General features: G+C 39.0%; 1 protein-coding gene across 1 annotated transcript; it reads right to left on the bottom strand.

The window, feature by feature from the left end:
* Nucleotides 1-9,654: 9,654 nt before the first annotated feature.
* Nucleotides 9,655-32,703, bottom strand: TRAF6 (TNF receptor associated factor 6). Its single transcript, XM_010358403.2, is given in 8 exon segments — nt 9,655-12,573; nt 12,576-13,155; nt 15,080-15,157; nt 17,473-17,544; nt 19,423-19,581; nt 20,803-20,953; nt 24,352-24,669; nt 32,472-32,703. Coding segments are annotated over 7 exon segments (1,566 nt in total). The 5' UTR covers nt 24,648-24,669; nt 32,472-32,703; the 3' UTR covers nt 9,655-12,343.
* Nucleotides 32,704-55,239: the final 22,536 nt, after the last annotated feature.

Here is a 55,239-nt window from a genome sequence, read left to right as displayed (position 1 = left end):
AGTTATACCATGTATCAGAATTTCATTCTGTGCGTGCGTGTTTTTGTGGTAAAATATTCACATAAGCTAAAATTTAACATTTTAACCATATTTTAATGTAGTTTTGTGGCATTAAGTACATTCATGTTGTTGTACAACCATCACTACCACCCATCTCCATAATGTTTTCATCTTCCCCAATAGAAATCCTGTACCTATTAAACACTTAACTCCGCGATCCCCTCTTCCCCTAGCCCTTGGCAGCCACCATTCTATTTTCTGTCTCTTATGAATTTTGCTACTCTTAGTGCCTCATATAAATGGAATCATGCAAAATATGTCCTTCTGTATCTGACTTATTTCACTTAGCTTAATATCTTCAAGGTTCTTTCATATTGTAGCATTTGTCAAAATTTCCTTCCTTTGTAAGGCTGAAATATTTCATTGCATATATATATAACACACTTTGTTTACCCATTCATTCCCTGATAGACATTTGAGTTGTTTCCACATTTTAGCTATTGTGAATAATGCTGCTATGAATATTGGTGTATAAATATCTTGATATTGGTGAATTCTATGATATGTAAAGTATACCTCAATATAGTTATTTTAAAATAAAACATCAATTAAAAAAATTAAATTGTCAATAAATGGTAGATGTCTTTATTATTATTAACAACTTCAAGAATGACAAATTTGATCAATGAAGTAGGTTTTTAAAAATCAAGTTAATTTATTAACTTAAGCTAATTAAATTAAGTTAGCTAAATAATTAGGTTAGTTTTTGGGTTAAAAATACAGAAAAGTAAAAAAAAAAAAAATACAGAAAAGTACAAAGAAGAAAATAAGCATTTGTAATCCTAGAGATAACCATCAAGATTACTTTACAAAAAATTACTATAATTTTACTTGAAATTAGTAGAAGGATTTAAAATGAAATGAAGTTGGTGAACTTTAGATGTTTATTCACAACAGAGATACTCACTGCTAAGCTCTCTAAGGGCAAAAGAAGTTATGAGGAAACATTGAGGTTGGCTTGGAACACATGGTTTTTCTATTTAGATTCATGTTTCTTGATGGTCAGTTTAATCCCCCAGGTTGACAACTGTTTCATAAAAATCAGAGGACATTCTGATGTTTAAACAAACACAGCACCCAAATTTTTAGATTGAAAACAAGAAAAAAGTTAAAAAATTTAGCAAATCTTTAGGATAAACTTCTAAGAGAAATTATTAGGGAATGGCTAGCTTATACATTTAACACTACACAGAGGACAAACCACTTGTCAAAAAAGGAGGAGGAAATGATTGTAGTAAGTGTCTAAAATAAATCCAAGAGGTTAGCTATCAATTCTCTGTATTAGTCAGTTTTCTTCTCCCTCTGAATTGGTTCTTGCCTTGGAATATATCTGCTCCAGCCTGAACTGCCTGAATTGTCTTACCCAGAGTTGTACAGTCTACCCATTTATGTTCTGCTGTCTTCATTCACTGTATAAAAGAGTTATTTAAAACATGAACATAGGGCAAAAAGTTGAGTGGCATACTCTTTCAATGTCACACTGGAGAATTATTTAACAAGTCCACCCAAGGATCATTTAATTTTCTAGAAGAATGTATCTGTGTTTGACTTTGCTATTTAGATACTGTGAAGTTACATGTTAATTGTATTTTTCTTTCTGGTAAGAGAGATAACTCCAAAGGTTATGCCTGCAGGACATTAACCAGTTTCATCTGTAACCTAGCAATCTAATTTTAACTGTTTTCATTTTGAAAAGATTTTTTCCTGGTGGATTATATAAAGCCCTTTTCCTTGAGTGCTCTTGCAAGAATCAGCTTTCCCAGCTAATGGCTCCATCGTAAGCTAAGGAGCTGAATACAACCTTTGACACATGTCTATATTTGAACAAGTCATGATTTTGACATTTTATCAATTATACTTTGATATAGCTGATATACCTCCATTCACGCTTTCTCCTATCTACTGTGCTTACACTTTAGGTGCAGAAGAGCTACCTGGGGGCCTGTTTGAATACAGATTCTTCCCCCTTCCAGCTCCCACAATCAGAGTCTAATTCAGGGAGGCTGCTGTGGGCCTTGGTGGTTGCATTTTAATAAGCTCCTCAGGAGATTCTGAAGCTGATGGTACTGACTAGACACCTTGAGAACATCGCCTGGTAAACTAGGTGCTGGTGATGATCTAAGGCCATATTGATTCACACTGTTCGGAGTGGATGGAGTTAGCTGAAGTTTAACCTTGAGGCCTGGGATGGGCTGGAATCCAACAATCCATTTGTGTAAACTTCAATTTGGATGTGGTAGGTGATTTCAGGTGTTCACCCACTTATTGGCTATATCAGAAAGCAGGTGGGGCTGGGAACCACCAGGAATCTGTATAAACAGGTTGAATCACATGACATTGCTGATATTTGACTTTCTAATTGACCTTAAAAAATATGAGTTTAATATGCCTTGATGTAGTAACTCCTCAGCTGTTTCTAAGTCGAAGCTGATTTGGCAGCTAACTCATCAATATGACAATTGGGACAGAAGATTTCCAATTTTGCGGAAAGTGCTCTGTAATTTTCATCAGACTTAAAGCAAAAATTTAATAATCCTCTTCCTAGAAAAATGCACCAAATGTAACCTTTTGCATACAATCTCAGGGGGATTTATGGACTCCTTAAAGGTCCAAGGACTCTTACAATTTTTTTTTTTTTTTTTTTTTTTTTTGAAGGCTGCATTGCCGAAGGCTGCATTCTTTAGAAAGAGTTTTGCTGCCACCTACTGCCACAGTGGTTCTTGAGCTGGGTTTGCTCTATTCTTGCCTCGTCAATTACCTCCAGTTTGGAGTTTTGTAGGAGCTGTAAGCAGCTATCATCTCACACCAACTGACAAGAGAAGTCCAATTCTAGGCTGAAATTGGCACCAAAAATCTGTTTATTTGTAATTCACTGAATTGAATTATCGCAAATGTAAAAAAAAATTTGTGCATACTATGCATTGTCTAGTCTATGCATACTCTTCAGCTTATAGCTGATTCTAAGAAGGCTTAAAATAAGAGTTGGAATAGAGTAACAGGGCTATCTGGTTTTGAGTCTAAGGGAGCTTATTTTACAACTCTGTCCTGTACATAACTGATAACACTGCAAAATAATTGTTCTAGAAATGCAAATTATGTCTTATCCAGGAGGTTCTCTTGACTTTCTCCCTGCAGCTAGTTTTGGCTCCATTTGCATTTTTATTTCAATATTCCTGGTCCATAAGAGTATATTTTCTTTGGATTCTCCTTTGAATCAGTTATAACATGTGCCTGATTTCCTTAGAGTGAAATAAAATCCTTCACATGAGCTAATTTGGTATCTGTTTTGAGAGTCATTATACTTTTTTGAAAATTATTCTTTAACAAGGGTCAAAAATAGGTATCTTTGATTCCCATCTACGAGAGGTCTTCTGGCCTTTTCTTGAAAGTGCACAGTCTAATTAAGATGTTCAATATTGAAAGTAATTTTTTGAGACGTCCCAAACCCTCTTTTCCCTTTTGCTCCCATTCAAACAGTTAAGACCCTATCTCATTGCCTCAGGGGAGGCAGGGCCAAAACTAACAAAATATAACAAAGGAGTTTGTAAATCTTTCTGGACTTCGTTTTCCTAAAGCTCAAGTTCTTCCAAGAATTGGGAGAGGACCCAAATGTTGGGGGAAAAGACAGGAGATTATGTTTTCCTTCCACAAAACGATATTACCTCAGACTGAGGGAAGGAGGGAGAGACAGGAGCAACAGGACCAGGCCCTGAGAGGTGAGGCTGCAGGGGCTGGACGGACTGGAGCCCAGACCACATGGAGCAAGACTGCGCTGGGAGGGCCCTGAAAATAGGGTCCTGGGAGGTGACCCCTGTGGACTAAAGATCCTTGACAGTGTTCGTGTGTGTGTGTGTGTGTCTGTGAACAAATTTGGCCTCTAACCTTCTGGGCAGTCTTGACTCAAGATGCAAGTTGCAGTCTTATAAACTCATTTGTGTCCTGGACTACATTTTAAAAGTGAAAAAAAGGGCAGAAAATATCAGAAAGCACAGAATGTGGTAAAAGCAAGTGTTTCATAAACATTTTGTTTCAGCTGAGTCAGTACTGCATATTATTTTTCTTTCTATGATCAATCTATATAATTTTACTGTGGGTTCTGAGCCAAAGGAAAAAAATTGCAAAAAACTGACCCTAAAGGAATTTTAAAAAGTCAGATTTAACTTTATTAGCTCAGCTGTATTCAGAACACCTGAGCTTTCCTTTTCTTCTTTAACAATGGCTCCAAAGGAATACCACATTAGGGCTGAAATAAATTTTACTTTCAGGTTCCTACCTATTATAAAGGCAATGACTAGCTACTTAATTTTTTTTTTTTTCTGTAGAGGTGGGGTCTCGCTATATTGGGATCTCAAACTCCTGGCCTCAAGTGACCCTCATGCCTGGGCCTCCTAACTTTTGCTGGGGCTTTGTCTACTTTACCTATTTAGCTTCAGATTAAGTGACCTGGGGGAAAATGAAGCTAGGATCAAGACAGGCCAGACCTCCCTGGACAAGTGTCCCTCACCCCTAATACACTGAAAACAAAAATCAGTCTCTGCCAGATTAGAGCAACAAGTGGGAAAGTGGGAAGGACAGGAACAATTATTTTTCAGAATTTAGGAATCTATTTTTCAGTGTGGTTTTATAATTCAGCTTTCAGGAGTATAAGTTCTGTGACAACCAGACTTGTTTTTCTATGGAAATATGCAAAACCCAACCCAGGCGAAGCAAAAATTTTTGTGCTTATGCATCATTCCCTGAAAAGGTTACAAGCGTCATGGTCAAAGTATTCTTGCCACTGCTGGCCCTGGTAAAACAGTTAATTTTAAAAATGTGACAATAGGGTAACAGACATGTACAGAATAGACTAGAAGATAGAAAAGTGTTGAGAAGTTAACAAAAAATAAGAAGTGGAATTTTTTTTTTTTTTTGAGACGGAGTCTTGCTCTGTCGCCCAGGCTGGAGTGCAGTGGCTGGATCTCAGCTCACTGCAAGCTCCGTCTCCCGGGTTTACGCCATACTCCTGCCTCAGTCTCCCGAGTAGCTGGGACTACAGGCGCCCGCCACCTCGCCCGGCTAGTTTTTTGTATTTTTTTTTTAATAGAGACGGGGTTTCACCGTGTTAGCCAGGATGGTCTCGATCTCCTGACCTCATGATCTGCCCGTCTCGGCCTCCCAAAGTGCTGGGATTACAGGCTTGAGCCACCGCGCCCGGCGAAGTGGAATATTTTTTAAAAATGTATTGCTTACTCTGGAATTAATAACAGTATTTCACTTTTGGAATTTTAATTTACAAATTGAGGTGGCATTTATAAAGTAATTACATGTCTTACCAGCTTTTGTACTCCACTTAGGGAAGTTGAGTCTACTTTAGAAGAGAAAGGGGTTGACCCCATAGAAAGTTTCCTAAAGTGCTTTTAATAGCGCCACAATAGAGGCAGCTTTGCTTAAAAACCCATTCAGGGAGTTTTGTACCTAAGGAGAAGGCAGAGACAGCCACAGCCTTTTCTGCATTTATTGTTTGGGAATAAATTCATGTCATCTGGCTTCACACTTTCAATCTATCTGTTTTTCTCACTGGACCTAAAGGAGTTATGGAAGTTCCTCTCTCTTTAGGCCTAATTTTGTTTCCTAAAATAAAGTCTTAAAGGCCCCAGGGCAGAAACCACAGCCCACACCAAGGAGTAAAATGAATGCTCACTTACCATTTCCTGAAGGAGGAAGAACTAGTTATTTCAAGTGAAAACTAGTGCCTTAAATTGTTCTCTTCCAATATAGTTACACAGTGCCCCAAATAGAACAACTATGAAGCAAAAATCAAAGTATAGTTATTTCATTAAAAACCACCTGGGCCTGGTGTGGTGGCTCACACCTGTAATCCATGCACTTTGGGAGGCTGAGGTGGGTGGATCATGATGCCAGGAGACCGAGACCATCCTGGCTAACACGGTGAAACCCCATCTCTACTAAAAATTAAAAAAAAAAAAAAAATAGCTGGGCATGGTGATGGGCACCTGTAGTCCCAGCTACTCAGGAGGCTGAGGCAGAATGGTGTGAACCCAGGAGGCGGAGCTTGTAGTGAGCCGAGATCGCGCCACTGCACTCCACCTGGGTGACAGAGTGAGACTCCGTCTCAAAAACACACACACACACACACACACACACACACACACACACACACACACCTGGACTATCCCTTATATTTTATATTTTAATATATAAATTTCATTTTAATGAAGAGTGCTTTCTTGTAAATACCTCGGTACAGTACACAGGGCTGGTAAGGAAGTAATAAGTGGGCAGGGGGTAAGTATGTCAGTCTGGCATGTTTTCTTCTAAATTAATATTCAAAAAGGTGCCATTCAAGAACAGTTTTGGTCATACCTTGCAACCAGTACTGAGACATGACATGAAGTGAAAACTCCAGGTGCCTTTGTGAGATAAATGTGAATCCGCATTCATAACCTGGGTTTAGAAAGATCACACTTATCTACTTACTAAAATGGAGTACTCCTTCAATCTTAAGTCAGCCTGGCAATTCAGTTGTACTGACCTGATGGAGGCCATCTGAGGTTTCACTGCCATTAGGAGCAGGGCTCATTTTATGCGTTCTGTGCATGCTGATGGTGCAGGGAGCGGTGGAAGACGTGCTGCCCCGAATCTGGATAATTCCTTTAATCCCTTCCTTCAATACAACCTGCTCTTAAAACTGAACACTGATTTTCATTCTTTTCATGATTAGTGTTTCCCCACCCTTATCTTTATATTCACTCCCTCTCGTAAAGGACGTATTTTCAGAGTCCAGATGGATTAGGATAACTGCTTACAAATTCCATGGCAACAGCAAGTTCTGAGGAACAGCAGGCTTTTTGATAAGACCATTGGATGTGTTTCAGTTTTCAAAAGTTGGATTTCATTCCACAGCTTGTCATACAGTTTATGGAATTATGAGAAGCTCCCTGGATTCACAGTGCCTTTCTTAAAAGATCCACACATTAATGAATGTTACCCATTATTTAATATCTAAATATCAAATTCTAGTTTCCACTTTACAGGGAAAAGGACACGGAGACAAAACTGGTCCATGGTCAGTGAGGAGAAAATTTGTCTCAGCTGCTAATTTCATCATCTATATGCTAAATTATACCTCTTCATCCCTCTGAGAACATAATTCTGGAAGCTTGTATAAGCAAAACAGGCCCCAAATTACATTCTCACCACAGAAATTAGATAACTTATCAAGTGCAAAATAACATGAGAATATTCTGCACAATTTATCAAGGACCTTCAAATAAATCCATTACAAAAAAAAAAAAAAAAAAAAATACCCCTTCAGGAAAAAAAAAAAAAAAAAAAAACCAACAACAACAAAAAACCTAAAATTTAGCATAACAAATTTACAAAGTTTAAAATTAGCTTAAAGTGAGGGCTACATTCTAGTTACAAAGCAAATGTCACAAGTCCCCCCCAAAGAACTTAAGACAAATTGATTAAAGTTGTTCAATTGTTTTAGAATGTTTTGTTTAGAGAAACCAAACTTGAAGTCTCATTAAAAGTAACATCTATCAAGTGATAAAGCAAATGTAACATAATATTCCTGCAGATTCTAGGTGGTATATGTTCACTATACAAGTCTTTCAACATTTCTGCGAAATTTCTGGGAAATTTCATAAAGTGCTGAAGAAAAAAAGCAAAAAGAGTAACATCTACGCCTTACCATCTAAAATTTACATGACAACTAAGGTACCAGAAATTGGTTGGCTTCAACTGCTGCTTTCAATAAATGTTCCTTATTACATATTTGAGTGTGTGCGATGTGCAGAAGAGGGGATTCAGCAGCAACCAGAACACATCCCCATTCCACAGAGTTTACCTTCTCCTAGGTAAACTCTTGCATAGAAGAGAACTATGGTCACTGCTGCTTGGGCGACTGTCCGAGTGGGACAGCACCTGCCTTCAGAGCTGCAGAAATCAAGAGCAGAGAGAGGCACATGCCCCAACGTCCCCATCTTAAAGGCAGGGCTAGCGTCCTGCTGAGAAAGAACTCAGAGAGGAAAAGTAGCACCACATCTCTCATTTTCTAAAATGTTTTTCACACCTAGAATGATTTTTCAGGATTTTGTAACCCGCATTTCCTGTGGAGAAAAAGCTTTAAAATATTACAGACACAAGTGACATTTAGTGAAACAACCAGGCATCTCCTTGCAAGTGTCTGTTTTTTGACTGAAAAGTGAAGGCTGTAATTGACTGTCACCATCTGCCAAGATCCATCCAATTTGATTTCATCAGATCATCTTTCTGGATACTGGGAATTTGTAAGTGCCAAGTACACTCTACAGGCACAAGGATAGAAATGGAGAAACTAACTTACAGTCCGTCATGTCAATCTGGGAGTTTAGAAAAAGCACACTTCAAAATAAAAATATAAATGACTACTTATTGCTCCTTTTTCATTTCCTTAAGGCATTTTACTGCTTAGGTTCTAAGCAACTAGGCATCACAAACAGAATCTGATGTTTTTGTTGTGTCTTGTGAGACAGTGTCACACTCTGTCACCCAGGCTGGAGTGCAGTGGCGTGATCTTGGCTCACTGCAACTTCTGCTTCCCGGGTTCAAGCGATTCCCGTGCTTCAGCCTCCCAAGTAGCTGGGATAACAGGCATGCATCATGACACCCGGCTAATTTCTGTATTTTTACAGAGATGGGACTTCACCATTTTGGCCAGGCTGGTCTTGAACTCCTGGCTTCAAGCAATCCGCCAGCCTCCACCTCCCGAAGTGCTAGGATTACAGGTGTGAGCCACTGTGCCCAGCCTAATGGTATTTTATATAAAATAATGAGTAGACCTTGAAGCAAGCCCAGAAGAGAATAGTGTTAGTACATCCAAGCAATTGTTCCTCTGTAAAAATAATGTATTCTAATTGTACACATAATTCATAAGCATGCTGTTAGTTTATCTAAGACTTACTGGTATAAAAACAGTAATGGAGAATTATACTGTGACCTGTATAATTTTACAAGGGTCACAAAAATTAATTGCTAGAGATAGTCCAATATCTCTGCATTAGTCTATCATTAGGATAAAAAACACCTGCCTTCATTCTGTTTCACTTTTTTCTACTCTTTATCCCCAAAATAAAAGTTAAATCACATTGTAGTATACCAATAAACAATCTTTGCTGCCAATAGATAGTAACAAACTACTAAACTTCAAATTAACATTCAGACTTGTTTGCCAATAGCAAAATGTATGACATACAGCAAGTTTCATCCAGCATTGGGTTGGATGCTGGGCACGGTGGCTCATGCCTGTAATCCCAGCACTTCAGGAGGCTGAGGTGGGCGGATCATCTGAGGTCAGGAGTTCCAGACCAGCCTGGCCAATATGGTGAAACTCTGTCTCTACTAAAAATACAAAAAGCATTAGCTGGGCGTGATGGCAGGTGCCTGTAATCCCAGCTACTTGGGAGGCTGAGGCAGAAGAATCTCTTGAAGCCGGGAGGCAGAGATTGCAGTGAGCCGTGGTCACGCCACTGCACTCCAGCCTGAGTGTCAGAGTGAGACTGTCTCAAAACAAACAAACAAACGAAAAAAGCAAAAAAATCCCTTGGTTAGACATCTCCGGAAAAAGAGGAAACAATTTCTTTTTAATTTAGCAATGTCCCAGAATAATGCCAAAAGATATGTTAAAAGATGGTTAGTAACGTACAACATAAAGCCCAAAGGCTTGTACACTCAACTGAGTGAAACTAGCATGTTTAAGAATAGAGTAGGAGACTGGGAAAATATAAGGAAGAAACCAACTTTCCAGGTTAGGGCTTAATTCTGATTGAAGTCAAAAGTTTTATTTGGAATGACAGCTTGACTCTTTTACTTTGTAGTCATGATGACTGACCAGCATAAAATAACTGGCTGGTTTATGACAAAATGCCAAATGTTGGGGGTTAAAATTGCTCATTTTATTTCAGATGTGACCCAGCCGACAGACACTAAATTAGAGGAAAGTATCAGTGTCAGCAAATAATAAGTTAAAGACATTTTCTACTGGCAAAATACTTTAGTAAGTATTGTCAGTGTTCTGGTGCTTGGAACTTAATTTGAGACAGAATGTTATGGCTGGAGGGGACTGCAGAAACATCTAGTCCAACTCATTTTACAGATGGGAAGCTTGCTGAAAACTGAAATTAGGCAAAACAAAAAAAAATTTTTTTTAAAAGACTTGAGTTAGTAGAAAAAAATAGTATCACTAAGGCAGGAAATGACTCCTCTTTGTACCTAATGCACAGCCAATGCTTTTAATAGAAATCTGACCAGGAAGTTTTTAAATATCATTTCCTTTTTTGAGCTGGGGGCGTGGAGATTGAATGTTTTATGGCAACATTTAATTCTCTGATAAAAGTACACATTTATTGTAGAAAATGTAAAAAATATAAGCAAGCACAAAGGAAAATAAGCCAACAAAAAGTTTAGTATATTTCCTCCAGGCTTTTTCTATGCAAATACAAAACTACTACTGTTTACTTTTTAAATGGAATTTGACAATTATTTATTCATTGTAAAACAATCACAGGAACAGCAGCAGTGTGGGTTTCCCTACGTAGAAGGTGGTATGCAGTGATTCTCAGGAGCTGGTTGGAAGGCACAGCTGAGGGACACAAACTGCCAGGAAATAATGTGGTAACTAGCCATGAGCTTGTGGTACTAATGGTGGCATGGGGAACAAAGTCTCTGCTTGACTTTTATTTTCACTCCATAACAAACTCGCCAGATCAGGAGCCTAAGGGTGGGTGGGGAGGGAGAAGAGAGAAAAAAGCAAAGGGAAAGTTCAAAATGACACTCGCTGGGGCTGAAAACCACACTCCCCGGTAGATGAGGGCCTTGGCTTTCTCTTGAAATTAAGGCTGATCTAGAACGCTGGCTGGGGACCCTGATTTGGCCTCTCTGGGGATACAATGTCATCTCTCGTTACCAGACAACTTTAAATGGTGGATAGATCTTTAGATCCTTTATAAGCTTATACTAGTTGTGGGTCTCCCTGAGAACTAGATTCCACAATATTTTATATCTCTATATAGGCCTTTAACAAATACATGGCACACAAAAAAATCATCTTTCCCTATTAGGAAAATTTGGCTACTTCCAGGATTCCACAGGATCCTTCTCAGAACCTGCAGTTGTTAGGCTACAGCAACGTACTCAAGCTAAGTTTTGATACAACCACTATGACTTCTAATCTTAGTGTGGTGACCTCTTAGGTATCTCCAATCATCTCCCAGGTTTTAAAAAATTCTCATTATAGGAAATCAATTTTGTTCTATTTAATTGAACTAAAACAGAGGGTATTCGAAAGAGCTGAAAACTTCCAGCTCACATAGCTTCTGTCACCACCAACGAGATGCCACATGGGCTGACTACTTGAGTCACTTTTAATTTTTATGTTGCTGACTGTGTGTATCTCCTGTCTTGTAAGCATTAAACAACTGAAGATACATGCAGAGCTGTGAAATTCACTCTGCAATGAATAGACAAAAAGGGTTACACAGCATACAATGAGCACTTGGTATCCACATGGTTCTCAGCATTATAAACTCTGGGGAAGATGCTACTCCGTAACCTCAAGGAAATATGTAAGCAAGGCATAACTAACACTTAAACAAGTATTATTCAACAGACATGTTTACACTAAATAAGTAAGGTTATATTTAGGGTTTAAACTCATCCCTGAATATCCTTAGTAACAACCTGGAGGAAAAACTGGGGTGAATGAGAACTTAAGTTTTCCAAGGATTATGGTTCAAATCCTCTGAAATCTGTAACAGGTTAAAAAAATGAGAACTCAACTTTCTAGAGCAATAACTCTTCTCGAGGGCACTAGCACGAGGCGGTAGTGATTTTCACGTTTAATATATTACATATAATACTATAAAATAGACTAAGTTTTAAGGAAAGTCCATCATTATTAAAAGTTTAGTACTCTGAGTCTGGGCTTTCTGACAATAAAATACACCGCAGCAAAAGCCCAAGAAAGCACAACAAAGAGGTATACTAACTGACAAAATAGCTGCTGCAACATGCCACAGGCACTTCAGACCTAACTTCTCTGAAAAAGCATGGAACGTGTGGATTCCCAGGAAAAAACTGCCTCAGATCATTTGTAACAGGAAGAAATAGTAAGTGACCTCTCTAACAACACTCACTAGTAGATATTACATTTTTCCTGCGGCTTATTTGCATGTTATTGAGAACAGGGCAAGGAAAGGCACTGTTTTCTCCAGGTAGTTGTTTTTGAACAAGTGAGGGCAAGCTATACCCCTGAATCAGTACTTCGTGGCTGAAAACCCTCCCTCCGAAGGCTACCCATGTCGAAGCGGGTGGAGACCTCACAGCGCACTAATAATGTGTCATCCTTAATGAAAGTTCTTTGTCTTAGGGCTTCCAGATGCATGAAAGTTACATAGCCAAAACCTTTTGGGTTCCGTGGGATTGTGGGTCGCTGGAAAGCAAGCAGGTCTGGTTTGGCATCCATTATCTCTCATGGTTTTGCCTTACAGGTGCTTCGGACTGATCAAGAATTGTAAGGCGTATTGTACCCTGGAAGGGCCAAGGGAGGTGGCTGTCATACTCTCCTTGCATCGTGTGGACAAAAAGGGATATATAGTTTGCACAGCGCTGAGCAGTCGGTAACTGAAGGTGCAAGCGCATGCACAGTTTGTACCCGGGTTTGCCTGTGTAGAACCCAGGGCTATGAATCACAACAGGTTTCTCCTCTTCTTGACATTTCAAATGCATTCCAAAGTTGCCAATCTTCCAAATGTAAATTCCATTGCACTGCTGTGCTTCAATTTCAGCAACTTTGTCCTCAAGGGTTCGAATGGTTCGTTTGAGCTCACTTACATACGTACTCTGAGTTTCCATTTTAGCAGTCAGCTCCCGGATCTGATGGTCTTGTCTTACAAGGCGACCCTCTAACTGGTGGATAGTTTCCTGGAAATTCCGGACCTCTGAGACATACCCAGAGTCGGGTATAAGGCTCAAACTATGAACAGCCTGGGCCAACATTCTCATGTGTGACTGGGTGTTCTCTTGTAGGTGGCGTGCCAAGTGATTTCTCTGCATCTAAAAATCAAGCACGAGCCTTAGACTGGGAATAGGTACTCTGAGGAGCAGGAAAGGGACCTGGCCAGGTCAAATAAGAGGTTTTCAAGTAGTCACACCACTTCCCTCAATTCTCTACCATTTTCCTTTGCCTTCAACAGATTTTTGATCCAATGAGGCGACTCTACCTCTTAGTTCACTGAAAAACAGACTATCTGATGACTACTCTCCCAGCTTTCACTCATATACATCTCCCTCCCACCTACAAAAAATGTATTTATACACATCCTTCTTTTCTGACTGAGATGCCTGTCCTCTCCAAGATTAACATTCTACCTGTGCGCTAAATGTTACCTGACCTGTTGCAACACCCCAGAGATTTTACTCAGTGATTTTTCTTCATCTTCAAACATCACTTCCTCTTTAGAATACAATTATTAAAATCTTTCCCATTAGAAAAGGACAAACCTCTCTGAAGATCTTTTGTCTCTCTCTCCAGTTAATATTAATACCATTTTCTTTTTTTTTTTAAAGTCAAGAATATAGTCTATCTATATCGTCTGCAATTCCCAGTATACAAATCTATTGCAAATTGGATTTTTTCCTGGCACCACACTATTCTAAGGTCATTAAGAACATCCTATTATACGAAAAACATTCATAATACAACACTTTTTTCTTATAAAAGGTCACAGTCTTTAAAAAACCTAGAAAATATACATGACCAAAAAGAAAGTATGTTACCTACTATCTCACCTAACTTCCATTAACATTTTATTTCTTTCAAGTCTTTTTCTCTAAGCACAAAAATACAGAATTTTTCCACAAACTATAACCATACCATTTTGCTCATTTTATTTTTTAAATTATTAAATGTATGTTTGTTATACATAAGTCAGGAAGAAAAAAAGTATAATGGAAAAGCAAAAGTGTAACTGCACTCTCCAAAAGGAAAGACATAACATAAACAATGATCCATCTCAGACATTTGACACTACTGATCATGAATCTTGAAACTAATTTTGGAGACCATAATAATACTTTCTCTTTGCCTGGTTCATCTGTTTCTTATACTGTTTGTTCATGGCTCTTTCCTTGGTGTACTTCTCTTTCCTGTACATACTCTATCTGATCTCAATCACACCTTCCATTATCACCACAAATCACTTCCCCAAAGCAATACTTGAGTCCTAATTTCTCTCTGGGGCTTAAGACAGCACAGCATGCATGTCAGTCCTCTCCACCTGTTCCCTAGCTGGGTGAAGTCATATCTGTAACTCAATTCATTAAAACAGATTTTTTTTTTTTTTAAACTCCACCTCCCATCAGTTCTTCCTGTGTTCACTCTTTTTTGCCGAATGGCCCTTCCGTCTACCCGGTGACAAAGGCCAGAAACCAAGAGTCATTCTAGATGCCTCCCTCTCCTTTACTCATCACATTTAGTTAGTCACATAGGCAATAGATCTTCTCTCCTAAATATGTACTGTCTCCTAGATCTATCTTCACTGTCATCACCATAATTCAAGCTGTCTTCACTTAGGTATTTCCAACAGCTCAGGTACTAGTACCTCCACCTCCACCTCCACCTCAAATCATCTACATTGCTACTGGGTTGAACTAGCACAACACAAACTAATTGTAGTTCCTCAAATCACCATGCTCACTCTCTCTTACTGGTCTTCTCTCCCTTGTCTTCTTGGAAAACTATTTCACCTGTCAAGATTCAGCCCAAAGCATCATGTTTTTTCAAGTCTGTCTGAATGCTTTAGGCATTGCTAAGTATGCCTTTGCTTCTGCTCACAGCATCCATGAATAACTCTATTATATAACTTATTACACTGCCTTATAAATCATTTACATTCTTCTTGTTATTCTCCACTACATGATGTAACTGAGTATTTTTTTACTTACATTCAAGAACTAAAAGAAAAAAAAAAAATCTTACCTTTTCATGGCAACCAAAAGTACTGAATGTGCATGGAATTGGAGCTGTAGGGCAGTCTAGATCATAATGATTAGGCATCTGAAATCCAAAACAAAGGCTGAAAAATCTTCCTTGCATATCACGTTCGATGCAATAACATTTAAACTGTATTGTCAATGGCTGCTTTTGTACCACATTGGCAGTTGAATAGGTGCAGTATAAACCATCACCCACAAGGATTAAAATAACATTTACTTCCAAAAGTTATAGAGAAAGGAAATATCAACATCTCATCATAACCCCTCCAATTATTCAAAAGTCAAGAAAATGAATTTGTTCCTCTTGCTGGGCACTGGCACCCTCTAGTGGCACTTTACAGAAAAAACACCTGACAACATCTACAACTGCAAACTCAATGGACTCCCACTACGGTCTAGGCCATTTAATAGGAACCAGTCAACTGCATGCACTGAAGCCACTGACTACACCCATACTTTCCTCATGACCATCTTTCAAAAATCATCTTAACTTTTGTTAATCTGGGCATATGTTAGTTACAATGGGGAGACTCAGATGTTAGAAGGTACTTTAAACACATTAATAAAAGCTCTAAAGAAAGTCTCAGTCCTCGATTTTGGAATCTAAGACACATTCTCTAAGGTAAGATCCATTATACTCAATCATATTTTTTAAAAGAGGTGCCAAATTCCCTTTAGAAATTTAATTTAGCTATAGTTGTAGATATTTCAAACAGAAAGTACCTGAGAGACCATTTATTATAATTCAATCCTTCACTTCTCAAGAGGGAACAGTGTAGAACAGGGGTCAATAAAATTTTTTGTAAAGGATCAGATAGTAAATATGGGCTGTACTGCCTCTGTCCCAAGTATTAAGCTCTACCACTGTCATATAAAAGTAGCCGTACACAAGACATACACACATGGGCATGGCTCTTTCAATAAAACTTTACAAAAACAGGCAGTGAGACAGATCTAGGGGGCAGGCCAGTTTGCTGATCCCAGATCTATTTAGAATGTCAACTTGTTAAAGATGAGAGGGCACAAATAAAACCAGTTAATACAGTTTAAAACTAGGATGAAAACCCAGGTTTTCTGACTCTTAGCGTAGGGTTTTTTCCTCTATTTTCTTTTGCTGGGTTTTAATTTGTTGCATGGTTTCCTTTAAATATTAAAAGAGAGCAAAAAGGAAAATGAGTTAGGACTTCATAAGCAAAAGAAGTTTAACACCTTCAAATTAAGGCTTTGTTGGAAAAATTAATAGACTGTCAACAAACCAATGAAAAAGTTTTAAGGTTAACAAACTTGTCCAGTGACAGGTTTTGCTTGCTGCTTCTCAGTAAGGTACGTCAATAATGATCTCTGGGTTTACAGATTTCATGGGTATATAAATATTTAATGGTTAATATTCATGTTTTGTGGGAAAACTCCCCAAATGTCAGAAGACAGCAATCAGATGGAATTTTCCTTTCTCTACTAATAGTCAAAACAGTCTTTGGGCTGGGCTTGGTGGCTTGCACCTATAATTCCAGCACTGCGGGAGGCCAAAGTGGGAAGATTGCTTGAGCTCAGGAGATCGAGATCAGTCTAGGCAATATAACAAGACCCCATTTCTACAAAAAATCTAAAAAAATAAAAAATTAGCCAGGCATGGTGGTGCACACCTGTAGTCCCAGCTCCTTGGGAGGCTGAGGGAGGAGGACAGCCTGAGCCAGGAATTTGAGGCTGCAGTGAGGCATGATTGTGTCACTGCACTCCAGCTTGGGCAACAGCATGAGACTCTATCTCAAAAAACAAAAAAACAAAAAAACCCCACCATATAATTTTCTGTTTTAGTTACTACTTCTAATGATGCCCGATCGGTGGCCCACAGGACAACTGAACAGAAGGGCTACAGGTCCTGAAAATCTGCAAACTTCCCTGTATGCCTCAGGGATTACAGCTTCAATTAATATTCTCCTACTGAACAGAACTACTTTCCTTTATTTCATTGTTCTTTCTTATTCTTTCAGCCAATCTGTGGACACTTGAGAGCCTCATTTCCTGGTGTGTAAATAGATATATATCTTAGTTTTTTCTTTCTTTAAATGGGGACCCTTACTTTTGATTATTTTTATCTTAAAAATTGGTTTTGTTGGGAATTTTTATGAATATACAAAAGCACAGGTATGATGTTAATAACTTAGGAATTCTAAGTACTTAAAAAGGGCTGGATGTTTTGTTCTTCTTTAAAGTATTTATTACTTATATTAATTAATATAAAAAATTTTCACACAGCTCTAATACTTCTTCAATCTGTATTTCTTTGCCTTATTGATTTAAATTTTCAATTAAAAATCCTAACTCACTTCTTTAAGCTGTTTTATGAAAATAATAATTTATGAAAATGAGTAATACCTGTTCTCTGATGAGTATAGTATTGCAGTATTCACAGATGACATTTGCCAAAGGACAGTTCTGGTCATGGATCTAAATTTTATTCGAGAAATATAATTAAAGCATGAGAATATCTGAAAAAGTGAAAACAACTAATTTTGATAAAAAGCAATTTTTCACTATAAACAAATAAGGACATCAATTTGTATAAAGCAACAGTGAGTGAAAGTGAGAGTAATATATAAAGGATATTTTCTTTCTCTTTCCCAGTGTAATAATGAGATTCATTCAACCTTCCAGCTCTTTAAAAGAGCAGGGTAGTATATAAAAAATAATTTTTCAAATTCCTTCCTTTTATCCTGAGGTGGTGCATCTGTAACTACTTTGGACATCATCTGCCGAGGCTATAATTCTCCAAAGGCAATCTTTTTCCAAAAATTTTCAGCAACAGCATGACAATTTAATTAAAATTTCTTGTCAGTAGAGTTAAAGAACAAATCTTTTATTAGGGCATGAGGATTTGGTGCTCAGGTTCTCATATGCCCCACAAGGGTGAGCCTTATTTTCTAGAATATAATGACTTTAGTTGATGTGCTAAGAAATAATTAGCCTTCCAGGTTAAGTCAATCCAATTTACTAAAGTTTAGAAAGAAGTTGTCGGGCTGGGCGCGGTGGCTCACGTCTGTACTCCCAGCATTTTGGGAGGCCAAAGAGGGCAGATCACCTGAGGTCAGGAGTTTGAGACCAGCCTGACTATCATAGGGAAACCCCATCTCTACTAAAAATACATAAATAGCCAGGCGTGATGGTGCAGGCCTGTAATCCCAGCTACGTGAGAGGTTGAGGCAGGAGAACTGCTTGAACCCAGGAGGCAGAGGTTGCGGTGAGCCGAGACTGCGCCATTGCATTCCAGCCTGGGCAACAAGAGTGAAACTCCATCTCAAAAGAACATAAATTATATGTTGTTATTTTATAAAAGTATACATAGGATAGGGATCAAGGGCTTAGATTTCAGTGTTAGCTTTTTTATTGGCAATATTAATACAAGTCTACTTAATCTATCTGTTTCTGAATATAAAAATTGTCCTATAATCATGATGCTGTTAGGCACCATCAAGTTTCTTTTTAAAAGATAAACTTTTTGCCTGGTGCAGTGGCTCGTGCCTATAATCCCAGCACTTTGGGAGGCCGAGGCGGGCGGATCACCTGAGGTCAGGAGTTGGAGACCACACTGACCAACATGGAGAAACCCCATCTCTACTAAAAATACAAAAACATTAGCCAGGCATGGTGGTACGCGCCTGTAATCCCAGCTACTCAGGAGGCTGAGGCAGGAGAATCGTTTGAACCCAGGAGGCAGAGGTTGCGGTGAGCTGAGATCACACCATTGCACTCCAGCCTGGGCAACCAGAGCAAAACTCCATCTCAAAAAAAAAAAAAAAAAAGGATAAACTTTTAAATTTAAATAGAACGTACAAAATGAGAAGTAAATGTAAATACATTAAATACATTTTATATATGCAGCATGATGAAGTATCAAGGGAACATACTTTGTGGGTTTGATTTATTCTTCGTAATAATTATAACCCATTCTCTTTTTCAAAATAATTTTGTATAGATCTTATGCAGTAATTATTCTACTTGTTTGTCTCCAATCCAAAATTGGTCATTAAAATATCACGCGTGAAAGCTGATCGGCATATGCCTTTCCTAGAAGTTTTGTTACTTGCCTATCTACAATAGTGATAACTGGTATAAATGTTTTTTAAGAAAGACACGCAAATACAAATTCTATACTTATAAACTAAAATGGCTTATTGAAGCTTTTCTTAAAAATCATTTTTCCCAAAATTGACAATATAGACTCAGAGTTGGAGTCACATCCTTATCTACTGCTAACCCCCTCAAGTACACATTGAAGAACAATGTTTTACGAAGTAGTGAATTTAACAACTCCAAGTTAGTACATGCCTCTTTATCTTCAAATGCCACTGATGCAGCACAGTTGTCACAAGAAACCTGTCTCCTTGGACAATCCTTCAGAATGTGAATATTAATATGGAATTTTTGGAAGGGACGTTGGCACTGCGGACAATCCACAAGAGCAAACTCACAATGTGCTTGATGATCCTATAATAAAAAAATAATGGATTAGTATTAGCCAACTCTGAAGTCTTCTACATATAATCTCTCCTAATAATATACTGTTCTCTTTCAGCAGGCTACTGAACCTACTTTGTCTAGTGCACACCACAGAACCATTCACAATGTGAACGTCTTTAGTGAATTTTTTCAAATGGTCATGGATTGCAAATTTATACAAGGAATGTGAATTCTCAAGTTCATGCATCCAAATAGGGCAGAGAGTTGGAAAGAAGTCAGATTTCCCATTTATCAATTTATTACTGTGTCAAAAAGGTCACTCTCTTTTAAGAGCTAGTAAGTAAAAGGAGCAAGTAGCATAGCCCTCTTAAACATTTACTTTCAAATATAACATTAATAATATTTAATTTCTGGTAAAAATCACCAAGTTAATAATTGATCTATCTAGTTTAAAAGCAAATTATTTTATAATCTGATTGTTTCAGTTAATCTCAAACTATAGGAGTATTCCATTTAGTTCATAATAAAATGCACAATTTAGAAAAACAGAAAAAAGTATAATGAGGATACTGAGATGATTACTTGGGACTTAGCGCTTATTTCAAAATGACAAAAATGAAGTTTTAAGATTAAAATGTGACACTTGTATTTTCTTTTTTGAGACGGAGCCTCACTCTGTTGCCCAGGCTGGAGTGCAGTGGTGCGATCTTGGCTCATTGCAACCTCTGCCTCCTGGTTTCAAGTGATTCTCTTGCTGCCGCTTCTTGAGTAGCTGGGATTACAGGTGCATGCCACCGTGCCCGGCTAATTTTTGTATTTTTAGTAAGAGACGGGGTTTCACTATATTAGTCAGGCTGGTCTCGAACTCCTGACCTCGTGATCCACCCGCCTCAGCCTTCCAAAGTGCTGGGATTACAGGGGTGAGCCACTCTGCCTGGCCAACACTTGTATTTAAAATGCTCCTCAGGTTTACTGCAGATAAAACTCACCAAAAAAGTTTATGAAACAATACTGATTTTTTAAAAAAATTACTGCTAGGCAAAGCCAGAGTAGATAAAACAGTGTATTTCTGGTTTCTACTTATATTTATATTCAATAATTAAAGGACTGGCATTAATTCAGCAAGAATTTATTAACTAATCATCATATGCTAGGTACTGGCAATACACAGATGGACATAGCAAAGTCCCTATTCTGTAGGAACTTCCTTTTATACATGCGCTAACAGCTAGAAAAAAACTTTAATACCTCAAGATGCCTCAGTTCCATCTTATGCAAACAACCTTCATGTGGACACTTCACCATCAGAGAAAGAATCTCACGTTTCGCAAAATTGTCTGGAAATAGTTGATTTTCCAGCAGTATTTCATTGTCAACTGGACATTTGTGACCTGCATCCCTAACAGAAAATACATACAACTAGATTTAAATATTCACTTTAGAAAATCCAAACAACTTTAATTCGCCATATATAAATTCTCCATTTACTGTTTCAGAAGGAAAAAACAATTTAACACATTATATTGCACGTCACCAAAATAAACTGTTCTTCTATGAAATGAGTACAACTAGCAGCATATTGATAGCCTATCAAAAGCGAAGGGATTTTTACACAGCAGGATAGAGTCCAGCTTTTTGAGAAAAATTAGCTGAGTAAGGTATTCTGGTTGGTATAAAATGAAGTGCAAGTTAAGAATGGGAATTTTGGCCGTCTGGCCTCTGTGTTGTCACACCTATACCATACACTAGAAAGATGCTCACAGTACTAATAACATGTCTATAATGCAATTGCTCAGTCATAAGTAAAAATTTAAGCACTTAGCAGTACCTCCATGAAGTCACATTTTAAAGTTTGCTCTGAAAGTGTCACTGTAACACTCCAGCTAATAGGCAACAAAAGTCCTCCTTTATTTGTATGTCTAGGGTCCAATGTGACAGAAAGTTAAAGGACCTCTACGTCCTGCTTCTCAGTGGTTTATTCTTTCTTATGCTGGAAAACACTATCCTCAGAAAAAGACAATGGGGTTGTATTGAGATGCACTTTGATTCCTTGAATGACAAACCCAATGAGAAATTTCAGAGCAGTTCCTTTAAGAACACTGGCGCTACATGTTCATTTTTAAAAAGCTTACGGGGAGACAGAAAAAAAAAAGCCTCAGACTTCTTTTTGTGGGTTGTATTTCCTTCCCAGACCACTGTCCCACTACTTTCACGAATATCTTGCTATTAAAAAGCTGCTAAAAGTTAGCTACCTTCCTGGGCATGGCTGACACCTGGTAAAAAACTACATTTCTACCTACAGGAAAATCAATGATTCATAATATGCTACCATTTTACCTAAATACAACATAAATAAAAATAATTATACACAGAAAAAAAAAGTTGAGGCTGGGCACAGTGCTCATGCCTGTAATCCCAGCACTTTGGGAGACCAAGGTGGGTAGATCACTTGAGGTCAGCAGTTCAAGACTAGACTGGACAACATGATGAAACCCCATCTGTACTAAAAATACAAAAATTCACCAGGCATAGTGGCATGCACGCCTGTAATCTCAGCTATTGGGGAGGCTGAGGCAGGAAAATCACTTGAACTTGGGAGGCAGAAGTTGCAGTGAGCCAAGATTGCACCATTGCACTCCAGCCTAGGTGACACCTCTGCATCAAAAAAAAAAAAGTTGCGCCTTTAATTCTGCTCTCATGTATAGAGCGGTCGCAATTAGGGGCAATTTTGACCCCCAGGGGATATTTTGGGACTTCTAAGAGCAGGAAAGGAGGATACTAATAGCATCCAGTGAGCAGAGGCCAGGGATGCTGCTAAAGATCCTACAACACACAGCACATTCTCCCATGACAAATAATTATCCAGCCCAAAATATCAATAATGTTGGCCAGGTGCAATGGCTCATGCCTGTAATCCTAGCACTTTGAGAAGCTGAAGTGGGTGGATCACGAGGTTAGGAGTTCAAGACCAGCCTGGCCAAGATGGTGAAACCCCATCTCTACTAAAAATATAAAAAATTAGCTGGGTGTGGTGGCGGGTGCCTGTAATCCCAGCTACTCAGGAGGCTGACGCAGAGAACTGCTTGAACCCGGGAGGCAGAGGTTGCAGTGAGCTGAGATCGTGCCACTGCACTTCAGCCTGGGACACAGAGCGAGACTCCATTTCAAAAAATAAAAAATAAAATAAAATAATGTCGAGGTTGAGGAAATCTACCCAAAATAGATCTTGTAAAGTCAGCACTGTGTAATACATTTTTCCCCAAAATTGAAACAACAGACATTACCTTTTGTGATTTAAATTAAGCCAAGTCCCGAGTATGGATGTAGTTACTCTTAAATTCAAATTTTATAGAAAAGTTAATGTAAAAGTTGGCAGATAAAAACTTTTTGGAGACTAACAAATTGCCAGGACAGACTTACAATGAATTCACTAATATAACTAGATGGCTATTTACTGAAGAACATAAAATCTGCCCCCCTTCATCCAATTTTTTGTCCTGTATAGGAATCCTTAGTCACCTAAAAAATTCCTATGTACTTTTGAATTACAGTAAAACGTATCTATTTCCGTGGAAATTGCAAGTACTTTCATTCGGTTAAAGCAACCACGATTTACTGATCATCTACTATGGGTCAAGCACTATTTCCAGAACTTGGGAAAAATCAAGAAATAAAACAGATCTAAAACTTTGCTCTCAAGAAGCTTATAATCCAGTGGGGCAGACAATAAACACATAAATTTTTTGGTGCTTTAGAAGGCAGAAAGTGCTAAGGGAAAAAAGAAAAGTAGAGCCAGGTGGAGAGACTGGGAGTGTTTGGCAAGAAGGGTGGAACCACACTGTGGTATAAACAGGGTGGTGAGGGGACCTATGAGAAGGTGACATTTGAGCCAAAGTGGAAGAGTTAAGGGGTTAGCTGTGGCAAGAGTGTTGCAAACAGAAGAGCTAAAGCCACTCACCAAGGTAGGAGTGTGCGTGACACGTTCAAGGAATAGCAAAGAGGGAATGAATGGGTAGAAGGACAAAGAGCGCAGCAGAAAAGAGGTCAGGAAATGAATCATGGGCCTATTATACAGGGTCATAAGGAGTTTAGTTTTTACTCTCAGATACCCTGCTACAATGGTCTGAGCAGAGATGACACCATCTTACTTATTTTACTAGGTTCACTCTGGCTGTTACATTGAGAACAGCCTGGAAGAAGGCAAGAATAGAAAACAGGAGGCCTGTTAGAGAGCTGGTGGTGATTCACAACAGGATGGTGGTAGAGGGAGGAAGTGAGTAGGGACTGGATTTTGGATATATGATGAAGGTAGAGCCTTCAGGTAATACTTTCTTTAAAAATACTGGTAATTTTACAGTTGACCATACACTTTAGGTAATAGGCAAGATTTAACATGCCTAAAATCACAATAACTGATTGCTTACAGTCAGTATTCTTTGTGTGGTTGAGATTATCCTTCTCTAGTAGCATCATAATTTAAGGTACATTTAAAAAATACTATTTTCTTTAAAGCATAGAGTCACTCCCCAGTCTGCATTAGAACTGCTTTAAGTAAAAGTAGCAAATTATTTACTTACTTATCCAAGGGTCAAGAGAGGAGGAGATTCAGGTCACTTTTCACAAAACAGTGGAAACTGGGATAAGAATCTAACTTTCTCAATTTTCTGTCCATTGTTCTTTTTTCCTAAGTAGCTTTTAATGTGTAAGACTACTTTTGGGATGTTCCATGTTCTATGTAATAATGCTCTCTGCATCTGGTTCTGTTATAGGACACCATTCTTTCTTATGCTCACGTACCTTATTGATTTTATGATGCAGGCTTTGCAGAACCTATGGCCGCATGGTGTTTGCACTGCTTCTCGTAGTGCCATCAAGCAGATGGGGCATTCGTACTTGCTTTCTAGGGGTGGGTCAAATTCTACATCATATCCCTGGATCTCCTCCATAAATGAGCTGGAGAGGTTCCCCGTGCTGGCAGTTCCACTCACACTATCATCTTTTGTTGCAGCGCTACAGGAGCTGGCCATGGCCACACAGCAGTCACTTTCAGACTGGCTGGATCCACAGCTGTTTTCACAGTTTAGCAGACTCATAGTAACTTGATTATCACTTGCTCTGTAGAAACAAGAAAAAATGCCTTTATAAGAAACGCACACACTCACACCCCACACATATATACCATAGCTTATCTATACAAGTCACTTTTTAATTCATGTACCTCAGCTGTAATTTACAGAAAACTTTTAAAAGTGTTTTGAGCTTTTTCACGACTATTATAAGTTACCTGATTCTCTCCTTCAATAAATATATATTATTATTTGTGCAAATCACTTGGAGCACACAAAGAAAGCTAGGTCCCTTCAGAAGTTCATGATCTAGTAGAATGACAGCATATAAAGTTAAAAAGGGAGAAGCACCTCAGTTGTAATACTCTTCTATATCACAATTATCTGTTTACATGTCTGTTTCCTGTGATTGAGCTAAATATTTTAATTTCCATTTCCTCAGTACTTAGCACAAGATTTTTCATACAGTAAGTGTTCACTAAGCATTGCTAAAGAACTTATCCATGTTGTTGAAGTTCCTTCAAGTATCCTGAGCTGAAGGGAATAGTATGACTAGCAGCTCGGTGTACTATCAGGAAAAGCAGTACACAAGGAATCAGGTGATCATGTGCCACTGTCAGATGCGTGATTAGAGCAAGTTACTTAAGCATTTAGATCTTGGTTTCTTTTCTAGCTCTAAAATTCTATAAGGACTTCTAAATGCTCAGTGTGGAGATTTCTATTAGGTATTAAAAATAGAATTGAAAAAGTGTATTTTTATGTCCTTTTGCCTTCAATCAGGTCAAGTGACTATGTTTCATTATTAATGACTGGAAAAACAAGTGATGTTTTGTTTGCCTATGGAAAACTATCGGTTTCATGAGCAGAGGAGATACCCTCAAATTCTAAACCATTATGGTATTCACAAGCGAGAAGCTAATATTTAAGAGCAATTCACAGCCCATGTAACCATATCTGTATTTTAAATAATTACTTTAGAAAAAAATTTCTAGTATGTGCCAGATATCATTCTAGAGACAGAATGTAGGCCTCCAGTCACATTCTCCTGCTTGTCTCACTTTTATGTAAAATTCCTTGCTGCCACTGCACCAAATCAAAGATTAAGACAGTAGTACTCAATCCTTTTACCACTACAAATACCTTTTTATTCTTTTCAAAGATTCTCAGTAGCACTTGATGACCACCTACAATGAGGCACTATTCTGGTTGGAAAGGCAGTGCTAATAAGTGGTGATGAGCTCAGGTGCTGGAATTGAATGATACGAATTCAACTCTTTTCTTCCATTTATGAGCTGGGCAAATTATATAACCTTTCTGTGCTTCAATTTTCTCATCTGTAAAATGGTTCTAACAATAAAATCCACCTGAGTTACTCAGAGGATTAAATGTGTTAATATGTGCAAAGCACTTAGAACACTGCCAGGCAGTAAGAATGAGTTACTACAACAACTTCATGTAGTATTTTACTTAAGTTTTGTTATCGCCACTTATCAAAGTGGTAGTTATGGAGCTTAAAAGGTTAAGTAACTTACCCAAGACTACCCAACTAATAAGTAACAGAGTTGGGATCAGAACCCAAGTCTACATGACCTTGGAGCTTTGCACTTTGCACTACACTACTTTTATCCATGTTTTGACCAATTTGTCCATGAAGCTGCATTTATAATTTATTTGCCTTTATTTTATTACACTAAAGAAACTTGGCATGTAGTTTACTTGTTTAGGTTTTTTTTTTTTTTTTTTTTTTTTTTTCTGGAGACAGAGTCTCACTCTGCTGCTCAGGCTGGAGTGCAATGGTGCAATCTCAACTCACTGCAACCCCTGCCTTCTGGGTTCAAGCAATTCTCCTGCCTCAGCATCCCCAATAGCTGGGATTACAGGCACCTGCCACCACGCCCAGCTAATTTTTGTATTTAGTAGAGACGGGCTTTTGCCATGTTGGCCAGGTTGGTCTGAACTCCTCACCTCAAACAATCCACTTGCCCTGGCCTCCCAAAGTGTTGAGATTACAGGCATGAACCCTCGTGCCTGGCTGTGGTTTATTTAGTTTTGATACAGTATGCCCTAAGTTAAAAATAGCTCCCATAGCCTTGCTATATCCGATGTGGACTCCTAGGGAAGGTTCATACAGATTGAAAGGAAGCAAACAATGACAAGACAGCAGAAAATAGCAGAACTAGTCACTACAGCTGAGTCATAAAATAGGGTACAGGGCCCCCTTTATACCTTCCAAATCTGAGGACAAATGATGCTGTTATGCTACACTAGGGTATATATCCTTTGTTATCTTTATTCCCATATATAGGCATACTCAGACAGTTTGGGTTCAGTTCCAAACCACCTGCAATAATCCAAATACCATAATAAAGCAAGTAATACAAATTTTTTGGTTTCTTAGTACATATAAAAAGTCATGTTTATACTATACAGTAGTCTATTAAGTGTGCAATAACATTATGTCTAAACAGGCAATGCATATACCTTAACTGAAAAACACCTTATTGCTAAAAACTGCTAGTGATCATCTGAGCCTTCAGCGAGCTGTAATATTTTTTGCTGGTAGAGAGTCCTGCCTCAATGTTGATGGCTGTTGACTGATCAGGTTGGTGATTGCTGATGGCTGGGGTGGCTGTGAAAACTTCTTAAAATACAACAATGAAGTTTGCTACCAAGAAGTATTTCTCTGTAGCACGTGATGCTGTTTGATAGCATTTTCCCTCAGGAGAACTTCTTTCAAAAATAGTGTTAATCCTCTCAAATTCTGCCACTGCTTTATCAACTAAGTTTGTAGAATATTCTACATCCTTTGTTGTTATTTCAACAATGTTCACAGCATCTTCACCAGGAGTTGACTCCATCTCAAAAAACCAATTTCTTTGCTCATCCATAAGGAGCAACTGTTCATCTGTTCAAGTTTTACCACGAGACTGCAGAAATTCAGTCGTATCTTCAGACTCCACTTCTAATTCTAGTTCTCTTGCTATTTCTACCATGTCTTCAGTGACTTCTAATGAAGTCCTGAACCCCTCAAAGTCATCCATGAGGGCTTCTTTCAAGTTCAACTTCTTTCAAACTCCTGTTAAGGCTGAGATGTTGACCTCCTCCCATGAGTCACAAACGTTCTTAATGGCATCGAGAAAGGTGAATCCTTTCCAGAAAGTTTCAATTTACTTTGTCCAGATCCATCAGAGGACTCACTCTCTATGGCAGCTATAGCCTTATGAAATGTATGCTTTAAATAATAAGACTTGGAAGTCTAAATGACTCCTTGATCCATGGGTTACAGAATGAATGTTATATTAGCAGGCATGAAAACAACATTAATCTTGAACATCTCCATCAGAGCTCTTGGGTGATTAGGTGCATTGTTAATGAGCAGTAACATTTTGAAAGGCATCTCTTTTTCCTAAACAGTTCTTTACAGCGGGCTTAAAATATTCAGTAAACTACGCTGTAAACAGATACGCTGTCATCCAGGCTTTGTTGTTACCTTTATAAGGCACAGGCAGAGTAGATTTAGTATAATTATTAAGGGCCCTAGGAGTTTCAAAAGTGTAAATGAGCACTGGTGTCAACTCATAGTCACCAGCTGCATTAGCCCCTAACAAGAGTCATCAGCCTGTCCTTTAAAATTCTGAAGTCAGGAACAGACTTGTCTATAGCTATGAACATCCTAGGTGGCATCTTTTTCCAAATTTGTTGTTTGGTGTAGCCACCTTCATCAATGATCGCAGCTAGATCTTCTGGATAATGTGCTGTAGTTTCACATCAACACTTGCTCTTTCACCTTCCACTTTTATGTTAGTGAGATGGGTTTCTTTCCTTAAACCTCATAAACCAATCTCTGTTAGCTTCCAACTTTTCTTCTGCAGCTTCCTCACCTCCCTCCAACTTTACAGAATTGAAGAGAATTAGGACCTTGCTCTGGATTAGGTTTTGGCTTAAGGAAATGTTGTGGCTGGTTTGATCTTCCATCCAGACCACTACAGCTCTCTCCGTATCAGCAATAAGGCTGTCTCACTTTCTTATTAGTGAGTTCACTGGAGTACCACTTTTAATTTCCTTCAACAACTTTTCCTTTGTATTCACAACTTGGCTAAATGGCCCATTTTGGCTTCTGATGTGCTTTCTTCAGTAAGCATAATTATTTCTAGCTTTTGATTTAAAGTGACAGACCTGTGGCTCTTTGGTTCACTTGAACACTTAGAGGCCATTGCAGGATTATTAACTGGTCTAATTTCAAAACTGTTGTGTCTAATTTCAATATTGCTGTGTCTCAGGGGAGTAGGAAGGCCTGAGGACAGGGACAGTAAGGATACCAGCTGGTCAGTGGAGCAGTCAGAGCTCTCATATTAAGTTCATCATCTTATATGGGTGTGGTTCATGTACCCCAAAACAACAATTACAACAGTAACATCAAAAATCATTGATCACAGATCACTATAACAGATATAATGAAGTTTTAAATATTGCAAGAATTACAAAAATGTGACAGACAAATGCAGAGTGAGCACATGCTGTTGGGAAAACGGCATGGAAAGACTTGTACAATACAGGGTTCACATAAATCTTCAACATGCTGAAGAAAAAAAAAGCAGTATCCGTGAAGTGCAAAAAACCAGTGCTATAAAACGAGGTATACAGTATACCTCATTTTATTTTTGTGTCCAATTACTTCCTTAGGTAAATTTCCTAGAGGAAGAATTGTTGGATCAGAGGGTATGTAACTTTTTAAGCTTTCTGATAGATAATCCTGGTTATCCAATATGTGTCAAAGACATTCTAATTTCCACTCCCACAAGCATGGTATATATGCAGGAGTCCATTTTTCTCTACCCTTGACAATATTAGGTATTGAACCATTTTTTTAAAAGTAAAATCACTTTTGAGAAATTAGTATTTGTTATTTGGTTATAGGACATAGATCCAAGTGCTGGCCAGAAGACAAAGGCAGAAATTATGAAGCTAGGTGTATCTTTTCTTTTCTGCCCAAATGTCCAGTTCAAAATTTTGTTTATTGGATGGTCTATACACTGCCTGCTTCCAATCCAGTTCAAAAGGCTTGAAGGTCTTTAGGTTTGAAGAGACCTTTTATAGCTAATGTGTTCCTAAGAAAATCTGTCTAATCAGTTATAACTCCTTAAAAGGAACTCCACTGTAGGAATGCAGTGTGACATAAAAGTGAGCATGTTCAAAATCTATTTGCCTTCAAGTTTCACATTACTTTCCATGCTTTAAGAAGCAATCCAGAGCTTTCTATTTTCCAAATAAACTTTTTCACATAGTCACCCTTTAAGTCCATAGTATATAGTTCCATATAATTGAACATAAACGGAAAATTAAGCTAAAAACAGTTCTTGACTGCCACTTAGCATTTTTGTTTCCTCTTTCTTTGGTAAGTTAAAACATTTTGTCCCTTTAGTTTTAAGGATCGCAATGAGTTAAGGAAAAATCACCTTTCTAACTTAATTATAATGATAACTAATACTAAGAGAAGAACAAAAAGTGCTTTGTGTCAGTTACAGAAGGAAATAAAAGATGATCTGGCATGCATGCAGAAAATATTGTGCTCTCTCAGGATTTTTTTTTACTTTTTAACCTCCTACTGTGTCATAGGAGCTGCTACAAAAACAGGCTGGAGATAGAACTTTGATTTTACATAAGAAAGAATATGTTTTTGTAAAATATATATATATTTTGTCAGGGTCCTGCTCTATTGCCCAGTCTGGAGTGCAATGGCACGATCATGGCTCACTGCAGCCTCCACCTCCTAGGCTCAAGTGATCCTCCCACCTCAGTCTCCCAAGTAGCTAGGACTACAGGTGTGTGCCACCAAGCCTGGTTAATTTTTGTATTTTTTGTAGAGACAAGGTTTTGCCATGTTGCCCAGGCTGGTCTCAAGCTATCCTCCCACCTCAGCCTCCCGAAGTGCTGGGATTACAGGCATGAGCCATTATGCCAGGCCTAAAATAAAAATTTCTTACAGCCTCTATTCTACTTACTTACGTGGCCTTCTACAGGAATTAATAAAGGAATGGAACAAATATAAATCGTTCCTTAACTTGTATGTTAAGAGTGTCCTGATTGTAATTCCCTTTTGCAGTTGTGAAATCTAATAAGTACTACCTTAAATATTGTGGAATGTAACTACTGCTAACTTACTTCAACTGTAAAATGAGTAGTACTGAAAACAGTCTTGTCATAAATCATGATTTAAATTCACAAATTAGTGTCTGGGTGTACATTATCATCAAAGGAGAATACTGTAAAATGTCTTGGGGGCGGCGGAAGTAGGATGATGTACAAAATGTTTGTCCTCCAAGGCAGATGCTAAGGAGATATGAGCCAAGTTAAAAGAAGTCAACGGGTTATGTCTTAAATGAGTCAATTTTAAGTCAACTGAAATTCATACATGAGTAAACATGTAACTTATTAAAGTAAAAACCATGTAAATAGGAGAAATTACCTTTAATTTCCTACTAGCTTTAGAAACAGAAACTGTTTACCAGCTTCTTAAATTTCTAAAGTGTGAAGATGTACAAATGTACTCCAATGGCCAAGAGATGCTGCAAAATATTCAGCTGTTGTGCCTTAACTTTGAATCCAAATTCAAGGGGCATTCCCCTTCCCGGGCACTATTTATTCTGCTCCAGGAGGCAAGGATTTGAACTTCTCTCCAAATCTAAGTGGCCAAAAGTTTATCGGCATCATATGCCCAAATTTATCACAGAGAAGACCTCATGTTACAATTCTGAAATATGTGGTGCATGCAGGCTGAAACTCTGATGTAATCCTGTACCCACCACATGCCCAACTCCTTCCTAGAGTCATAAAAGAGGCCACATTGTTCTCACCTATACTCTCAGCCTCAAAATCAGAAAAGCCCCTTTCCCTTCCCTAGCAACCAAAAGAGAATGAATGAAATGACAGCGGCCAAGTTCACAAGGCCAACACAGAATTTCTTTACCAGTTTTTCTCGTTTCTATATGGAACCTGTGTAACAAGACATTCAGTAATAGTAATCTGCTCCCAGAGAAAGAAACAATCAAATACCATACAGCGAAGCTGCTAATACTTTAGGTGCTTTCTGTTCACATTCAAGACAGTCCTAACTCTGCTGGAGTTCCCCTAAAGTCAAATACTAGGAACAGCTTTATCAACCCGGCGTCTGGAACAGTCGCTCGAACTACCGAGTGCAGGGGTGGGGGAGGAAACATTCGTGTCATCTGAGCCTTTTTTTTTTAAACTCGCTGCCTGAGACTTCTATCGAGTTCAACAGAGAATCCAAAAATAGCTTTCCCATGACAGTGACAGACGGAGTCGCCAGGAACGTAAAGGATTTTTTAAAAATTTAAGCAAGTGTTTGTTCCAAGGAGCGGAAAACTGCAGGACGCAATTTCCTTACCTGGGAAGGGGAAAAAGCGGAGTGAGGGGAGCAAGGTTGAGGAAGGCGACGCGGGGTTTTTCAGGGGGTGGAGTGAGCGAGGAAGAGGCGGCCCAGGGAGCAGAGGTCAGGGGACAGGGAACTGCGTCCACGACCTGCGGGAAGCCTGGAATCAGAGACCGCGTCCCGACCGGCGGGAAGCGAGGGGCAGGGAACGGTGTCCTAGACCAGCGTGAAGCGAGAGGACAGGGGCGGCGTCCGCGACCTGTGGGAAGCAAGGGAGCAGGGGCGGCGTCCCTGACCTGTGAAAAGCGAAGGGACAGGGCAGGCGTCCCCGACTGGTGGGGAGCGAGGGGACAGGGACAGCGTCCCCGACCTGCCGAGAGCGAAAGGGTGGGGGGCGGCGTCCCTGACCGCTGGGAAGCGAGGCTGCGGCCGCCAGAAGGAGGCGCCTGAAGGAGACCCACCACTCAAGCGCGCAGGGAGGCCGAACCAGGCGGGCAGGGCTCCCCTGCGAGCCGCACGACTCCGCTCAGCCAAGGTGCTGGTAGAGGACGGATACAGACACTGCGCGCCGAGACGTGGCTGCTGGGACGTCAAACTCTGGGTCTAACGGGCTCCGTCGCCATCTCCGCGAGCCGTCCCCAGGCCTAGCCCCAGCTGCGGACGCCACTGCTTCCGCCTTCTCTGCTGGCTGCGGCGAGCGAGGGGCAGGGAGCCCGTGGGGGAGGAGACAGAGCGGCCAACTTCGGCGAGAGTGCCCCCTGGCGGTGATCCTCCAGGCGGGCTGTGGCGCGGGCCCGGCGGGTCCTCCGCCCCGCCGCCTGGCTTTCTTCCAGCTCGCGTGTCCCACCTGGGAATTCGTTGCGCCGCACAGCCAAACCCGAGTATGTCAATGGGTGTGTGTTGGAATGGGGATGGCGACGACAAGATCACTCCCCGAATAACTTAATTTGGTGAGCAGCAATGACAGTAGTAATCCCAAATTGCGCTTTTATAGCACTCCTATCCCAGCAGGAGAAAACCTCAGCTGGGCTAGATCGCTTGACCTTCAGGAATTCTTAAATCCCTCCCCAGCTCCACCTTCCTTGCCCAGGAAGTTTCCGCGATCCATAGAACCCTCTATTATTACCTGCTCTTCCCCTTCATCCGGTCCAAGGGAGTCAGCCCTTGCATTAAATATTTCTTTGAATTTCCTGCCAACAACACCAGCCCTTTGTTTTTCTCTGTCATGGGAAAGCTATTTTAAATCCCTTGTTTAACTGGTCATAAACGTCTAGGGAATGTACCACGCATTTTGCTGGAGAAGCACAAAAGATTTTCATCCACCTCTGCGTATTTGGTTCATCGTCCACCTCTTAGGGGAGGTTTTCCAGGATAGTGGTCATGTGTATGTATCCTGAAGCCAGAATGCTTGGTTCCAATCCAGTTTTTCCCTTAATAAATGTGTGATTCAGGTAAAATACTTAATCTGTACTTGTTTCAGTTTTCTCATCTCGTATTAACATGGGGATAATAATAGTATCTACCTCATAGTGTTGTTGGATGAGATAAAATATGTAAAGAAATTATTTAAAACTATCTGGCCAGGCAGAGTGGCTCATGCCTATAATCCCAGTACTTTGGGAGGTTGAGGCAGGAGGATCACTTGAGGACAGGAATTTGAGACCAGCCTGGGCAATATAGTGAGACCCCATCTTTACACAAAATTTAAAAATTACCTGGGTGTGGTGGTGCACATCTGTAGTGTGAGCTACTCTGGAGGCTGAGGTGGGAGGATGGCTTGAGCCCTGGCAGTTAAGGCTACAGTAAGCCATGATTGCACCACTGCATTCCAGCCTGGGTGACAGAGTGAGACCTTGTCTCAAGGAACAAACAAACAGACAAACCCAAAACTATGACATAGTATGGGCTCAATAAATGTTACCAATACTGTATGTCCTACTTTCTGGCTGCCAATATTCATTAAAAATGCTTCTTTTTTTAAAGAAGAATTTATCCCTGGTTCTCAGGTTCTATCAACCCCCTTTTAAAAAGATTGTATTTTGAAATACTTAAGACGTAAAAAGAACACAAACATCTGTGTGCTCACCACCCAGCTTTAAAAAATAAAACATTGCCAGCCTTTGTGTATCCCTCCCTAGAAGCTCCTCTTATAAAATTAAATCTCTTACGGGATGGCAGAAAAGATCATTATATGAAATTGAGAGCTGGAGAAAAGGAAGAGCAAGAGAATCAGAGTTCCCTCCACTTCTTAATGTGAGCTCTGGGGCAGGTTACATAACCTCTGTGAACTGCAATGACCAAAAAACCATAAAAAAGGGGATAATGTCTACCTTACTAGGCTTTTGTCAGGATATAGTAATAAAAGTCTATTGTGAGAGACCCCAGCACCAGGCTTTCAAAAAGTTTAGGTGTTCTATGTATGTTTCTTTACATCGTTTTCACAAGTGCCTTCAAGGGGCCTTTTCCTACGTCTTCAAATCCAATTTATTCAATATAGGAGAGAGTTTTAGTGCTCATCCATGCCTTGGGCACACAGGAAACTTACAAATACCATTTCCCTTTGCAATCAGGCAGGGCCACGTGACTAGTTCTGGCCTGTGAGCTATGAGGAGAAGGATGCATATCATTCCTGGGTCAAAGCGTTTTATTTTCATTGCAAGACTCTTTTCCCTGTGTGCAACCAAGAAGCAAAGGTCAGCTACAAGAGGAAAGAGATGGATCACACAGTTGATGTATAAGGGCAGTTGCCTTGGAAAGTCAACCCACCTGCATTGGACTTAAGCCATTGAGATATTGGGATTGTCTTTTCTGCTGCATAGCTAAGCCTACTTTATGCATAGTTCTTTCTTGAAGTCTTTCCTGATACTAGAAATAAGAAACCCAAAGTTCTACTCCTGCTTCTGCCTCTCACTGGAATTGGGACCTGGTCAGATGTCCTTATCTATAGAGTTGTCATGAAATCTATCCTGTCTTCTTTTCAGAGCTGTTATGAGTTCAAATGAGGTCACATGGAAAGATACCTTGCGAACTAGGAAGTCCTACAGAGATGGAAAGAATTGAATATTCCTATTAGTAAGGTTACCTATATACAGCAACCACAATGATCAAGTTTCCTGAAAAGCTGCTATTAGGTTGGTGCAAAAATAATTGTGGTCTTTGCTTTTACTTTTAATGGAAAAAACACCAATTACTTTTGTATCAACCTAATAATTTAAAATATTTTGTCCAGTTGTCCTTATAAGTAAATCAAATGTGAATAAAAATATAGTCTCCGTATCTTCTATAGTTTCAATGCGTCCCCTAAATTTCATGTGTTGGAAACTCGATCCCCAATGTGGTGGTTTTGGGAGCTGGGACCTAATGAAAGGTATTTGGGTCATGGAAGGACACTCTTCATGAATGGATCAATGGCATTATCATGCGAGTGAATTCGTTATTCTGGGAGTAGTTTCCTTATAGAGGGACAGGTTTGGTCCAGCCCTGTCTTTCTCTCCATCTCTTTCTTTCACTCTTGCCTTCTTTTTGCTCTTCCACCATAGGATGACACAACAAGAAGGCTCTTACAAGATACCAACCCCTTGAGTTTGGACTTCCTAGACTCCAGAACTAAGCCAGTAAATTTCTGTTCATCATAAATTACCCAGTCAGTGTTATGCTGTTATAGCAGCACAAACTGAAGTAAGACAATATCATTCCTGGGTTGCTGTTTCTCACATCCTGTTTGAAAAATGAAATGGGATATACTTTTACACAGCTGAGGGTAGAGTTGGGAAGGTAAAACTTCCCCAAACATTTGGAAATAAGATGACTCCCTACAAGTCGAATTATAAAATTATGGCACAATTCATTAGCTCAAAATACACTTATTGAACAACCATTATAAGTGTGTGTGGCAGCCTGCCTTGAAGATGGTGTTTATGCCCATGTGTAGTTTGCATACATAGGGCTGCCTCATGTAACAGTCTGTTCTCACACAACTGATAAAGACATACCTGAGACTGGGTAATTTATAAAGTAAAAGAGGTTTAATGGACTCACAGTTCCACGTGACTGGGGAAGCCTCACAATCATGGTGGAAGGCAAAATGCATGTCTTACATGGCAGCAGACAAGAGAGAGAATGAGATCTAAGTGAAAGGGGTTTCCCTTTATAAAACTATCAGATCTCATGACACTTATTCACTACTACAAGAGCAGTATGGGGGAAATTGTCCCCATGATTCAATTATCTCCCACTGGGTCCCTCCCACCAAATGTGGAAATTAGGGGAGCTACAATTCAAGATGAGATTTGGGTGGAGACACAGCCAAACCATATCAACAGGATATTGTGGAAATGACAGAATGTTCCTCCCTAGACTGGGCTGTAGAAGACATTGCAGCTTCTGTCTTGCTCTCTCTTATTTGCTATGAGGGAAACCCCTGCCCTGTCCTGAGGTTTAGTAGCCCTTTAGAAAGGCTGCTGAGCAACTGAGCCCTCTTGCCAATATCCCAACAATTGTGGAGGCTTTCTGCCAAAGCCTTGTGAGTGAGTCATCCTGGAAGTGGATCTTCCAGCCCCAGTCAAGCCATCAGATGACATCTTGACTGCAATCTCATGAGAGACCCTAAGCTGGAACCTACAAAAACTGTGATATAGTAAATGCTGTCTTAAGCTCTAAATTTTGGGTAATTTGGTACCCAGCAATAGATAATTACTAGAATGGGTTAGGCACTGTTCTTAGCTCGGGAGATACAGCAGTGCAGCAGTCCCCAAACATTTTGGAACCAGGGACTGGATTTATGGAAGACAGTTTTTCTACTGACCAGTGTGGGGCAGGGAGATGGTTTTAGGTTGATTCAAATGCATTACATTTATTGGGCACTTTATTTCTATTATCATTACATTGTACTATATAATGAAATAATCATACAACTCACCATAATGTAGAATCAGTGGGATTTCTGAGCTTGTTTTCCTGCAACTAGACAGTCCCATCTGGGGGTGATGAGAGACAGTGACAGATCATCAGGCATTAAATTCTCATAAGGAGTGTGCAACCTAGATCCCTCACATGTGCAGTTCACAAAAGGGTTTGTGCTGTTATGAGAATCTAATGCCACAGCTGATCTGGCAGGAGGTGGAGCTCAGGCAGTAATGTGAGGATGGGGAGCGGCTGTAAATACAGATGCAGCTTTACTCCCTCACTCACCACTCATCTGTGAAGGAGAGATTTAAACTAAAAACCTGAGTGATGGTTTCTGCATGCAAAGATCTTTAAGCAGAGTGGTCCATGCAAAAGGAACACCTGTTGCAAAGGCCCTAAAGCTAAAATAAACTACATTTATAATATAGGGCCTTAAAGTCAGTGTGGTTGAGGCAGGGAGAAGGAACTAAAGCAGCAGGTTTTAGATCAGAGTGGGCATACTCCTGAGGGGACAAAAAACTTTCCAGAGGGTGTCTGTGCCCGGCTAGTTTTAAGGAGATGACACACAACCTAGAGAGACTGTGTGTTCAGAGAAGAAATGCAACCTGGTACATGCAATCTGGACAAAAACACCTGAGAATCAGAATCTTTCTTGTGCCAGAAGCAAGAATAAGAACTTAGATATACTAACCTTTTATGAAAGTATAGACCAAGAAAGAATGAGTTAATTAAAAGGGGAAAGAGGAATTAGATATGATGGGACCTAGGCAAGGTCAGAGATCCAGCGTGACAGCTGTTTGGAAGAGGAGGTGCACTGCATCAAAATCTCCCCCTGGTTGCCCATTTTCAAAGGCAGACATTTTGGAGATGGCCTGATGTCACAATCTTTGAATTATTAAATGATTTTACAATTGCTAACAGCAGCTCAATGAAGCCAAAGGAGTACATGAAGGGATATTTCTGAATACAGGATTCTGGCCTTAAAATACACTCCAAGTGTCCTAAGTTTCTCGTCAGCCCCCACCATTCCACCCTCTTCTCCATCCTCCCCACTACCCTACTCCATCAACATGAGGGAAAATGCTTAAAGCAGGGGAGGGAGGAGGTGTTAAGAAGTGGAGGGGCAGGGCAGTGGGAGGGGGTGACAAAGAGGGAAGGGAAGGTGTGTGGACATATGGATATGTGCAGGGAGGCCCCCCGGGAGATTGCACAGAGTAATGGCAGGCTTTGGAGATGCACCTTTGGTTGTCGACTGTCCAGGCTAGAAGCAGAGTCTGAGCCACCAGGAGGCAGAAGTTTAGTTTTAGAAATCACATTGAAACCTACAAAAGTTCTCCAAATTTTCCAAGACAATGAGTTTTCCTTGGTAAAGCCCATCTACTAGCAAGGAGTACAAATATGTGCCCTCCTTCTCCATTGTCTTTCCCAAATCCCAATCAAAACCGTAGGCTTTTTTGTAGCCACACTCATTTTTCCTGCTCTTGGATAAAGGAATAAGTCTATTTATTTCTTAATTCTGAAGAAAGGGGATGTGGGCACATATCCACTGCATTGGAGTCAATTTTGTTCTGAATTTTGCCACTGTTCATCAAGCAGTCGTTGAGATGATAAATTGACCCAATTAACTGCTTTCCTTGGGGGGAAAAATGTACCAGCCAGAGGATGTAAGTATATGATCTACTTGTGAATTATAGTTCTAATGCAAATGAATTGCTTTTGTCTGATTTGCATATATGTTTCTTGTGAGCCGAGTTAGTGCCCAGGCACATGGTGTGGTAAAAATCTGTGTTTTGTTTGTTTGTTTGTTTGTTTTTCTGAGATGGAGTCTCGCTCTGTCACCCAGGCTGGAGTGCAGTGGCACGATCTTGGCTCACTGCAAGCTCCGCTTCCCAGGTTCACGGCATTCTCCTGCCTCAGTCTCCAGAGTAGCTGGGACTACAGGTGCCCACCACCACACCCAGATAATTTTTTGTATTTTTAGTGGAGACGGAGTTTCACCGTGTTAGCCAGGATGGTCTTGATCTCCTGACCTCGTGATTCGCCCGCCTTGGCCTCCCAAAGTGCTGGGATTACAGGTGTGAGCCACCGCACCCAGCCGGTAAAATCAGTTTTTGAACTGAGCTAAAGGTCAGATTAATTCACCAAAGTAAATAATACCTTATGAATTCTCTTTGTACCTTCCCTTCTGGACACATTTTTAAAAATTACTAAAATCACCCAAAACCTGAAATAAAGCAAAAGGATGCCTACATGTCCTTTCAATATCATTGCTTAACATGTTCACCTAATAAGTATTTATCTATGTTGGAGCATGTGCCTTTGTTTGACTTTGCTACTTACTACTGGAATTACAGGTGTGAACCACCGCACCCAGCCCCAAAACATATATTTAAGCTTTTGGTTTAATCTGTATTTTGAAACAGTTGGAGGTTTATTGTTTAGGAAGTGTCTGAATTTAAAAACCTGGTTTGTGTATCTTGCTGATGGCTGCTAGGTGTGGAGACTCTCGCAGCAGCAGCAAAACAGAGAATCTGAGGCAGGACAGGAGGAAGTGTCCCAAACTGAGGTTTGTACTTGGTGAGAAAAACAGGATATTTGTTTCCAGTGTTCCTGATTTGAATTTGTGATATGATTTCCCGAAAAGGACACTAAATCACGAATAGTTTTCTTGAATTGCCCACAAGGTAGTTGAAATAATGTCTTTTATGCAACAGTATTATTTTCAATAATTGCATATTTTCATTGCAAACATATTTTAGATACAATATGAACCAAATTGTCTCTTGTGAGGCTGACTGGAAAACTAATTCCAATTTATAACATTGTTTCTATGAAAGAAATGTATATTTTGTTCCAAACAACTAAATGCAAATGTTTTGGGGTGGGGGGAATATATAAATTTTTTAGAGTAGAATCAGCCTACAATGAGGTTTATTAAAATGACAAAATTAGGTAAATTACAAATGGCTTTAGTATAGAAGGAAATGGAAGGTTTGTGTAAGTGTGTGTGTGTGTTTTTGAGTGTGTTCTGTTAATGCTATCATACCTTTTAGTTTTCTATCACATATAGTAGGACACATATTCCAGACTCCTGCAGTCTTTGCCCACGTTTGCCTCTCTCATATGGTGTGCTTGTTAATACCTTGTGATTATTAAGAACAAAATAACTTTCAATTTCAAATTGAACTTGCAGAATGCATCCACCAAAAAGTCACTTTCATCCCAATTCCTGCCAGAACAAAACAGATTTCTTCGTGGATTTGCTAAGTAGAACATTGCTTTAACAAACAACATGAGAGTGTTTGCTTTCTTATAACCAAGTAATGTTCATGTTCGGAATGAGCTAATGCTACTACTTTCCTGAAGGAGAGTCTGTAGGGGATATCAACTATGTTAAATAAATAATGACCTTTGAAGATTTGATATATGCCCATTAGAAGATTTCTAAAATGGTTATTTGAGGGTGATAATGGTGGTAATTTTTTCTTAAGGCATTTATTAAGGACCATTTACATTTTTTTTGTTGTTTTCTGCATCAGTAAGGTAGGGATATAAAGGGTCAATATTAAAAATCAATGGGCAACAAAGAATTTTAGCCATGACCAGACAGGTGTGTTTTCTGATAGGAAATCCCTCAAAACTAAGGTAGGGAAGTGCCAAAAAATCATATTCCAGAGAGGAAATAAAATATTAGAAATTGGAACACAGTTGGAAACTGAAATTCAACAGCTTTAGTTGCATTACCCTTAAAGTCACTTATATTTATTTCAAATACATCATGCATTTTTATTTGTGATCAAATGTTTCAGGATAATATTAAAGAATATACAGTTTCCTATCTATACAACTGCACTTAAATTAACTATTCCTCTAAGGTTGAACATTAGGTTATTTCTTCTGCCTTTGCATTTATAATGTGCCAATGAACTTTTTTGCATGAATCTTTGTCAGCATTTTAAATTATGACTGTAAGAAGGATTCCTTCAAGGGAAATTGGAAGGCCAAAGGCTGTGAATATTTATGACTCCTGTTACAAATGACTTCTCAGAAAGGTATCAATTTGTGTTCCATCTGGCTCTTGGTATCATCCTGTTTATTCTCTCCAGGATTCTGAGATTGAGTATTGTCTTAAAAACCAAATGAACATAACCCCTCCACGCTCTCCCACCAACCCACACCCACAACTTTAAAAAGAAATTCAAATTCACAGGTAAGAGAAAATAGTCATGTTACAGAAGATTATAAAATAAAAAGTAAAAACGTCCTCCTTACCATTTTGAAACTTGGCTCTACTTTCTGAAATAGCCACTGTGATTGGAATTTAAATTTAAATTGATTACCAATTTTAAAATTTAAAACATAGTCTTGCTGTTTATATAAGAACTACATTGGGAAAGGAAGGAAGAGCTTACCTGCCAGGACTTGAGGACCACTATCCCACAGTTCCTAAATTCATCAACATCACAAGCTTTCTTTTGACAGGAGTGCAATCTAAAGCCACTTCAAAGAATCACCTTGTTTTCTTGCTGACATTGCAGTGGAGAAGATGAGACCCAAGGACATTCAGCCAAGAGGGAAATGTGAGTCATATGTTCACAAACTGGAAAAAGGCTATTTATTATTGTTATTATTATTATTTTTTAGATGAAGTCTTACTCTGTTGCCCAGGCTGGAGTGCAGTGGCATGATCTCAGCTCATTGCAACCTCCGTCTCCTGGGTTCCAGTGATTCTCCTGTCTCAGCCTCGGAACTACAGGCACGTGCCACTAGGCCCAGCTAATTTTTTGTATTTTTGTATTTTTGGAAGAGATGTGGTTTCCCCATGTTGGCCAGGCTGGTCTCAAACTCCTGACCTCAGGTGTTCTACCCACCTCGACCTCCCAAAGTGCTGGGATTACAGGCATGAGGCATGGTGCCTGGCTGAAAAAGGCTATTCAAATGTAGTGATAACATGTATTTGAAAAGGTTACAGTATCTATCCAGTAAAACATATCAGATATATAAAAGGGTTACAAACTTTATCTAAGAAAGTAAAACATTAGTGTTGTAAAAAGGAATTGCTGTGTTTGTCCAGGCCAGTGAGACATTAAAGATTACTTTGTTAGTTGAGATCTTAACTCTTAAAATATGGGACAAAGTTTATCGCTATTGGTTATGGAGGCTGCTTTCCTTTCCTTCTTTCCTCCCACTTCCCTTTCTCCAGTTTATACTTTCTGAATGGTTTGAGAGTAAGGGGCGGCAGGCATTGTTACATGTTATCTTTAAATATTTCATTAAACTAATGATATGGTTTGGCTCTGTGTCCCCACCCAAATCTCATCTTTTTTTTTTTTTTTTTTGGAATTGGAGTTTTTCTCTGTTTGCCCAGGCTAGAGTGCCATGGCATGATCTCGGCTCACTGCAACCTCTGCCTCCCAGGTTCAAGTGATTCCCCTGTCTCAGTCTCCTCAGTAGCTGGGACTACAGGCACATGCCACCACGCCCAGCTAATTTTGCATTTTTGGTAGAGACAGGGTTTCTCCATGTTGGTCAGGCTGGTCTCGAACTCCTGACCTCACATGATCCGTCCTCCTCGGCCTCCCAAAGTGCTGGGATTACAGGCTTGAGCCACTGTGCCTGGCCCAAATCTCATCTTTTAGCTCCCCAGATTTCCCCATGTTGTGGGAGGGACCCGATGAAAGATGATTGAGTCATGAGGGCAAGTCTTTCCTGTACTGTTCTCACAATAGTGAATGAGTCTCACGAGATCTGATGATTTTAGAAACGGGAGTCTCCCTGCCCAAACTCTCTTTTGTTGTCTGCTGCCATGTGAGATGTGTCTTTTGCCTTCCACCATGATTGTGAGGTCTCCCCAGCAATGTGGAACTGAGAGTCCAATAAACCTCCTTCTTTTGTAAATTGCTCAGTCTCGGGTATGCCTTTATTAGCAGGGCTCAGAAGAAAACAGGAAGATGTGGGAAAGTTTGGAACTTCCTAGACACTTGTTCAATGGCTTTGACTGAAATGCTGATAATGATATGGACAATGTAATCCAGTCTGAGTTGGTATTAGATGGAGATGAGGAACTCACTGGGAACTGGAGCAAAGGTGACTCTTGTTATGTTTTAGCAAAAAAAACTGGATACATTTTGCCCCTGCCCTAGAGATTTGTAGAACTTTGAACTTGAGAGTGATGATTTAGGGTATCTGGTGGAAGAAATTTCTAAGCAGCAAATAATTCAAGAGGTGACTTGGGTACTGTTAAAGGCATTCAGTTTTATAAGGGAAGTGGGCCAGGTGCGGTGGCTCATGCCTGTAATCCCAGCACTTTGTGAGGCCAAGGCGGGTGGATCATGAGATCAGGAGTTCAAGACCAGCCTGGCCAAGATGGTAAAACCCCATCTCTACTAAAAATACAAAAAAATTAGCTAGGCATGGTGGCACGTGCCTGTAATCCCAGCTACTCCAGAGGCTGAGGCAGATAATTGCTTAAACCTAGAGGGGCGGAGGTTGCAGTGAGCCGAGATCGCACCACTGCACTACAGCCTGGGTGACAGAGAGAGACTCCATCTCAAAAAAGAAAAAAATAAGGGAAATGGAGCATAAAATCTTGGAAATTTGCTGCCTGACAGTGAAACAGAAAAGAAAATCCCATTTTCTGAGGAGAAATTTAAGCCAGCTGCAGAAATTTGCATAAGCAATGAGGAGCCCAACGTTAATCCCCAAGACAATGGAGAAAGTGTCTCCAGGGCATGTCAGAGGTCTTCACGGCGGCCCTTCCCATCACAGGCCCAGAGGCCTAGGAGGAAAAAGTGGTTTTGTGGGCCTGGCCCAGGGTTCCTGTGCTGTGTGCTGTCTTGGGACTCGATGCTCTGTGTCCCAGCTGCTCCAGCCATGACTAAAAGGGTCCAAGGTATGGCTCAGGCCATGGCTTCAGAGGGTGCAAGCCCTAAGCCTTGGCAGCTTCCATGTGGTGTTGAGCCTGCAAGTGCACAGAAGTCAGGAACTGAGGTTGGGGAACCTCTGCCTAGATTTCAGAAAGAAGTATGGAAACTCCTGGATACCCCGGCAGAAGTTTGCTGCAGGGGTGGGACCCTCATGGAGAACTTCTGCTAGGGAAGTGTGGAAAGGCAATGTGGGGTCAGAGCCCCCACATAGAGTTCCTACTGGGGCTCTGCCTAGTGGAGCTGTGAGAAGAGGGCCACCATCCTCCAGACCCCAGAATGGTAGCTCTACTGACAGTTTGCACTGTTTGCCTGGAAAAGCTGCAGACATTCAACACCAGCCTGTGAAAGCAACTGGGAGGGAGGCTGTACCCTGCAAAGCCACAGGGGCGGAGCTGCCTAAGACCATGAGTATCCACCTCTTGCATCAGTGTAACCTGGATATGAGACATGGAGACAAAGGAGATCATTTTGGAGCTTTAAGATTTAACTGCCCTGCTGGATTTTGGATTTGCATGAGCCCTTTAGCCCTTTTGTTTTGGCCAATTTCTCCCATTTAGAACAAGTGCATTTACTCAATGCCTGTACCCCCATTTTTTTTTTTTTTTGAGATGGAATCTTGCTCTGTTGCCGGGGCTGGAGTGCAGTGGCCAGATCTCAGCTCACTGCAAGCTCCGCCTCCTGGGTTTACGCCATTCTCCTGCCTCAGCCTCCCAAGTAGCTGGGACTACAGGTGCCCACCACCTCGCCCGGCTAGTTTTTTGTATTTTTTAGTAGAGACGGGGTTTCACCATGTTAGCCAGGATGGTCTCGATCTCCTGACCTCGTGATCCGCCCGTCTCGGCCTCCCAAAGTGCTGGGATTACAGGCTTGAGCCACTGCGCCTGGCCGCCTGTACCCCCATTGTACCTAGGAAGTAACTAACTTGTTTTTGATTTTATAGGCTCATAGGTAAAGGGACTTGCCTTGTCTCTGATGAGACTTTGGACTGTGAACTTTTGAGTTAATGCTGAAATGAGCTGAGACTTAGGGGGACTGTTGGGAAGGCATGATTGGTTTTGAAATGTGAAGATATGAGATTTGGGAGGGGCTGGGGTGCAGTGATATGATTTGGCTCTGTGTCCTTATCCAAACCTCATCTTGTAGCTCTCATAATTCCCAAGTGTTGTGGGAGGGACCTGGTGGGAGATGATTGAATCATGGGGGTGGGTCTTTCTTGTGCTGTTCTTATAATAGTGAATGGGTCTCTTAAGATCTGATGGTTTTAAAAATAGGAGTTCCCCTACACAAGCTCTCTCTTTGCCTACTGCCATCCACATAAGATGTGACTTGCTCCTCCTTGCTTTCCAGCATGATTGTGAGGCCTCCCCAGCCATGTGGAACTGTAAGTCCAATAAACCTCTTTCTTTCATAAATTGCCCAGTCTTGGGTATGTCTTTATTAGCAGTGTGAAATGGACTAATACAACTAAGAACAAGGAGAGTTTTCTATGTAACTATAATATAATTATCACACTTGAAAACTTAACTTATATAATAAACATTATCCAATACACACCCATATTTACATTTCTGCAAATGTACTTCAAATATCCTTTAGAGATGGATGTTTGGCTTGGGCTTCCATCCAGGATCCAGTCTAAGTTCACAATTGCATTTGCTGGCCATTGCATAGTATTTTTTTTTTAAATACACTTTCCATTTTGAGATCATTGTAAATTTACATGCAATTGTAAGATGTAAGAGAGAAATTCCATTTATCCTTTACTCAGTTTCTACCAACGGTAACACCCTGCAAAACTGTAGGCTAATATGACAATATCTTGACATTTGTACAGTCAAGTTATAGAATATTTCTGCTATCACCGGGGTCCATCTATCACGTTGCCCTTTTCTACCACACACACTCTCTCCTCCTCTATCCACCTTTAAACTCCTCAAACTACTAATCTGTTCTCTATTTCTATAATTTTATCATTTCAAGAATTTTATATGAATGGAATAATATAGTGTGTAGATTTTTGGATTGGGGTTGGCTATGAACATTCCTGTGACAGGTTTTTGTGTGAACATAAATTTTCATTTTTCTGGGCTAAATCCAGGAGTGTAATTACTGAGTCATGGTACTTGCATTTTAGCTTTGGGGGAGAGGGGAGGGATAGCATTAGGAGATATAATTAATGTAAATGATGAGTTAATAGGTGCAGCACACCAACATGGCACATATATACATATGTAACAAATCTGCACCTTGTGCACATGTACCCTAGAACGTAAAGTATAATTAAAAGAAAAGAAAAGAAATGGCAAAATAGGTATTTAGAGTGTCTCTACCATGATACATTCCCACTAGCAATGTATGAGTGATTTAGCTTTTATTTTAGGCATCCTGATAAATGTGTAGTTATATCTCAATGTGGAGTGTGCTGGTTTTTTTTTGGCAAGATCTCACTCTCTTGCCCAGGCTGGAATGCAATGATGCAATCAGTGCTCACTGCAGCCTCCACCTTCCCTGGCTCAGGTGATCCTCCCACCTAAGCCTCCCAAGTAGCTGGGAATACACGCACACACCACAACACCTGGCTATTTTTTGCAATTTTTGTAGAGACAGGGGTCCCACTATGTTGCCAGAGTTGGCCTCAAACTCCTGGGTTCAAGCGATCCACCCACCTTAGCCTTCCAAAGTGCTGAGGATTACAGGCATGACCCACCACACCTGGCCTCAGTGTAGTTTTAATTTGCATTTTCCTAATGGCAAAAACATGTAACATATTTTCACGTACTTCTTTGCCATCTGTGTATTCTGTTTGGCAAAAAGGTCTTTTCGTATCATTTGCCCATTTTCTAATTGGATTGTTAGTCTTTTTTACTGGGATTCATTTTGAGTTTTTGTATATAAGAGATGAGACTTATGTCAAGTATTATTCTTCCTTCCTTATTTCTTTCTTTTCTTCCTTCCTTCCCTCTCTTTCCTTCCTTGTTCTTTTTTCCCTTTCTTTCCTTTCTCCCTACATCCCTTCCCTTCTTCCTGTCTCTTTTTTCCTTCTTTTCTTTGTGATATTCAATTGCTCTAGTACCATTTGTTTAAAAGGCAATTTTTTTCTCTAGTTAATTGTTTTTGCACCATTGTCAAAAAAAAAAAAAAAAAAAAAAAAAAAAAAAAAAAAAAAGAAAATGGGTGTACTTATGTGGATCTATTTCTGGTTTCTCATTTTTTTCATTGATTTTTATGTCTATCCCTCCAGCAATGCTGCAAAGTTGTGATTACTGTAGCTATATAATAAGTCTCAAAGTCAAGTAGACAAATTCTTCCTACTTTAGATTTTTAAAATTCCCTAAGCTCTTTTAGTTCGTTTACCTTCTATATAAATTTTAGAATAATATTGTAAATCTTAAAAATTTCTTACTAGTATTTTGATAAAATTGTGTTAGACTTGTATATTAATTTGGGGGAGAATTGATACTTTTACTATGTTGAATATTTCAGCCAATGAACATGGTATGTCTCAATTTATTTAGATCTTCTATGACTTCTTTCATCATCATTTTGTTGTTTTCAGAATGCAAGTCCTTTACATGTTTTGTACATGTTTTGTTAGATTTATAGCTAAGCTTTGTTTGAGCAATTTAAATGATATTACAAAAATAAATAAATCATTTTCCAGTGTGCACATTTTCGTTGCTAGTATATTGAAATACAGTTTATATTTTTAGCGGTTATCTTATGTTGCTTTGCTAAACTCACATTTTTAATTCTAGGAGGGTTTTTTTTTTGGTGAATTCTATGAGATAGATGGTCTACATAGACAATCATGTCATCTGCAAATAGAAGCGGTTTCATTTCTTTGTGTTTTGTACCCTTTTCATTTCCTTTTCTTGCCTGTTGTACTGGCTAGAACTTCTAGAACTATGTTATATAAGAACACTGTAATTGTGATTTTCTTTTCAGAATTGTTAGAATGGTCAATTACATTGACTGGGTTTTGAATATTGAGCTAGTCTTGCATCCTTGAGATAAATGGTGTAAAATTCTTTTCATATATTATTGAATTCTATTTGTAAGTATTTTGTTAAGAATTTTTTTTTTTAAGTTCTGGGGTACATGTGCACAACGTGCAGGTTTGTTACATAGGTATACATGTGTCATGTTGGTTTGCTGCACCCATCAACTCATCAATTACATTAGGTATTTCTCCTAATGCTATCCCTCCCTGCTCCCTGCAACCCCTGACAGGCCCCAGTGTGGGATGTTTCCCTTCCTGTGTCCATGTGCTCTCATTGTCCAACTGTCACTTATGAGTGAGAATATGTGGTGTTTGGTTTTCTGTCCTTGTGATAGTTTGCTGAGAATGATAGTTTCCAGCTTCATGAGGACATGAACTCATGCTTTTTTATGGCTGCATAGTATTCCATGGTGTATATGTGCCACATATTCTTTATCCAGTCTATCATCGATAGACATTTGAGTTGGTTTCAAGTCTTTGCTATTGTGAATAGTGCCGCAATAAACTTATGTGTGCATGTGTCTTTATAGTATCATGATTTATAATCTTTGGGTATATACCTAGTAATGGGATTGCTAGGTCAAATGGTGTTTCTAGTTCTAGATCCTTGAGGAATTGCCACACTGTCTTCCACAATGGTTGAACTAATTTACAGTCCCACCGACAGTGTAAAAGCATTCCTATTTCTCCACATCCTCTCCAGCATCTGTTGTTTCTTGACTTTTTAATGATTCCCATTCTAACTGGCGTGAGATGGTATCTCATTGTGGTTTTGATTTGCACTTCTCTGTGATGATGAGCATTTTTTCATATGTCTGTTGGTTGCATAAATATCTTCTTTTGCGAAGTGTCTGTTCATATACTTTGCTCACTTTTTGATGGGATTGTCTTTTTTTTCTTGTAAATTTGTTTAAGTTCTTTGTAGATTCCGGATATTAGCCCTTTGTCAGATGGATAGATTGAAAACATTTTCTCCCATTCTGGAGGTTGCCTATTCACTCTGCTGATAGTTTCTTTTGGTGTGCAGAAACTCTTTAGTTTAATTAGATCCCATTTGCTAATTTTGGCTTTTGTTACCATTGCTTTTTGTGTTTTGGTCGTGAAGTCTTTGCCCATGCCTATATCCTGAGTGACATTGCCTAGGTTTTCTTCTAGGATTTTTATGGTTTTAGGGCTTATATTTAAGTCTTTAATCCATCTTGAGTTAATTTTTGTATAAGGTGTAAGGAAAGGATCCAGTTTCAGTTTTCTGCATATGGGTAGCCAGTTTTTCCAGCACCATTTATTAAATAGGGAATCCTTTCTCCATTTCTTGTTTTTTGTCAGGTTTGTCAAAGATCAGATGATTGTAGATATGCAGTGTTATTTCTGAGGCCTCTGTTCTGTTCCATTAGTCTATATATATGTTTTGGTAACAGTACCAAGCTGTTTTGGTTACTGTAGCCTTGTAGTATAGTTTGAAGTCAGGTAGCATGATGACTCCAGCTTTGTTCTTTTTGCTGAGGATTGTATTGGCTATGTGGGCTCTTTTTTGGTTCCATATGAAATTTAAGGTAGTTTTTTCCAATTCTGTGAAGAAAGTCAGTGGTAGCTTGGTGGGGTTAGCATTGAATCTATAAATTTCTTTGGGCTGTATGGCCATTTTCATGATATTGATTCTTCCTGTCCATGAGCATGGAATGTTTTTCCATTTGTTTGTGTCTTCTCTTATTTCGTTGAGCAGTGGTTTGTTGTTTTCCTTGAAAAGGTCCTTCACATGCTTTGTAAGTTGTATTCCTAGGTATTTTATTCTCTTTGAAGCAATTGTAAATGGGAATTCACTCAAGATTTGTCTCTCTGTTTGTCTGTTGTTAGTGTATAGCATGCTTGTAATTTTTGCGCATTGATTTTCTATCCTGAGACTTCGCTGAAGTTGCTTATCAGCTTAAGGAGATTTTGGGCTGAGACAATGGGGTTTTCTAAATATACAATCATGTCATCTACAAAGAGACTTAGATTCCCACACAATAATAGTGGGAGACTTTAACACCCTACTGTCAGTATTAGACAGATGAATGAGACAGAAAATTAACAACGATATTCAGGACTTGAACTCAGCTCTGGACCAAGTGGACCTCATAGACATCTACAGAACTCTCCACCTCAAATCAACAGAATATACGTTCTTCTCAGCACCACATCACACTTATTCTAAAATTGACCACATTATTGGAAGTAAAACACTGCTCAGCAAATGTAAAAGAAATCATAAAAAAACTGTCTCTCAGACCACAGTGCAATCAAGTTAGAACTCAGGACTAAGAAACTCACTCAAAACCCCACAACTACATGGAAACTGAACAACCTGCTCCTGAATGATTCCTGGGTAAATAACTAAATGAAGGCGGACATAAAGATGTTCTTTGAAACCAATGAGAATAAAGACACAACATACCAGAATCTCTGGGACGCATTTAAAGAAGCGTGTAGAGGGAAATGTACAGCACTAAGTGGCCACTAGAGAAAGCAGGAATGATCTAAAGTTGACACCCTAACATCACAATTAAAAGAACTAGAGAAACAAAAGCAAACCAATTCAAAAGCTAGCAGAAGACAAGAAATAACTAAGATCAGAGCAGAACTCCAAGAAGATAGAGACACAAAAATTCCTTCAAAAAAATCAATCAATCCAGGAGTTGTTTTTTGAAAGGATCAACAAAATAGCCCACTAGCAGGACTAAAAATGAAGAAAAGAGAGAAGAATCAAATAGACACAATAAAAAATGAAAAGGGGATATCACCATTGATCCACAGAAATACAAACTACTGTCAGAGAATATTATAACCACCTCTATGCAATTGAACTAGAAAATCTAGAAGAAATGGATAAATTCCTGGACACATACACCCTCCCAAGACTAAACTAGGAAGAAGTCAAATCTCTGTATAGACCAATAACAGGTTCTGAAATTGAGGCAATAATTAATATCCTATCAACCAAAAAAAGTCCAGGACTGGACGGATTCACAGCAGAATTCTACCAGAGGTACATAGAGAAGCTGGTACCATTCCTTCTGAAACTATTCCAATCAATAGAAAAAGAGGGAATCCTCCCTAACTCATTTTATGAGGCCAGCGTCATCCTGATACAAAAACCTGGCAGAGACACAATAAAAAACCAAAATTTTAGGCCAATATCCCTGATGAACAGCGATGCAAAAATCCTCAATAAAATACTGGCAAACCGAATCCAGCAGCACATCAAAAAGCTAATCCACCATAATCAAGTCGGCTTCATCCCTGGGATGCAAGTCTGGTTCAACATACGCAAATCAATAAACGTAATCCGTCACATAAACAGAACCAACGACAAAAACCATGTGATTATCTTTTTTTTTTTTTTTTTTTTTTTTTGAGACGGAGTCTCGCTCTGTCACCCAGGCTGGAGTGCAGTGGCCGGACCTCAGCTCACTGCAAGCTCCGCCTCCTGGGTTTACGCCGTTCTCCTGCCTCAGCCTCCGAAGTAGCTGGGACTACAGGCGCCCGCCACCTCGCCCGGCTAGTTTTTTGTATTTTTTTTAGTAGAGACGGGGTTTCACCATGTTAGCCAGGATGGTCTCGATCTCCTGACCTCGTGATCCACCCGTCTCGGCCTCCCAAAGTGCTGGGATTACAGGCTTGAGCCACCGCGCCCGGCCGTGATTATCTTAATAGATGCAGAAAAGGCCTTCGACAAAATTCAACAGGACTTCATGCTAAAAACTCTCAATAGACTAGGTATCGGTGGAATGTATCTCAAAATAATAAGAGCTATTTATGACAAACCCACAGCCAGTGGGTTTTTGCCTACTGAATAGGCAAAAACTGGAAGCATTCCCTTTGAAAACCGGCACAAGACAGGGATGCCCTCTCTCACTACTCCTATTCAACATAGTATTGGAAGTTCTGGCCAGTGGCAATCAGGCAAGATAAAGAAATAAAAGGCATTCAATTGAGAAAAGAGGAAGTCAAATTGTCTCTGCAGATGACATGATTGTATATTTAAGAATTTTTTATCTGTATTCAGGAAGGATATTGATCTAGAATTTTCTTTATGTAATATCTTTATTTCATTTTGGTATAAGGTTAATATTGGCTTTACAGAATAAATTGGGAAGTTTTTTTTTCTCTCATTTTCCAGAAAAGATTGTGTACGATTGATGTCAATTCCTAATTGACTATTTGGTTGAATTCTTCAGTGAAACCATTAGTTCTGGAGATTACCTTTCTCAAAGGTTTTTAAAATTGCAATTTCAGTTTCCTTCATAACTATACAACTACTTAAGTTATTTATTTCATTTTGGGTTAACTGTGGCTGTTTATGTTTTTTGAGGAATTAGTCCATTTCATCTTAATTGTTAAATTTATATGTGTAGAGTTGTTTGTTATTATTCCCTTATTTTGCTTTTTAAATCTGCAGTCTAGGCTGCTATCCCTGTTTCATTCCTGATGTTGGTAACTTATTACTTCTGTTTTTCCTTTGTTCATCTTGCAAGATGTTTTGCAAATTGTGTCCATTTTATTGACATTTTCAAATAATGAGTCTTTGTTTTATTGATTTTCTATGTAGGTATGCCTTTTCAATTTCATTGATTTCTGCTTCTCTTTTTATTACTTCTTTCCTTCTGCTTGCTTTGACTTTTTCTCTTCTTGCTGTAGGTTCTTGAAGAGCTTAAATTTTTGATTTGAGACTTTTTCTCTCTTCTATGAATTGCTTAAATATTCATTAGAATTCTATTTTGATTTTTAATATAGTGGTATGTCTTTTTGTATAGATTTTTAACGTTTTTGCTCTAGACATTACATTATATATATGTATACATATGATTTATATTAACAGTCTATACAGTCTACTGGTATCATTTTACTAATTTGAGTGTAATGTAGAAAACATACCTCCTTTACATTTCACCATCAAACATAATTTTGGTGATGCTTTCGCTATCAAACATAATTTAGAAAATGCAAGAGGAGAAGGGAAGTCTATTGCATTTACTGATATTTTAGTTGCCATGTTTTTTTACTGATGGTCCAAGATACTTAGTCATTTTCTTTCTGTTTAAAGAACTTCCTGTAGCCATTCAATAACCTTTTTTCTTATCAAATGACATGAACCAGAAACTTTCAAAATATTATATACTTTATTGCAATGCAAATGAAAGTCTTGCTTCTTCTTTCTGACTTTAATGGAATGCTTGTAATGTTTTTTTCCATTTAGTGTGATGTTGAGTTTTAGATTGAGGAATGCTTATATATTTTTATCCACAAAATACCTTTTCATTTTCTTAATTCTCCATTTATCTCTCAGGAAAATAATGTGATTTCTAGGGCAGTTATATACAATTCTTTTTAAGATTATTTCTTGATATTTAATGTTTTATTGCATTTATTAATGAGATATATTCCCCAAATACATCTCCTTTTGAATTTCCTTTAAATATATTATTTTGAATAGAAAATCACTAGAAATATTGGGAAAAAATGGAAAGATATGGAGAAAAAACTGAAAGCTATTTTTAATATTCTAAACTAGAGATACTATGTGCTAATATTTTATGTCTGTCATTCCAGTCTGTCTGGCATATTTTTATGTGTTTTGTGTGAAGTATTATATGTGTTAATTTTATGTTGATCATTTTAAAATATCTATATTTATATTTTACAAAAATGGTACCATATTAGTATATGGTACACTCCTTCCATCTAGCAATGTATCATAAACACTTTTCTATTTTATTCAATAGCTTAATTTTAATAACTTCATCTAGGACAGATGCTTTCCAGAAATTTGTCTCTAGTACAGAAATCCACCTTATCTGTGGTTTTGCTTTCTGTGGTTTCAATTACCCATAATTAACCATGTCCCAAAAATATTAAATAGAAAATTCCAGAAATAAACACTTTATAAATTTTAAATTGCACACTGGTCTGAGAAGTGTGATGAAATCTTACCTGGTTCCTTTGCCCAGCTTATTTGCTGCTGTATATGCTACCTGTCCTTTAGTCACTTAGCCAGCCGTCTGTGTTATGAATTTAAAAGATCTCAAGAAGAAAAGTAGGTACAGTATAATAAGATATTTTGAGAGAGAGGGAGAGAGAGACACACACAGAAAAAGAGAGACAGCACATTTACATAACTTTTATTACAGTACATTGTTATAGTTCTATTTTGTTATTAGTTTGTTAATCTCTTATTATGCCTAATTTATAAATTAAACTTTATCATAGGTATAAATGTATAGGGGAAAACTGCTGTATATATTTTGTTGTAAATGCAAGAAAGCTATTATAGTTGCAGGACAGTTTTCTGGGAGGTTGGAACAGTTTAATTCTTCCCTTTTTTTTCACTTGTAGTTCTCAAGAATAGCTGCAGAATGTGCTAGGAATGCAACATCCTGAGATAAGAAGGAACTGGCCAGAAAAACCTCAGTTCTGTTCTGGTTCCCCATAGAAACAGGACGTCTTTCAACACTTAGGCCCAGCATGTGATGTGACCCCATAGTACAAAGCCAGAGGAGAGGGCGCTACTTTCTGGGGTCCCTCAGCTGCTGTGCTAGTTGAGTACTTGTAAATAAGATTCCATCTGTCTTGGGCAACTTTCCTGAGCCTTGCAAGATCAGCTTACAATGAATCCTCAGCTTATGTTGCCATTGTTGCCAGTCTGTAAGTAATAAACCCAATTCACGTAACAGGTGTATGCGTGTGTTCTGTCGAATTGGACTGAGGCATATTGGTAAGCAGTGCACAGTGCACCTACTTAACATTCAGGGGCATTAATTTTATATGCATTTTACTAAACTTTTATGAATTCAAAGACTTTTCAGTTTATTCCTAAAATGTCTAAATAGGCAACCATATGGAAGAAGAATAATGATAATTTTGTTTCTTCCTTTTCATGGATTATTTTTTAGTTCTGTTTCATATTATGATCTCAGCTAAAATGTTTAGACAATGTTGAATAATGGTGAATGTGTTTTGTTTCCTTTATCTTCATCTGATTTTTAAATGGAGATGCCTCTATTCTTTCATTGTTAAGTAGGATTCTGGCTGATGGTTTGATTTGCGATAGTAATGCTTATTATTGACATTGAGATAAGCATCCTTCACTTTTGATTAAGGTGATCATATGTATGATATAACTATATTTAATTATTTATTAATTACTAGCAGATGTCCTAATATCCATCCAATCATCCAGATAAAATTTCCACTTTTTAAAGTAATATTACTTTTTTCAGGTTTTGGTAAAGGCTTACACTTGATTCCTGAAGGTAATTTTAGTTTTTTAAATAACCTAAATCAAATGAATGTAGCATTATAATTAGCTTTTCCTTAGAATTTTGAAACCTTATTGGTAAAAAAAATATTGATCCCTGAAGA

Source organism: Rhinopithecus roxellana, chromosome 15, assembly GCF_007565055.1.
Source record: "Rhinopithecus roxellana isolate Shanxi Qingling chromosome 15, ASM756505v1, whole genome shotgun sequence".
Classification (NCBI taxonomy): Eukaryota; Metazoa; Chordata; class Mammalia; order Primates; family Cercopithecidae; genus Rhinopithecus; species Rhinopithecus roxellana.
The sequence above is the reverse complement of the archived record's forward strand: the minus strand, read 5'-3'. Positions and strand labels throughout refer to the sequence as shown.